General features: G+C 44.4%; 2 protein-coding genes and 1 pseudogene across 4 annotated transcripts; 2 read left to right on the forward strand and 1 right to left on the reverse strand.

The window, feature by feature from the left end:
- Positions 1-6,475: 6,475 nt before the first annotated feature.
- Ankrd49 (ankyrin repeat domain 49) lies at positions 6,476-11,273 on the reverse strand. The gene is made up of 3 exons (XM_032909392.1): positions 11,130-11,273; positions 9,208-9,557; positions 6,476-8,243 (listed from the first exon to the last, which is right to left on the reverse strand). The coding sequence occupies exons 2-3, from the start codon at positions 9,466-9,468 to the stop codon at positions 7,782-7,784; spliced, it is 723 nt and encodes a 240-aa protein (XP_032765283.1). The 5' UTR covers positions 9,469-9,557; positions 11,130-11,273; the 3' UTR covers positions 6,476-7,781.
- Positions 11,274-11,275: 2 nt separating this feature from the next.
- Positions 11,276-57,869, forward strand: Mre11 (MRE11 homolog, double strand break repair nuclease). Of its 3 annotated transcripts, none has more exons than XM_032909391.1 (20): positions 11,276-11,359; positions 12,052-12,167; positions 13,456-13,588; positions 16,332-16,492; positions 21,156-21,243; positions 22,489-22,630; positions 25,002-25,116; positions 25,614-25,799; positions 27,877-28,048; positions 31,574-31,654; positions 33,452-33,578; positions 38,136-38,239; positions 39,464-39,637; positions 41,961-42,023; positions 46,803-47,019; positions 47,876-47,956; positions 50,739-50,797; positions 52,201-52,265; positions 53,862-53,937; positions 57,491-57,869. In XM_032909391.1, the coding sequence occupies exons 2-20, from the start codon at positions 12,148-12,150 to the stop codon at positions 57,548-57,550; spliced, it is 2,124 nt and encodes a 707-aa protein (XP_032765282.1). In that variant the 5' UTR covers positions 11,276-11,359; positions 12,052-12,147; the 3' UTR covers positions 57,551-57,869. The 3 variants fall into 3 exon arrangements, with proteins under 3 accessions (XP_032765282.1, XP_032765280.1, XP_032765281.1); XM_032909389.1 differs by lacking the exon at positions 57,491-57,869 and adding an exon at positions 56,741-57,306; XM_032909390.1 differs by lacking the exon at positions 57,491-57,869 and adding an exon at positions 56,741-57,306 and having other exon boundaries at positions 11,353-11,624.
- Positions 57,870-66,647: 8,778 nt separating this feature from the next.
- Positions 66,648-67,162, forward strand: LOC116907464 (annotated as a pseudogene).
- Positions 67,163-70,748: the final 3,586 nt, after the last annotated feature.

Genomic DNA, 70,748 nt, shown 5'->3' on the forward strand with positions numbered 1-70,748 from the left:
GCCATTGACATTGACCCCTGCAGCTGTGTAGCCACTGACTCAGACATGGCCCTCACTGTCGCCTTAGGCTAGGACCTCGCCATGGTCCCAGGGGGCAGGGCTGGTCACTGAGCACAGGTTGCTCCTGTCCACTCAACTCTCCTGTTCCATCTCTCTCCATAATGCTCAAGCTGCTCCTCTTCTCTTTCTCTCCCCTCTGACCACCACACACTCACATATTGTGGTTGATTCCCACTGCAGGGTGACCTCGTGGTTGGCAGGACCCTAGGTGACATCCTCCATCCACATCGTGTGGAGTGTCAGCTAGCAGGTATCCATGGCCCACCCGTGCCATGTGGAGGGCAGGTCTGTGGGTGACGTGGTAGTACTCAGGCCTCCATCTCCCTTCTTCTGCACTGTGCTCCCTGGATTTGATTTTTATGTGTCCTAGGTATAAAACAGCTTTGGCCATCAAGCCAGGTGTCAAATGAGGATGAACAAAGGACTGCCATCTCCTCTGCCCCGACTGACGTCATGATAGCACTATCAAGGAGTGTCTTTGCCCATTGCCAGGGAGTTAACACCATAGCTTAATTCTTTAGATTTAGGACAGGTTTCCAGAACCCTTACCTGTCTGTTTGGGTTTTGAGTAACAGGGGGCTCTGTGTGGTATTTCTTCAGAGAGGTGAATTCTGTACTTGTACCAGCTTCTCCTCTCAATTCCTACAGCCCTAAAGTATCCTCAAAGCCAACCATTTCCTCTTCTATAGTAAGTAGCCATCATTTCAAACTTACTGAATGCTTCCAAATGGATTAAATTTAGGAGCAATTTCCTTTTCTGTCAGTTAATGAAGGAGCTGCTCCTTATAAATACGGGCCTGATTGTTTGGGATCTTAAAACTCCAGTGACTTGGTAACATACTATTTTTGGTAACTTGAAATATCTCAAAGGATCCCCAAGAAAATGTACTTCCTAGAATTTGGGCAAGAGGTCATCACGTGTTCCTACGTGCTATAAGAAAATAAAATAAGAGAATAAAATTAGTTATTATTGGATATCTACCTTCAAAAATCATCCTCACTGAAACTGAGTGTTGTGGCCCAGACCTGTAATTCCAAAACTCTATAGGCTGAAGCAGGAGACCATGAAGTCAAGCCAACCCTGGACTATCAGTTTTGCAAAACCATCTAAATCAATGTAATTGCTATCAGGAGAATCTGTTTTTGGACTGTGGGGGGCAAAACCATTAAAAGAAAGTCAATGTAAAAGTTGCAATGAGACTTCCTATTCTGCACCCTGGTCCATGAAAAAAATCTTTTGTCTTTCTGTCTATAAAGGACTCTTTATTTGTCCCAGGGGACAAAAAGAAAAAAGTCAACTAGTTCTTGTATCTGGAAGTCATGCCTTAATAGCCTCTAAACTAATCGACATAGTCAACAGGTAAAAGTTCCAACCAAAGTGAAATTTGGTTTGCCATGAGATGTGAGGTTGTTGTAACAAGTGTTCACTGGTGTGGGAGTAGAAATGTGTCCATTCTGAAATCTGACCACGTTCCTGGTCACTAAACAAATCTACATGTCTGCTCGGCAGCACTTTGTCTTTCTGTTTTCTCTATTTGAAGGGGGAAGACTTACAATAGACGTTCTTTATTTGTCCCCAGGAGAAAATAGCAAGAGAGATCAAAATTTGTGGCAAGAAAAATATATGGCATACACACGTCTGAGTGTAAATAATCCCGTTTAAAATTCTCTGTATCCTGGATGTTCCATTTCCAGCCACCTATTCTGTTGCATTCTTCTGGCTTCTTCTGGCCTCTTTGGGCCCTTAAACTCACACACACACACTCTCCCACACATACATGCATACAATTAAAAACTGAAAAAACTGCCCCAAATAGTTCCTCTATTTTCTACGTCCTAACTAATATGAAAGGAATGGGTTCTTTTTGTGTATTTGCAGACCAAGGCAGGTAAGCTCTTTTCTTTTTCTGAAAGCCAAACCTTTTTGCAATTTATTCAGTAATGAATGCTTTTTTCCAAGTGATTGAAAATCTATGGCTATGGTCTCCACTGAATCATTTTTTTCTAAAATAAACTCATTTGATCTCAGGATGAAACTGGCCAAAATTTAGGGAATTTACTTCTTATTGATCAGGTCTCTTTTTCTAACTGTGTTTTAGCTCAGTGTTTGGTTATATTTAAATGAATCTATCAAATATAAGAAATCTAAAGTAAAATCAGTGATTGTTTAATTTTTTTAAAAGATTTATTTATTTTATTCTATATGTTATTACACTGTAGTTCTCTTCAGAAGAGAGCATCAGATCCATTACAGATGGTTGTGAGCCACCATGTGGTTGCTGGGAATTGAACTCAGGACCTCTGGAAGAGCAGTCAATGCTCTTAACCACGGAGCCATCTCTCCAGCCCCGATTGTTTAATTTGTAAGTATAAGGTTGGGGATTTAGCTCAGTGGTAGAGTGCTTGCCTAGCAAGCACAAGGCCCTGGGTTCGGTCCCCAGCTCCGAAAAAAAAGAAAAAAAATTTTTAAGTATATAATGGTTGTCCTGATTTCATTTCTGTTGCCATGACAAAATGTAGTGACAAAAAGAACGGTCTCATTTTTAGAATGTTCAGTGTGTGTGTGTGTGTGTGTGTGTGTGTGTGTGTGACCTCATTCAAGCAGGCGAGCTTGGATATTTCCTCTGTCATGCTCTATCTTATTTGAGGCAGAGCCTCTTAAACCTGAAAATAGCCTTTTCTGCCAGACTGAGTGCAGTGAGCTCCCCGCATCCTGCTGTCGTCTCTGCCTTACTAATGGGGATTACGGTCGTGTGCCCCCACACCGCCTTACCTGGTTATGCAGGTTCTGGGGATCCAAACTCAGCTCTTTTTGTTTGTACAGGATGCACTCTGCACCATCTCCCCAAACCCTCTTTTATTACTAAAACTCTCCTGTGTTAGGGTGGTTGCGTGTGAAGACACAGTTCATGGCATCTCAAAAGGTCAGTTACCTTCCTGAACTCAGTTTAGTTCTCTAGTATTTCCAGTCTCAGCTACAGTGTGCTCCTAGAGATAAACACCGAGCACCACAAATGGGGCAGCAGATTGCTTTTGGACTGTGAGAGCTGTTTCTTTCATTAAGCCAATTTTGGAGTATACAACAATTCTGGATTTTGCTACAGTGAGAGCCATTGGAAGATATCATTAAACACACAGTAAGAACTACTGAATGAACCTGAGTTTTGAATGGCTAAAATGATGAACCAGAGAGGAATGCTTTTGTGGATGTTTTTCCTCATTTGCTCAGTATTAACAAGAGACCATCCTGAAAACAGGGAAAAATGTGAGAACTAATTTTGAGGGATTCAGGAAGATGAACCCACAATGAACCTTAACCCATTCAAGACCTGGCATTTCCTCAGAGATACATTTTCTCTCAGAATCTCAGTTCTCTTGCAGTCCTTGTAATCATTTCTGTTTTTAAAATTTGGCTTATTGTTAATTTTTCTTACTCTTTAATTTTTAATTAAATTTTAATTTAATTTAATTTTAATTTCTTACTTTTTAATTTTTCTATTGAAGAAACCTTTGATACATTGCTGGAGCCTCTCAAACTGGGGGGGACATATTTTTCCTTTAAGTCCAGTTGCTTGAACCATTTGAGAGAAATTCTATGCTGCTAATTTTACTGGAAATGTGTGGGGAAAAACCCTACAAAACGGGAAGGGAAGCGCCGTAGTCAGTCTTCAGGGATGCAGACGCCTAGGGTGCGAATGGCATGTCATCTTGAAGTGTGCTGGAGAGAGCAACTACGGTGTGATGAAAAAGGACTTTATTCTACATCGCATGTAGGCCTTGTACATTTCAACAGGAGATCCCACCCTTTTGTAGGTAAAGACCTGCACTTAGTTGTCTGACTAATAACATTCGGGACTTAACTTCAGTTAACGCTCCATTTATACAGTCTGAAAAGGCTCAAGGGCAGTGCTTCTCAGCCCTCCTAATGCTGCAGCCCTTTAATACAGTTCCTCACGTTGTGGTGACCCCAACCAGAACATTATTTCGTTGCTACTTCGTAACTATAACTTTGCTACTGTTACGAACAGCAATACAAATATCTGATATGCAGGATGTCTGATGTAACCCGTATGGGGGTCACGACCCACAGGTCCAGAGAGTGACTTCCCTAGAGTATGTTAGCCACCTAGACCTGTCTGCTCCATGCAGTAGCCAGTACTCAAATTGTGTGGTTGATGGGAACTTATAATGTGGCTCATGTGAGTCAGGATGGGTGACAAAACACACTATACTATAAAAAGCAAAATGTCTCAAATTTAAAAATTTCATTCGTTCGTGTGTGTGTGTGTGTGTGTGTGTGTGTGTGTGTGTGTGTGTGTGTGTGGCTGCTATGTACCTGCGTGGGAAGACAGAGGACAGCCTGTGGGAGGCAATTTTCTCCTGTTCCAGGAATCAAACTTAGGTTCTCAGGCTTGGTGGCAAGCCCCAATCAACTGAATCATCTTTCCAGCCCTCAGTTTTAAAATATGCATGTCATGCTGAAATGAGCATTTTAGCTGTGTTGGTTCACATATGTATTTTTTTAAAAAAAAATTAATGTCATTCATGTTGGTTTGTTGTGGTTATTAAGAAAAAACTCTTAAAACTACATATGTGGTTTATGCTGTTTCTATGTAAATAGCATTGACTTAGATGCCTTACTTAGGTTCTCAGAGGTAAAACTTTGAGGTTTTTAAGGAAAGTTTCCAGGAATTAAAACCATCAATTATCTACACTGGATCCTTTCTGTGTTTGGGGCTCAACAGATCTCAAGTCGATTTAGAGAAAATGCTGTCTAACACATGCATTAAGAAATCTTACAGGGCTATGCCATCCCCTAACTAGAGAAAAGGCATCACGGAGGAGGTAAGGGATCGTTTTGCAGAATATCTAGCTTCATGGAGCCACTGCAGGCAGGTGAGGATGACTTGTAATCTACCTGTCAGTCTGTCTATAAACCATACATTGGCGCCCGCGTGTGCGTGCGTGCGTGCGTGCGTGCGTGCGTGCGTGTAATTGAATCAGTCTGAGACTTGATTTTGGTAAGAGACCTAAACCTCAGAAAGCCTCTATGTTTTGTTTTGTTTTGAGTAGTGGGATGCCATCAAATAGAAGTAATGCTCTCAAGTCTCTAGAAAAGACTCCACAAATCACATCGTTGTGATAGGTTGTGGACCAGCTCTGGAGAAATGTCAGACTTTATAAAAGCAATGCTAACTAGTGGGTGTATGAATTCTTTCCATTAAACAATAACACATTACTTCCTCAAGCATATACATCAAGATTATGATTTTTACTTATGAGAGATATTAAAACTTCTTTGGAATGTTTCCCCAAGATTAAAGAAAACTTTGCTTATAAACTGAGTTACTTAGCTGGCATAAACTGGAAAGTAAAAGGTATGTAACACAAGTCAAAGTGAGGGCCTTTTGTGGACAGGAATCTCGTAGTCATTAAAAGAAAACTTAAGGAAGCAAACAAGGCAGAATGGACATCTAGGAAAATGTTCTCTGAAGAGTAGTCAGGTCAGCTCCCTGTTAGGGATAAGGGAGGTGCAGAGGTAGGATCATTTCATCATCCTGGGCTAGATAGCCAGTTTGGGTTACACGGAACCTTATATGTAAAAGCCAAAACCAAACATTTTGATTATGGAGGCCTCATTGGCCTGATACTCACCCAGAAAGGTAACAACAGCAGGGACACAGCTCATTTCCAAATTGGAATAGAGCCAAAGGCTGCTTGAGTCCCAGGTAACTATGCGGCCTTAACTGTCTCTGGAGCTGTGTGCAGTCTCATCCTGTCACTTCTCTCAACTATTCCAATCACTAGTATTACTCTCTTGGACAGACCTAAATGACACTGCCTTCCATTCCTGTCAAAGCCCTTGTACTTGAGATACTTAGGAAAAGATCTTTTCAAGTTATTGTCATTTCTGAGATTGCCATCTAATCCAATTCATTACCTTTTAAGGGACAATCCAATATTGTTCTGATAAAACCCATCACATACATACATACATCTAACAAAATTTGATCTATGTGTTGCCTTGCCTGCATGTCTATGCATTGCATTCATCAATGCCTATGGAAACCAGAACAGGGCTTTGAATCCCCTGGAACTGGAGTTACAGATACTGTGAATTTCCATTTGCGTGCTGGATATGGGTCCTCTGGAAGGGCAGTGGCTGCTTATCTCTTTATTTCACAGACATTTGGTTAAACTTATCTAAGGTAGATGAGGTACCTGGGCTGGCCCAGACCAGAATGACATAGCGCTTTTGATAACAGCTGTTTTAGTACGTTACTTTTTTCCTTGCTGTGACCAAACACTTGAAATGCCGTAAGGAAGAACATATCTTATGTTACAAGACAGTCACTGTGGTGGGGAAGGAACAGCATGTGCTACTATCTAGTGAGGAAACAGAGACAAACACTGGTTCTTGGCTTGCTCTCTCTTTATTTAATCTGGGACTTGAGCTCAGGTGATGTACCACCCACATCAGGATATGCATCCTTTCTTCAGTTACTTTTCCAGAAACTCCCTCCTAGACATGCTAGAGGTGTATTCTAAGTTGACAATGAGCCCTCAGTGCCCTTTCCCTAGGATTCAAATTCTCATGTTCAGAAGACCTCTTGGGAATACAGAGGGGCTAGGGAGTCCATCGAAAATTACGTTGCAGGCACCAAGAAGATTAAAAGTTAGTGTAATTAAACAAACATGCCATAGATCTGGTGAAGTCATATGCAGGTTGCCTTCTGCATCGTCAAACTTGTATTCTATTTGTATTTACACTGTTACTAGCCACACTATGAGTTTTGTTTGTTTGTTTGCTTGCTTTTGTTTTTGTTTTAAGAAAGCCTGAGCCACTTGATATTCTGGTCCCATATGACAATCACTCCTCACTGTTAGAATTCCTGTCCTTTTTCCTTTGTCATGGCTTGTAGAAAATGAGGGCTGTGGGGTAGTGCTGGACATTTCCTGGAACTCATGAGCAATGCCCAATCCTGCAGGAAGGAAGGTGAACACTTTGGAGGGCAGTTTTAATCTTTTGGACCAAGGTACAGTTTTGTGCATGTCTAAATGGAGACACTGTCTGGTCATAACAGTAAGGGTCACATGGGTTGACCAGGGTGAGGTAGGACTGTCCACAGGATTATGAGTGTGGTGGGGGAGGCAGTGTAAAACATTCAAGAATTAAGCATCTCCCTAACTGCTTTTCTCAGAATGGCCTACATCTTAAAAAACATCTAAACATTCCACTATTTTTTTTTTAAACTTACAAAGATGTTAAGTCACTGACTTTTTAGTGTTTCTTGTTCAGAAGGAAAGCAATGGAGATGCAGAGAAGACAGTTGAACTGCACCAGTATGTTGAAGATGAAAATTTGGAGTTAGTTTATAAAAATACAAGTCAATAGGCTAAACTGAACAAGACCCAGGGTATGGGATATTTAAAAATACTTTTCTCTTGGATCAGCACCAAAAAATATCCTTAGTTTCTGTATTACCCGTGTCCAGTAAAATTACTTCTGATAAAATCACAAACTGCAGAATTCACCACAGATGCACCCAAACACCTCTCAGAGACATTTGACATCAGGTCAGGCAGCTCGCCTGGAAGAAAACCATGATACATACAACAACTTCTGTAGTGAGACATCTGTTCTCTGTACATGGGAATATTTTACATCTCACACATGGGAGGCACTGGTACTTTGAAACTTAAGAAAACTACTAGAGTCATTAAGGCGGAGGTGAAGTGTTTGTACAGCCTTCCGCGATTTCAAAGAGGTAGTGATAGATGCTTGTCCTCCTGGCGATATCAGAAGCAGTTTCTCGTGAGTTGTTCTTCAGCTCTGGTTTGATGTAACGATTCATCAGGAGGAGTTCCAGGGTGTCTCTGCTGTCTCTGTTCCCAGCAGCAAGGTGCAAAGGGGTCAAAAGGCCTTTTGTCTGGGCGTTGATGTCTGCATCATGCTGAAGTAAGAAAGAGGCCACCCTGGTGTTATTCCACTTACAAGCACTGTGCAGCGGTGTCCAGCCATCTATGGTCACTGCATGAACATCTGCCCCCTGCGCCACCAGCTCACGAACAACATCTAAATGTCCGCTGTAGGCTGCGCGGTGAAGAGGGGTATATTCATCTTCATCTCTGGTGTTCACCTCAGCGGCCTTCTCAGAGAGTAGTCTCTGCACTGTAGCAAGCTAATGAGAAAAGAGAACTTTACAAAGTTCAACTCACAAAAGACAATGAACACAGACAATTACACCATTCAGTGGCTTTAGACTTTAGGATTCTTTTGTAGTGGCAGAGGGTAACTGACTAATAACAAGGAAGTTACAGCTAATTCCACTCAGGAGTGACTCAGGAATCCGACTATGATTATCACCAGAAGCTATCACATTATCCTACCCTAATAAATGCCTGCTGCCCCATACCTGGACCCAGATGGAAAGAGGGCTTATCTGTATATTTCACCTCTAAAGCAAGTCTAATTTTCCTCTATCAGATTGTATCAATATACATAGTGTATGATGCAGAAAACAAAAAAGAAACTGCTTTTAACAGTAGAATAAAGCGATGTTGAAGCAATCTAGAGACTAAAGAACTCATTTCCTCCTCCAGACGATGTGCTCATGCAGCTGGCACCACCTTTGGGTCTGCTCTATGGACTGGACAGAGTACATTGTGCTCTGGGATGGAAAAGCTACTATAAACTGCAAAACCCTGAAGTAAGTTTTTACTTACTAACACGGATACGCAAGAACTTAATAAATGAAGTACAAATGGTCAAGTGAGAAGAGCTGCTTCCAATGGTGCCTCCTCGCAGGACTTTGTGAGGGGTAAACAAGTGCAATAAGACCCTTGGTGGAGTTGGCACCTGTCCTTAGTAGTGCTGCTGTGCAGAATGACCCTAACAACTTAGAGGTTCATAATTAGCCCCAGACACCTAGAGCCAGCTTAGAATGCAATGTGCACTTTCACATACACTGTTTCTTTTGACACTCCTGTAAATGAGACAAATGTTAAGCTACCATTTTTAAAGACAGGAATTCCAGGGTCGGCACTGGTGGGATGTGCCCAGAGGTAAGATGGAGGTTCAGGGACAGGGCTCTGGGCTCTAACCAAACGCTTTTCCAACTACTACATAATGGTTTCTTTTTTTACCCGATTCTTTTCAGCAGCCCAAAGAAGCAATTTGCTTGGCTCTTTCTCCAGCTTTTTTTCTTGCAGTTGATACCACTCTTCGTTTTTTTCCTCTTGCTCATCATCATCATCAGAATTGCCTGCCCAGAGACTCTGCGTGCCAGTGGGAATCAGGTGTCTGTGCGTTTCCAACAATTCAAGCTGGTTCAACTGTTCAGAAAAGCTTGCCACAGAGCTTGCCAGGTCTGGGCTTTCATCGTCCTTTACCTTTTCTTCTTCCATTTTTACTATTCTTCTAACTCAAAAGCATTTCAAGTACTAGGGCGCAATCTTTAAAGAGATGAATTATGTCTACATTGTTTCTTTCTAACCTAAAAACACAAACACAACAGTCATTAGCACGGCAGTAACAAGACAGTATCAACGGCATGGACACCAACCTTACAAACAAGCCAGGTAAATTCTATGTCACAAAGGCTTTGGTGTTTTCTCATAATATCATTAAATGTACTAAATACAGAGATCTATCTTTCAAAAATGTTCTCTGCTAAGTAAATGGATACAGCTATCTTGATTTGAATCTAGGAATTTAGGTATGTTAAGACTGATGGACTCCAGGCACTGAGTATACAGGAGGACCATAGTTTACCCAGTCCTAAAAGACTAGTCTTCTGCTAAACTGCCATATTAATTACAAACTGACATCAGCTTCGGGAGTTACCTGCATATAAGCCTTAAAGAAAATGAGAAGTTACTTTGAAAGCCATCAATCTTTTAACAATGTTTGTTGAACTTAGCAGTTTTTCCTTGTTATTGTGAAATGTTACCACTTTCATTCTATTGACCGACTAGATTCTAATGTTTATTACTTCAGGTGCTATGTCTCATATTGTTCTGCCATTAACCTTTTAAGGATAGGGTCACCGTTAACAGATTATTGTGCCATTTGTATGTAACCTGCACTCAGAACTTTTGTATCACTAAACTTAAGACCTATCACTTACTTCATTTTGCTCTGAATGGCCTCTAAGAAGAACTTAGTTATACACACTCTTCATGGCTTTGTTCTACTTAATTTCACATGTTTAATATTATGTTGTTCTATTAAGCTTCATTACTAGTGTCAAGAGCACCAGAATCATGACCAGTAACTTCTTAGGGCCTATAAATTCCACTAAGGGGTTTGTATGATTTTGGATCAATTGTCTTTTTTTATTTTAAAATAGAGCTACCAGAACTGTTTTTTTTTTTTTTTGATGTTTTCAATTTTTCCTTTCACTTCCAGCTTCTAAAAAGCTACCATGTCAATCAAAATTAACGCTTAACAGATATCAATAGCCAAAATATGGCACAGATCTCAGCCCTCCTTCCCACATCTGAAAATGCCATATTAATTCTGAACTTATCGTTTCAGATGGAAGGTACATATTAAATTGTCTTGATATGCTTAATTCAAAAACCAAATGTATCTCCTTGTCTCTGGGTATAAAGCTCGATGCATACATACTGCTATGGAGGAATAGGATGTGTTTCCTAACTTATAGGAACACTCCATTTTGAGAAAGGTACAAACTGTTTCAGTTGTTATCTCAGTGAGGTGGAAGCCCACGCCCCATCTCAGAGGCCTGCGCTAGGGTTCCAACAGATTAAGACAAATTACGGGACATCAAGACCTTCTGGGGTCCTGAGGGGTCTGATCTAATTAAAGGTTCCAAATTATTTTTACTGCACTCTCTTCAAGGTTCTCTGAGCACACAGAGCAAGCCAGATATGGTGAGCTGAGGATTCTGGGGCGATTGTCAAGGGACGCAGGGAAGAAAGGTCTTTGTCCTGTTAAGGCGAGACCTTCCGAATCCCAAAGCGAAGAAACTGCCATGGTGCTACCTGCGAGGTGGCCGGCCGGCCACAGCTGCCCGCCCCACCGCTCCGGACACACGCCTCACCTTTCACAGAGAGAACCTCGCCGAGAACTTCGTTTCCGGGTTTGCTTCCTCTGCATCTTAGGATTGGCTCCTGTGAGCCATTCTGTAGCCAATGAGAATCTAGAAGTTCTGTGACGTCATGCTACCACTGGCTCTCGCGAGAAGTACGGATGCCGTTCTCCCGCGCCCAATTTAGGTGTCTGGTAGCGGTTTTCTTCTCGTTCTGACGACTCCTGCCCCTTTTCCCCGAGGTAGAGATAGCCTGTGGCCTCGCTGGTCGGCTCTGACAAGTTCAGGTTGGGGTAACTTAGGCCTTGCTACGGTCTTGTAGCGTGTGGGTCCCGGGCGGAAGCCCCGAGTGCGTGGAGCCGTCAGGGAAGACCGGCCGGGTGGGCTGGAAGGGATGCGGGCTCTGCGTTCCGTTTCAGAGTCCCTCGGGTAGAAGTTCGTCTGTAGTGGCAGCACCGCCTTCGCAGAGTGACCACTCTGAGCTGTCTGTCACCGTGGATCCGAAAGGTGTTTCACGTAGACTACATGTTTGGTTGTTTATTCTGGCTTTAAATGTGTGCTGCCCCACAAAAGCCATGTTAATGTTAAGAGTATGGGGTGGTCTCTGATTCAAAGCCCTGCGTGGTGCAGCTTAAAATTATGCACTTAAAAAGTCACATTTGATTCTACCTGTCCAAAGATGTACTATACACCAATCTCAGGAGTAAAATAGGAGAGAAGTAGTCGTGATAATGCAATTAGGACGCATTATGCAATTAGGATGCATAAAGATGTGATTTTCTGTTCTTAGATTCTTATAGTAAGTCTTGAAGACGAAAATGGGACTTTCTCAAAATTGCCAGTGCTTGTTCAAGAAGTCTACCCTGCAGCTGAACTCATGTTGGTGAAATATGTGCAACCTGTATAATATGTGCCTTTTGGTATTTATTTTTAGAGTTTGGAATCGGGTGTTTTTTTTCTGACGTACCTGAACACAGAACCCCAGGGTACTTGGAGAGGAACCTGGTCCTAGAGGAACTCTACCATAAAAATGAGCCCCGCAGATCCGCTGTAAGCCTGACATATTAACTGTGATGACCTTAAGAGAAAAATGACATTTTAATAAAAATAGCAACAGAATCTCATAGTGGACAAAATATCACCAAAATTGTGTGTACCATGCTTAATTAAAAGCACATACTGTATGCTTATTAACAAAAGAAAATAAAATGAAGCAGCAGATGAATGTGTTGCAGTAATTATTACTTGGCCATGCAGGGAGCCGCATGCTCCTGTGCTTTGTCTTAAAGAGCCGAATCTACAAAGAGTCTTTTAGAATAAGTTGCCCTAGTTGAAGTGAATTTGAACCAAATGGAAAGAAATAAGAGGACTGTAGAAGTTAGGTCAGTGAAGTCCTTCAACATGAACGGAATTTCCCACTCTGGTTTCAAGTTCTTGGTCAAAACTAGTTGTGTAGGGTTAGAAAGATCAGCATTTGCATAAGAAGACTAATAATATTCCTTTCTGGTTAATTCTGAGGTCTAATGAGAGTGGAAGGATATAGTTGTGTGAGCTGAGAAGTTTGTGGTACAGCCAGGGCTTCGTGAATAAGAGTGTGGAGGTTTCTGACTTGAGTTATATACAAAACTGAATTAATTATAATTGAGTGAAAATAGCCTCATTTCTAATGCCTTTTAGTCTTGTTTCTGCTACTGGTTGTGTAATGAATGAGTTTCTTTCTCTGTGTTAGGCCTTATTTTTTAAGAGATAGTGTTCCATGCTTGCTTCTTTCTCTGTGGGGACGGAGATAAAAAGTATCTTAAAGAACTAAACTTAATGATAAGTTTAAGTGAGTGTTAATAACTGTTAAGCTGCTGGTTTACCTGAAAGTATTCCATTTTGTTATTTGGCCAAATGATTGTTGAAAACTAGGTGGAGAGCAGAGTCAGGTAGATGTCATCAGAGTTTGGGCTGTAAGGAGCTAGTGTATTAGTATCAAATCTATTCTTCACTTAAAGGAAGACTTTTAAGTGACTTCCTGGAAAAGTGTGCAGTCAAATACTAAACAAGCGGGCAGACAGACAAAGCCTTTTGGATTTTTGTGGCGCTATCTAGGGAGCAGACCTGACTGCATAAAACTGGTTATAACAAGACTAAATTTCAGAGCAGACAGGGAACACTTACAAGTGCCACTCAACATTTGCTCTGTATTGAACTTGTGATTAGAAAGCTGTGACGCTAAAGATCTGTTGAGCACTGCAGACTTTCATGCCAAGTCTGAGGCTAAAAAATATGATTTTGCATTCTAGTTGCTACTGTTTATTTTATGCTTGTTTATTTTGTTCTCTTCTTTACACAGTGATGATGAAGACACATTTAAAATCCTGGTTGCCACTGATATTCATCTTGGATTTATGGAAAAAGATGCAGTTAGAGGAAATGACACATTTGTGACATTTGATGAAATTTTAAGACTTGCCCTGGAAAATGAAGTGAGTTTGAGTTACATTTGTGTATGCTCTAATGTACTTCCTTGGTTAACGGGCTCTTTTCCATTAAGTCAGAGTTAATTATATAACCTCATGCATTAGCATTTCTTGGCTAAATACCAAAATACTAAAAACCTGGTAAAAATTTTGAGTTCTCGTGTTCACAATTGGAGCAGAAACTGATGTGACAAATAACCTTCAAATTTAGAAACACAGGGTGTTTAGTGATGTACCAACCTGTTACGATTTCTACCTGAATTAAAAAGTTGGCTGTGGGTTTTCAAAGAACATCTATCCAGCCAGAATGTGAGACAACAGTTCCCAAGCAGTCCAGTACAAGGTCACAGTTGTACATGGGACACAATTTCCTGGCACTTTGGAGGTAGAGAAGATTGGTGTTATATGAGACCAGTTCAGGGGGTGACCTTTAACACGTGGTTTTAATGATGAGCGACAAGGAGAATGTATGTTCAGCATGGAGCAGAATTGAGGGCACAGGTATAAGACAACATGAACGTATGTTAGGGACTGGTTCGGCTTGCCTGTGTGCTGTGTGTGCTGAAAAAGGACTGAGAATGTAGCTCAGCTGGTAGATGGCTTGTGTACCAAGCACAAGGCCCTGGGATTGGTCCACAGCCCTGCATCAGACTCTAGTGCAGTGGCACACCTGTAATCCCAACACCAAGGAGGAAGAGGTTGGAAGTTCAAGGTCATCCGCAATTACTGCAGTGCTTTTTTTTTTTCCAGAGCTGGGGACCAAACCCAGGGCCTTGCGCTTGCTAGGCAAGCGCTCTACCACTGAGCTAAATCCCCAACCCCTACTGCAGTGCTTTTGAGGCTAGTTTGAACTACATGGATGAGATCCCATAGTTTAAAGTAGAATGCCAAAAGGTTAGAACTGAGAGGGTTTGAGAAGTATTACTATGCAGTCATCGGACTCAGTTCGTGCTCAGTGCAGAGGGAAGTCTAGCAGCCTGGTACTGGAGATTATTTTAATACTTTTAAAACTGGTGGTATTAGGTGTAGAGAAGAGTGACTATGAGAGATGTTACAAAGAGAAAGCGTTCATAAGTTAATTTTTATTAACTTACGAACCTGGGTGCCTGCTGGTGGCATTGGTTTAAAAGATCTAACTGAAGGAGAATCTGTCAGGGAAGGTGTTGAACTCTAACTTAACCAGAATAGAGTTGGAGATGGCAGTGGAGAATGTCCCAGCAGGTGAGTGAGAGTCTGCAGAGCCCAGGAGGGAGCAGGAGAATAAACATAGGTGCTCTCCCTACTCGGCCGTTTCCCTTCAGCTTGCGTGCGAGACCCCGAGTGCCCTCTGCTTAGTAGTGTATTGTTGTATGATGCCTGAGAAGACTTAGCTCTGTACCAGGCACCCACCTAGACCAACCAGGCTGTTGATCTTTGCCCTAAAATTTCCACAGGCTCCTAGCAGCCTGCATCCTCCCCAGAGTAATGTCACTGCTGTGAGATAAGAATAAAGAGTGGGTACTGGTTGTTGGTGGCACCCACCTTTCATCCCAGCATAGGCAGAAGCAGGCAGATCTCTATGAGTTCAGCTAACTGCTTGCTCTGCCTACTGTAAACCACTTCCTTCTGTGGGAAAGGGGATGGGAGTGAGAGACAGTTAGGAGGAGTAAAGCAGTTTTCCCACACAGCCTCAGGTTCCACTGAAGCAAGATGATTGTAGTGCCCACCTTTAAATATCCTTCTTCTAGCCCTCTAAGGCTTGGCATGCTCTCGGTTTCATTCTCTAAGGTTGTTATCCTTCTGGAAGCAATAAGAAATCAATTGCAATCTAAATGATTGGTGGAGTAAACTAACTTGCACCTTGAGTAGGATACAGGAAGCTTAGAAATCGGTTGACTCTGCTGGTTTTGTGTTCTGTCACGCTAGATTCTTTCCCTTAGGGGAGTAAAACTTCACGGAATCCTGAGCATGCTCTTTTGTAACTTTGGGTTTGGGAACACCTCCCCCCGAGCCTGGCTGTTACTGCATTATCCATTTCTATCCCTTGTTTCCTGATTCCCTTCTCTGTACACTCCATGCTGCATCTTCCAAGTGCATGCTATATTTGTCCTTTAGCATTTTTATTTATTATATTGACTATTTATTTTTGAAATCTAAATTCTTGACTTTTAAATTCTGTTGTAGAATCCTCGCCTTCCGGCTATTCTTACTACTGTGTTCCTTGATTTTTTTTTTTTTTTTTTCCCTGCCTGAGACAGGGTTTCTCTATATAGCCATGGCTGTCCTGGATCTTACTCTATAGACCAGGCTAGCCTTGTCTACAGTCTGCCTGCACACATTGCATAGTGGTATGTGAGTCCATGTGTTCATGTGTGCATGTGAGGCCAGAGGTTTATGTGGGATATCTTCTTCAATTTCTTAACACCGTATTTTTTGAGAGAAGTCTCTCACCAACCTGGGGAACTTATCTACTAAAGTTCCCTTGACTAGTAGAGCATTAGAGATCTGTTTTAGTGTCTTCTGAATAATTAAAAACCAAACATCTTTCCTTTTTGTTGTCTGTCTCCGTTCCTTTGTGCTGTGAGTGAACCTAAGATGTCATGGCAGGCCCAACCATACCACTGGGTTACCCCTTCCCCTCAGTTCACTGTGTTGCTAAAGCTGGTCTCAAAGTAGAAGGCTGAAGTGCAACCCTCTTTCTATCTTGTCTATATTTTAAACAATTTTTGCCTTGAACTTACTAATTTTAACACTGTTTTCTTTTGATTAGGTGGATTTTATTTTGTTAGGTGGTGATCTTTTCCATGAAAACAAGCCCTCAAGGAAAACCCTGCACAGCTGCTTAGAGCTGCTTAGGAAGTACTGTATGGGTGACCGCCCCGTGCAATTTGAGATCATCAGTGACCAGTCAGTCAACTTTGGTTTTAGTAAGTAAGTACACTTACATTTGAGGGACGGTTTTCTTGGGTGTGATGTCTGTGTTCTTGCTGGCAAAATACCCTTACAAAGCAACTTTAAAAGGAAAGGGTTTATTTAGCTTATAATTCCATGTTCCAGTTCATCATTCAGGCAGCTAGTTTTCTCCACAATCAAGAACAGAGAGAGAGAGAATGAAAACATACATGCTCACTGTTCAGCTAGCTTTCTGTAGGCTCATACAGTCCAAGACTAAAGCTTAGGGAATGGTGCTGCTCATAGTGGGCTGTGACTTCCCCTATCAGTCACTGTAAGGTAGACCATTTCCCACACATGCTCACAGGCCAGGTGGCACTCCTTCAGTGAGACTCTTCCCAGGTGATTCTAGATTATGTCATGTGATAAAACTAACACATTATCTACTAGTTCTTTTGATTTCATTCTGGGCAGTTTTACAGTAGTGCAGTTCTTTGAGTTTTCTGTGTCATTAATTTGTATTTCTGAACTAACATTGGGACTAAGTTTCTAAATCTGTCATTCTCTTTTATATCTTGTTTTTTTTTTCTTATTGTTTTTGTTTTCTATTTTAAACTTGGTATTTTTTATCTTTTTTGATGTGAATTATGCAAGTTACATATCTATTCTAGCTATTAAGCCATTTTGTAGGCTGGTATATTTTCTCTCGTCAGTTCCCTTTAGCTGTGTTATGGTTTGTTGTTGTCAGATGTAGTTTTGATGTAGTCACATACAGGATTCTTTTTGTTTAGGACCATTGCTCTTGGTCTTATACTACGTAAGATTTTTTTTTTAAGTAAACTCCCATGTTGGGGATGGATCCAGTGCCTTGTGTATATTACACATCTACTTTCCCACTGCTTTTGTTTTCTTTTTAAACACGTAAGGATACCGTGTTACCTTTGAGTGAAGTGTGTTCTCAGTCTTATGTGCTGTCATTCTCTTTCTTTTTCTCATCTTTGATGACTGTGGTACTGGTCACTGTTTGTAGTCGTGCTGACCTTGGTGTTAGGCCAAGATGTCTTCAGGTTTCTCCAGTATAAAGCTGTTTTTCTGTTCTTGGTTAGAGGTGAGTCCCTAAGTCTAGCCTACACTCAATGGGCAAGGATTAAAGTCCACCTCTGGCTGGGGTGGGGGCGAAAGCCTTTAATCCCAGTACTCAGGAGGCAGAGGCAATCAGATCTCTGAGTTCAAATTTATTCAGCCTTGTTTGTAGAGGGGGTTCCAGGATAGCCAGGGCTGTTACACAGAGAAACCCTATCTCAAAAAAAAAAAAAAAAAGAAACAAAAACAAACCAAACAAAAACAACAAAGAAACCCAAAGCAATTGCACCACCCCTGGAGGGAGGAAGATCAAAGGACCTTGGCTATTTGTTCACTTTCCTGTCACCGAGCTCCTTCCTAATGCCTCTGTGTTTCACAGCATCTTTCTGGATTATTCCTGTTGGCCTCAAACTCGAGACCTCTTGCCTAGTGCCTTTGCAAGCTGTGGTTATACTGTGCACTCTGTTCCTTTCCCTCCTGCCTTCTCTGTGAAGTAGCTTCTTTAGGCATTCGTGCGTGATGAGGTCTTACTCTTAGTGCTGTTGATCTGTTGTCAGTGTAATCGCTGGGAAGCCAACAGAGCACGGAGCTTAGGAACGTTGGATCCATGCATTGCCTGGATGTGGTCATGCATGTTTGCCATCTCATCGTCTGAGAGGCAAAGGTAGGAGGCCAGTGTGGGCAGGCATCAAGTTCAAGGTCTGTCTGGCCTGTGTTGTGAGAACCTGTCTCCCCAACTTCCAAAAGAGCATGGATTCTGGATGGTGTCAGTTCAAATCCTGGCTCTATCATTTAATGGTCACATGACTAAGTCATTCACTTACCTGTTCTCTCTCAATTCCATTGTTTTTAAAGGGACAGAATTGTGCCAGGTACATTATGGAGATTTGAGTTAGTGAGAAAGCTACTTAGACTATTTTATCCTGAAGAAATCATGTAGGTCACTGAGACACTCCTTATGCTCTTCAGCCTTTAACTGTAGGCTGGACTCTGCTTACCTGCTGGGCTTCAACATACACTTACTTTTCCTTTGCTCATAGTGGTGCTGGGGTTGATCCGAGACTTCACATGCCAGGCTCCCCGTCTGCTGAGCTGTGTCCATCATCCTGCATTTTACCGGATTGTTCTTCAGCAGTTTTAGGAGGTTGCTTTTTTTTAAAGACAGGGTCTCCCTGTGTACTTTTGGCTGGTCTGGATCCCACAGTGTAGACCTACAGAGATCCTACTTCCTCCTCTTCCCAAGTGCTGGGATTCCATGTGTGTGCCCTATACTGGGCTTACTTTCAGGAAATTCTTATCCATTACCTTTTTAAAATAATAGCTTTCCCTTGCTTCTTCTGAATGCTTTTATCCTTTAATCTTTTGAATTTAAATTCAAAATTCAGTCTCCCCTCCCACAGTTCCTCATCCCATTCCTTCTCTCCCTTGTCTCCAAGAGAGTGCTCTCCCTCCCACCAGGCCTTCTCCTTACCGAAGACCACAAGGCTCTCAAGGATTAAGTGCATCTTCTCCCACCGAGGCCAGACCCCATAGATCGCTGCTGTATTTGTGCCAGGGGCCCCTGACTGGTCCGTGTATGCTCCTGGTTGGTGGCTCAGTCTATGAGAGCTCCCGGGGTCTGGGTTAGTTGAGACTGCTGGTCTCCCTGAGGGCTCACTCTCCCCTTCAGCTTCTTCAATCCTTCCCCTAATTTAACCATAGATGTCTCAGTCCAATGGTTGGGTGTAAGTTTCTGCTTCTGTGTCCATCAGCTGCTGGTAGGGCCTCTTGGGACAGCCATGCCAGGCTCCAGTCTGTAAGCACGTCATAGCATCAGAATCGGATGGATCCCAAGTTGGGCCGGTCACTAGAGCACCTTTCCTTCAGTCTCCTCCATTTTTGTCCCTGCTGTTCTTTTGGACAGCATCAGTTCTGGGTCGGACATTTTGACTGTGGATTGGTAACCCCGTCCCTCTACTTGAGGCCCTGTCTATCTTCTGGAAGTGGGCTCCTAGAGTTCCCTCTCCCTACTGTTGAGCATTTTGGCTGAGGTCGTCTTTTATTCCTTTACTCCCTTTGATATGAACACTACCTTCACTTCATCTCTGCATTCCGGTTTATTCCCCTTCTGGTTTCCTAGGTCATACAGGACAAATGGACAGACACAGAAGGGAGACTCTGGAAGTGGTCCGATGAGATTATAAGTAATTTAAAGTGTGGCTCACGAACTGGCAGAGCTGGAAGACACTAGGGACTCCAAAAGGAGCCTCGCGTCCCAGGCCGCTAGTCTTTCACACCTTGGGAGAAATAGCTATTAGTCATTGAGAGTTCTACAAGAAATTGATTAAATATTAAAGAAAGTCTGTGTTGGTGGCTATCTCTTTCCCTGCTGGAAAGAGTGAACTTTATGAAGGTTTTAGATCTTAGAGGTCTATTACTTCCCAGTTACCAGCTATCCACAACTCATACAAACAACTTGTGGTTTGAATTTATTCAAGATGTCGGGTACAAAACCCAGGAGCAGGAAAAAAGATTGATACTTTGTCTTTTTAAAAAGAAATATATTTATGGCAAATGACTCCTGGAATAAACTTAAAAGCCATAGTTCACTAAGGAAGAGTACATGCAGCTCAGCAAAAATTAGGGCTGAATTTCCAGTGACTATTTCCTTCAAGTTGATCTTAAAATCCATTAGTTTATAAAAGGTGGGGGAGGAAGGTACCTAGTGTACAGAACTGGAAATAGCACCAATGCTTCTCAGGAGCAGCTGCCGCCTTTGTAAGGCATCAGAGGGGGCGAGACTGAGTGCTTGTGTCAGTCATGGTATAGACAGACACTTCAGTGCGCATTACAGTTACCCAAGACGCCCGGGTTTGTGCCCAGTCTCCATGCCAACTGCTGAGGTGTTGGAGCGTGGCATGGGCATTATTATTTCCTAAAAGATCCCCAGCTAATTAGAGTTTGTAGTGAGAATTTAGAACCACTGGTGTGGATTTAAAGGGTTGATAAGAACCATGCTGCTGAGGTTGGAAGAAATGACACATCCTTACCAGAGTCTAAACAGTAGGGATCTACCCAAGGCTCTGGACAGTATCCATACACTAGAACTCATGCAACTGACAGAAAGCACAGGGGAGCGCTCTGTGGAAAGATAAGCAGGGGCAGAAAGCCATACTGTTCTAACATGTGTAAGAAGGAAATGTGCTTTTTTATACATGTACAGATAAAGTTTTAGACAGGCATAATAGAAATGGCTCACCCCCCACTGTCCCAGAGAAGAGAACCTGATGTCTAGGGGAAGGAATATGCAGGGACTAAGCTGCACGGAGAGACAGTGGAGGTCACAATGGGCTATGAAACGTGGTGTTTTAGATTCCAACATGCACAGATCCTTATACAAAGGGGTAAAAATTTGAGAGGCCTACTACTTGCCAGTTATCAGTTGTCTACTGTTTTATATAATTCATATGCTTTAATATACTTTCAAACTCTTTAATTTAACTAAGTTTATTTCCAGCACTGAGCTGGGGTTGTCTGCAGATGTGGGAAGCTGCCTAGCGCATTAATTACCACTTAGAAGAAAGTTTTGGGGAAACAGCGTTTATCTCTTACAGAAACTTTCACTCTGTTTTCTTTTAAGGTTTCCATGGGTGAACTACCAGGATGGCAATCTCAACATCTCCATTCCAGTGTTTAGTATCCACGGCAACCATGATGATCCCACAGGGGTAACTATTCTCTTGGAATCTTAAAAATGACATTGAATATATTGGTGCAAGGCATCTAGCTTTTTTCTAGTATTGGCAGTTAAATTGAGCCATGAATTCAAATTAATTTATTTTCATTTATGGCTTTATACTTCTTCATTCGTTTTAATATGGAATAAGAATTCTTACATGAAAGAGCGAGGCCGAATTTTTCCTTTGCAGTACTGGGGGTAGAGAGGAGGCTCTGACACGTGCCAGGTTATAACTGCCATCTTCAGCTCTGGTTTCCCTTTTTATTTTGAGACAAGATCTCATTATTCTCAGGCTGGCCTTGCTTGTGATTCTGCCTCGGCCTAGAAGGACCTGGAATTACAGCCCCTGGCACGGGGACTGCTGGAGCTTTGCTTTTGTTCCACTGGCATTGGCTGACAGTGAGTTGCTAGGAGGAGATGATTGCCCACACAGTGACGTGGTGCTCCTCAGCCTCCTTGAGCTCCCGGTGCTCATTGTAAAAATGACCTCTTTTAGTATTTTAAATCTAGATTCAATTATTTTATTCCTTGTTTGATATGGAAGCAAGACTAACAGCCCTAATAGAAAGTATATTTGTGTCTTCCCCGTCATTGTAAGTCATTAGTTTAATTTATGCTCATGTATCCCCCAAAACACCAATCAATCAATCAATAAATAAATAAATAAATAAATAACCAACCAAACAAACCCATTTTATGAGACCTACTTTATATTACGAAGTTCTTGTTTCACAGCCGAGTTTGTATTTTTTGGTGGCCAGGCCATCGTGTTGTGACGACGTAGTAGCTTTGGTGGCCAGGCCATCGTGTCAGTGATGACATAGTAGCTTTGCATCTGCGGGAGCTTGCAGCTGCTGTAGGTGATGTGTGCTTAGAAGGAAGTAGCAGCCTCTTCAACAGTGGGGTTTAGTTTTGAGAAGACACTGTCCTAATGTGTTTTTGTAATTATAAGTTAATGTCCTTAATCTAAAATTATTAAGCCAAAAGTGCTACAAAAATCTTAAAAGTTGAGATTCAGAAGTTTTTGGTTTTAGATTCTGTTTGGTTTTGGTTTTTCACCTTGGGATTCTCACCTGGTGAGATCTGCACAGACGTTCTAAAGTCAAGAAAATCCACATTCTGAAAACACTTGGATCCTAAGTTTTGTGAGTGTGACACACTGGTGTGCAGGGTGTGCTGCTCACCAGACCACTGATTTCTGCAGACACACTCATGCTCTTTGAAACTTTGACAGGCAGATGCCCTCTGTGCCCTGGATGTTTTAAGCTGTGCTGGGTTTGTGAATCACTTTGGACGGTCAATGTCTGTGGAGAAGGTTGACATTAGTCCAGTTCTGCTGCAGAAAGGAAGCACAAAACTCGCTCTGTACGGCTTAGGTAGGTGATTGATTTAGGTCAAATGCAATTCCATTGTCCATGTCAGCAGAGAATGTGTATGTGGTTGGCAAATAAAGTACTAGTGATGGTTTGGACCCAAAGGGGGAAATTGGACAATTGTGATTATTTCTTACTGATTTCTGTAAAAGATGGTGGGATTTTCTGGTTAATGTTCTTAGCATTTCTAAAGACTGATCGTTCTTCATACCTAATGGCAGTTTTAGTAGAAAAAACAAGCAAACAAAACTTTGCTTAGTTCCTATTCTGTTTTGAACCTTTTGTTTAGAGTCCCATTTAGGAAGCTGGATGACAGAAGTGCAGACTGGTCAGTCCCAGGAGGCTAGGAGAGTTCAGAGCATCCTGACAGTACAGTGACACTGGCCTTTGTAGTTCGTGAGACTGAAATGCGGCTGTCGTGAGTTGTGACACACTAGACGAAAGAGACGGAGGAGGACCTATTAACAGACTGTATATGTTAAAATTAATTTCGGTACTTACCTGTTTCAGTGATCAGAAGAAGATTATTTCTGTGTCTGCTGTATTAGAGGCTCACATTACCTAGTCTACAACTGACATCTTACTATAAAGCGGATTCAGAGATGAGCTTTATCCTGGGTGTGCTATCATTGCTTGTGATCTCAGCACTGTGGAGGGGAAGAGGGGAGAATGCTTGGGGCTCACTGGGCAGCAGTGTAGTGAAATCAAGGTGGATGCACCTGAAGAACGATACTCAAGGTCGACCTCTGGTCTCCACCTACAGCACTTCACTGAGTTCACTTCACTGATTTCTGTTTGTTTGTTTGTTTGTTTGTTTGATTTTGGTTTCTTTGAGACAGGGTCTCACTGTGTATGTAGCTCTGGCTGTTCTAGACCTCATTATGTAAACCAGCCTGGCCTCAAACCCATGTTTTTCTGCTTCCTGAATGAGAGTAAAGGCATGTACCACTCTGCTGGCTTCTGGTTTACATCTCTACTGTCCTGTGGGAAAGGTTTTTTTTTTTGTTTTGTTTTGTTTTGTTTTTTATTTTTTTGTTTTTTTTCCTAGACCTTATTGTACATGAATGAAAAACTAAGTATTATTTTTAAAGAACACAGTTTTAAAATTCTGTATATTTTGTATTTCAAGTATTTTTGAGGCTAGAAATAATGTACAAAGCCCATTCATTGTGCTTTTATGTCTGAATCTGAGGTAGAAGGAGACAGACTTTTTTCAGCGTCTGCAGTATTTGATAGGTTTCCAGAAAAAAATGGCTTGCTCTCTTACTTCTGACCTGTGTCTGGGCTGTTATGTGGGGCACCCTCCCGTCTTGTCTGCCTCCCACGTTATTTTACCTTGTTCTGTCCTCCTTAACTGGCGTCTGCTGCATCCTAAACCCAAAGCGTGTGCTTTGTGATGGCCGAGTTCTCCGAACCCTCAGACTTCTTGGAACCACACCTCTGCCTTCGCCTCCTCCAATGAAGCCCGTCTGAAGCCTGCTGTCCTGTGTCCCTCACAGGTCTCACACCTGAGGGTGTGGGGTAGAAGTGGGGGTCCCTGTTCCCCTCACATCTACAATCTCAACAATCTGCTGTCTCAACATACTCAGCTCCAAGGAAGCCGCTGCCATTGCAGGACGCCTTCCCTTCCCTTAGCCTGTGCCTTCAGGCTTTACCAGCACTCCCAGTGTTTACATGTAGGCCCTCCACCAGCCCAATGGGCCTGTGTGCTGGGTGGGGCCTGCCCCACGTCACCTCACAGTGCACATAGCTCACACACATCTCTGTGTCCAGACACTGGCTGTTCTCTGTAGTCAGCATGCGCAGTGGTAAACCATCCCCAGCTCGAACTTATTTCTGTTTTGTTACTTGTTTTCTTGGTGGCTTCTGCTAGGCCAAGGCAAGTCTCTTAGTATAGGAAGAATTATTTAAAACCGTTAAATTACTAAAAACATAAAATCAGTATATGTAATAGTATTATACTTTAAAATACAGTTTAAAAGTCTCATCCTTTTTAAACTTTCACTATCTCTGTGCACGTTATTGGTGTATCACGGTTTAAAAGCACATTTCTTTAACATGGTGAGAGAATGAGGGAGGGTCTTCCTAGATGTTCTAGTGGGATGTAAGCATAGGAGATTCCTTTATTTCTGCTCACACATTATCCTGATTTCCAGGGTGCGAAGAGTTTTCTGAATGCAGCTGAGTGCTCTTGTGCATAAACCTGGAGCGTTTGTTAATAGATACATTTATACATGTGACTCCAAATTCACATATATAGCTGAACAGGAAATATACCCTTTAGAGAAACGTATTATTTAGGAGTAAAACCCTATTAACCTTTTAAATCCACAGTAGGAAAACAGTTTTAAATTAGTGCCGTGTCCCTTCACAGGGTCCATTCCAGATGAAAGGCTCTATCGGATGTTTGTCAATAAGAAAGTAACGATGTTGAGGCCTAAGGAAGACGAGAACTCATGGTTTAACTTATTCGTGATTCATCAGAACAGGTAACAGCGCTCTGTCAGTTTGTAAGTGAAGCACTGAGGTTCCAGGCCTGACTCCTTCACACCACCAGGACAGATTCATGTGGGGCTGTCTGTCTTCTGTGACTTCAGGCTGAACCTAGTTCACAGTATTAATACTTGTCAGTGAATGTTTACTTGGAATGGGTGAGACACGAAAGTAACTGAACAGACACCAATGCAGCAGGGTGGTCACCATCCCATCTGTCCCTCATGTCCCTTAGAAACATTGCTGCAGTCAACTGTTGTGTTTTCCTATCCTTACCTTGGAATCAACCACTTCTCCAATGAGTCCTGATTGCCTCTGTTGCTAGCACTTAGAACTAACATGTGAGCTAAGGTGCGCTGGTTGGTTCTAAATCTCTCAGCCCTATCAGGGAACAGAGTTAATGTGTAGTAGCACATGTAAACATGCCTAATATCTCAGCTGTGTATGTGCACAAACACACAACCATAAATCCTGCTCTTAAACCTTGGTGTAGGAGTAAACACGGAAGCACCAACTTCATCCCAGAGCAGTTTTTGGATGACTTCATTGACCTGGTCATCTGGGGCCATGAACATGAGTGTAAAATCGGCCCAACCAGGAATGAGCAGCAGCTCTTCTATGTGTCTCAGCCTGGAAGCTCGGTGGTGACGGCCCTTTCCCCTGGAGAAACTGTGAAGAAGTGAGTACTGTAATATTCTAAGTCAGCTTTTCAGAAACCCTTGCTACAGTCTGATCATCCCACACCGATGCTGTCGGCAGCAGAGGACAGCTTGTTTAGATTTTAGATTTCATTTATGTGCGTATGTGTGTAAGAGAGATCTCTGTGTGTGAGGGTACACATGCTGTGGTGAGGTCTGAGGACAGCTTTGTGGAATCAAGTCTCTCCTTCCACTTTGTTTGGGTTCTGGAATCAAACATGGCTTGCAGGTAAGCCATCTCACCTGCCCTGAGGTCCCTTGTGTGTGAGGGTTGGTTGTTGTACTTGCTCTGTGTTAAGGTTAGGGGGTGGTTTTCTGCATTTTGTCTCATTTATAAAATAAAAAATGAAAAAACAAATGCTGCGTTAAGAGAGGAGCATCAGGGGTTGGGCATTTAGCTCAGTGGTAGAGCACTTAAGGCCCTGGGTTCGGTCCCCAGCTCCGAAAAAAAGAAAAGAAAAAAAAAAAAAAGAGAGAGGAGCATCAGTATCTATGGTTCACTTTGAAATACATCCAAAAAATAAGGTGGAGGATGATAGGATAGTGGTTGAGTAGATAATTTCATAAATACTTCTCTGTAGCATCTGGGAACTGGGTAAAATGTGCTCCCTGCCAAAGCTCTAACTTTGCTGTGCATCCATTTTTTTCCATAATAAAATAGAAATCATTTTTCTATAAATTCATGATCTTGAATATTTCTGTTTAGCTTTTCTGGACATGGTCTTGCTCAGTTACTGAGGCAGAACAGGGTTGAACTGGTTAAGTGCCAAGGTTCTTCCTAGCCCCGAGACTCTCGTTTCCTCTTCCTCTGTGGCAGGGAACACAAGGGGGAACAGCACAGAGAGCGGTCATGTAAGTCACATAGTCTCAGTCTACTGCTGAGCTGTAGTGGCAGCCATTGGGGTAAAACATCCCAGGTCAGCCTTGGCTCACTCGGGACCCTCCTAGAGTTGATGTTCCTGAATTTGCTTCTCTCAGCCTTCAGTTCTGCAGCCTCACAGGGTCAGTCTGCTAGAATTTCCACTTAGGTGTGAATAGATTTAGCTAGGACAGCTTAACTGGCCACTGATAGACCCTTAGAGGAGCCATGGCATGGAAGGTCTGACTTGACGCGCTTCTATTCTGGCAGGCTAGTAAGGCCATGGCTACACTGACTGCCCAAGCCTTTTACTGAGAGGGAGTTTGGTGCTTGTTGGTGATTTTGCTACATTTTAGGAAAATTCAAGACTATCATTTAAGAATAAATTTCAGATTAGCTACTATGTAGATAATTTACAAATTTTGCAAAGTCTGTATATTAGCAGATTCCCATAGTAACTTAGTTGAGCTTTTTCTGGTTATACGTGTACTGTTGTAGCACAACTAATTTTGTTTATGTTCATGTTGGGGGATGGCATTTAAGATGGTGTCTCACCATGTAGCCTAGGCTGGCCTTGAACTCATGGTTCTTCTTCCTTTGCCCCCATGTACTAGGATCAAAGACTGTGGTACCTTGCCTAGCTTTCTAATTCAGTTTAAGTTGTTGACATTTTGTGACCTGAGCTTCAGTAGAAGGTCTTACTTACCCAGTGGATCTGCTCAGGTTCTGATGTTATGGTACCAACAGGAACAGAGGAGAGCATGGCGATGGAGTGTGTGCTTGTGTGGTTTTCTCTGGTTCTGTCATGATCTGGATAGCATTTACTATACTATAGTCAGGGTGTCCCTTTGTGAAGTGTATTTGCTCCGATAGGAGCGATGGAGGAGTTCATTTTATTCTTAGGAAGAATGTTTGCTTCTTTTTACTATTAAAAAATTAAAATTAATTTGACAAAACATCAATTTTTAAAACAGTATTGGTTTATAAGCAAATATTTTATAAGAATTAAGAAAAAATGGAGCCTATTATTTAAGGCAGGGTCCCAGATAGCCTGTAACTTGTTATCCTCCTGCCTCTGTCTCCTGGGTGTTAGGAATCACCAGCATCTACTCTCACGCCTTGTTGATAGCTTTGAGTGTGTGTGTTCATCTTCCTGAGGATGCTTGCTTTATGTCTGAGCTCGTGGTTTCTCTGTGCAGACATGTAGGCCTTTTACGCGTTAAAGGGAGAAAGATGAACATGCAGAAGCTGCCTCTCCGCACAGTGCGACAGTTCTTCATGGAAGATGTGGTCCTGGCTAACCACCCAAGCCTGTTCAACCCTGACAATCCTAAGGTGACCCAGGCCATCCAGAGCTTCTGTTTGGAGAAGGTGACTATTTCCAAAAGCAGCAGTGAGGCCAGCTCACTGCCCCTCAGTTACAGGGCTGAGCAGAGTAAAGAGAAACCATCTGTGTTTATTGCTCAAAAAGCTGCAACACCACTGGTGCATCTTTTATTTATTTATTTATTCACATAGAGTTATTTACTAATTAAATTTGTTCTTTGACAATTTCATACATATGTATGTATGTATCTATATAATGAGCTCCTCTCTCCCTTCTTCCCTCGACTGCCCTCCCTTATGAAGTCTTCCACTTTCGTGTCTTTGTTTTATGACTCACTGAGTTTAAACGGGGCTCTCTGCGCCCCTGGGATTGGAACCGATCGGTGTCTGGTGGGCTCCTCCTCAGTGACTACATAATTGAAGATGACCGCCCCTTCCCCGGATCCCTCTGACCTGTGAGTCTTGAGGGTTTGTGACGCAGTGGTTGTGTCAAGCCCGAGTGATGTTTCAGTCATTCTTGTCTTCTGGCCCTTCCTCATTCCACCCCGGCTTTGTCCGTGTCCCCACCTGAGAAAGGAACGTCATATACTTGGACTGTTAGGGCTGAGTGTCCCACTGCAAAGACTTTTCTTACACAGAAGAATGCTAGATGTAGAGAAGTCACCAGTTAACTCTCCTACAACTTCTTTTAAAGAGTACACACTGGATTTCCTCACCCTGATCTGCGTTTGATAATGGCTCACCTTCCTTGTGAAATCAGACGCTGACTTTGGAGATGGAAGGACACTGTGGTCCTTTATGTCTAATTTCCATCACACATTCCTCCCCCCTAAAGACTACTCCAAACCAAGCTTAGCCCCTGCCTCTGGTGTGGACTGCTGCCACCCCTCATCCTCGGGGAGGTTCTGGGTCTGCTGCTGCAGTCACGCTGCACGTTTTTATCCTAGGCTGCAGCGTGACAGCTGGAGTTGCTGACATCGTTTAGTCCTTGCTCTCTGCCAGCTTTGGCTTCACATCTTATTCTCATGTAAAGTAGGAAGTGGGGATGATGATGGTGATCACTCATGGGAACTAGCTGCTTCTGTGAGCTCTATGCCTGGTATCATTTAATTCATCCACAGCGCCTGGATGTGGACAGGTTCTTCCTCCCACTTTCTTGCTGTCTTCCTCTGTTCCCTCCTCCTCTCTCCTCCGTGTTATTATTGTTTCTAGGAATTGAATCCAGGGCTTTACAGATGCTACACAATTTCTCTACCATTGAGTGCCTCAGCCTCCTATTCCATGTTCTCCACCATAAGCTGGTCCTTAGATTACACAACTGGCCATTGTCACAGATGAAGGAGCTACAGAGGGCTTGCCTAGCTGAAAAGCTTTAGTGTGTGCATATTCCAAGGTGACTGACGTCACAGACTCAGGCTTACTAGACTTGTCTCTCTCTTTTAAGGCCAGCCCCCTTCTACCAACTCTTTGTTTTCCCTGATACTCGTCACTATCAGGAAGATGTTGGCTGTGGCCCAGATGCATACATTGTCTTTGTAGCTGAAAAAACTCTTCTTCCCGCTAGCTCCAGATATCCCTGAATAGCTTTATTGGTGACCCATTTCCTGAAGTCAGACAGGTAGGAAATCCCTGTGTTGATTTTGTAGGATGTCTCCACAGCAGCCATCCCAAGGTTTCTCAGCCTTGACACAGTGGGCACTTTGACTCGGTCTTCTCTGCTGTGGGAGCAGCTGGGGTTCTGTGCGACAGGGTATTTCTCAGTCTCCTCCTTGGCCTCTGTCCACTAACTGCCAGTAGCTCCCTGTCTTAGTCGGGGTTGCTGTGACGGACATTGTGACCAGAAGCAGCTTAGGGAGGAGAGGGTTTATTTGGCTTACATGTCCTGAATCACAATCTTTTGGGGACACTAAGATAGGAACTCAAATCAGGCAGGAACCTGGAGGCAGGAGCTGATGGAGAGGCCATGGAGGATGCTTGCTTTCCATGGCTTGCTAAGTCTGCTTCCTTAGAGAACCCAGGACTAGTAGGCTAGGGTGGCACTGCCCACAGTGGGCTGTGGCATCCTCACCATTCACTAAGAAAATGCCCTCAGCCCAGCCTGATGGATGCATCTTCTCATTTGAGATTCCCTCCTCAAATGACTCCAGCTGTGTCAAACTGATGTAAAAACCAGCCACACAATCCCTTTCCCTACAGCCATGAGAAGACAGACTGAAATGTTCCAAGGACTGAAATCACCTCCTCTTGAGCCCTGTTGCAGCCCTCGCACCTAAATTCCAGTCTTCTTCTTTTCTCTCCCTTCTTCCCTTTTCTCTTTTCCCTCCCTCCCTCCCTCCCTCCTGATTCAGGGTTTTGACGTGAGGCCCTGAGTAGCCTGAACCTTGAATTCGCTCTGAACCTCCTGCCTGTGCCTTCCAAGTGCCTGGATGGCTGGCGTGCTCTGCCCGTAGAAGAGCCATAAGAATCTGGACAGGAAGAGTACTTCCTGGCAGCAGTGATTAAGCTATGCATAATTTCTGATACTTCTTTGATATGGTCCTTAATTATGTTATCTTCATACCTGTGAGGACAAGGCTCACTTGTTAATATGTTTGTATTTCAAACTTTTTGGTTTTTGAGCCAGAGCCTTGTTCTATTGCTAAATTGGCCTGGAGCTCACTGGAACCTCAAACACTCAGCCTTCTTTCTGCCTCTGAAATGTGGGTTCTAGGTGCCCAGGTGCCACCATGCCCGACTTCCTGCCTTTCTGTTTAGCACTTGTGGTGCTATGTGCATGCTGGCTGACTGAGAATTGACTGAGCAGATCTCCTGGAAACTCTTCCATTCAGGAGCGTAGTCACCAGCACAGGTGGCTGTGGACTGTAGTACGCAGAGTTCACCTTCCTGGGTGTGCTAACCACATTTCAATTCCCTCTGTCCACATGTGCTTCATGGCAGTAGCACCAGATACTACAGAGGTAATTGTGTTTCTAGAGCAGGCATGGTGCTGCATCCCTGTGATCCCAGTACTTGGCAGGTGGAGGCAGGCAGAACGGGGCAGCATTATAAACTCTCAGTCTTGGAGAAGATTAGCAAACAGCTGCAGCCATTAGGAAGCTGTGTTGGAAATAAAACCTGCCTCCTTGGACCTTCGCTCTTTCAGAGCAGTGTAGGACAAGTGCTTTTGTCTGGGATCTCTGATCTGGTACAGCATTATCACATTGGAAACCCTCATCTTGTGTACTTGAGCTTTTCCAAAGTAAACCATCCAAGATCCTGTAGATTCCTGCAGAGTACATGACACCATTGAAAACCCGATTTATTCAGTTTAAACTTGAGTAGAAAATTGGAACAGAGTCAGTATCATAGATTTTCTTGTGAAGGGGTTGAGTGAGGTGATGGACAAATTACTAAGAATGTCGGGAAAGAAAACTGTTGAGGGCTGAGATTGGTGGGAGCACTGCAAGCTGTAAAGGATGCGGTCAGCAAGATAGGAGTCAGGGTGGCAAGGAGCTGTGCAGAACCCTGCAGTGATTTAAACCACACCACCCAGCTTACACAAAGCTTAATACTTGGCGTTTCTGTTTGGAGATTGAAGAAATGCTTGACAGTGCTGAGCGGGAACGGCTGGGGAATCCTCAGCAGCCGGAGAAGCCTCTCATCCGACTACGGGTAAGTCCTGGCGTGTTAGCCGACCTTGCTAGTTCTAATAACAACGTACACTTAACGTGCTTCCCTGAAAATTAGTACGCTAGTGCCTAGAGGAACGGGAACAGGTAGAGCGGGAAGCTGGAAGCCGAGGGCTGGTGTAATCTCAGGAGAGCTTTAGCGATTCGGTAGTTCATTCATTTCTAATCGGTCCTTGCTCCACCCTCCTGCTCCCCTCGGGCACCTTGGCCTTGCTGAAGCTCCGTGAGTGCTCCAGTGTCCCCAGGAGACCAGTGCTTGGGGTAGAGCTGATTGACTCCTTTCTGTTGTCAGTCCAGCTTCTCGCTCCTCCTACTGTGTGCACTTTGCTGTTTTGGTTGCTGCGAGCTGCGCTGTCCTGTGAGTCAGCCTGTCCTTTGCACTCTGCTAGAGACAGGGTAGCGTGTGTCATTTGCCCCACTGCTTTTCCCTCTCCTCCGACTGCTGTGCTTATCTCCCATGTCCTCCACAGACAGAGCCTGCAGTCCCTGTCATCAAGCTCTGAGGGAGCAGATGACCTGGAATTTTGAGTTCACTTCAGTCTTCGCCACTGAATCCCTCTCATCTGAGCTGTCTCCAGCTCCTCCTGTCTCTTAGCCATCTTCATTCTACACACTTGGCTTTAACAGCGTTTGCTGTAGTGAGTCCTGTGCTTAGGAAGTGTGGCCTTGGCATCACCAGTGCTTAAAATGTGGGATTCCAGGTCCCACATTGACCCTGTGGCCTTCTGACGAGATTCGTGTGTACACATTACCATTTGAGACGTTCTGGGACCTGAGGGTGAGAACCTGACAGTGCTCAGCCCAAGAGCTTGGTGCTTTGGTGGTCAGAGTAGTCACATCCCACACTGTAGCGACCGAGGCCTCTGCGATTGTACAGTTCAGGACGCTGGCCCTTCAGCAGTCCCAATCTGGAGATCCAGTCAAAAGCCAAAGGCTGGAAATGCTCATTGGAGTGTAAGTGAGGGAATCGGCGGCAGCCGTGGTGGTGGCAGCAGCTGGATAAACCAGCACAGCAGCAAGAGGGAAGGGCAAGTCAGGAAACCGAATCTTCTTCCTGCCCTTTTATCTGAGCTTTGACTCGAGATGCCACCCGCAAGACAACTACTGGTTTCAGAGGGTTGGAGTCTGCTGGGTCAGAGGCATCAGGTGATAGGCATGGAGGCTGGTGTAGAAGCTGAGGGCTCACATTTTTAGCCATAAGCATGAAGTGGAGAGTACAAGTCAGCAGTAGTTGGTGCTTTTTACTCTCAAAGTCTACCCCCTAAGCCTGAGACTGTGGGGGACATCTCATTCAAAGCACCATAAGTAGCCATTTCTTAGAACCCACAGACATTTTTCACTGTCTGGATTCTCCTGGCATTGTCTTTGTCCAGTCTGGAGATGTCTCCCTGGGATGCAGATGAATAAGCTGACGTATATAAGGGGTGCATTCTATTTTGAAAGTTGAGAAATTGACTTAAAAGTCCCACCTTGTTTCCAGCTAGTACCGTGCTGTGTACCTAGGCTATCAGGGAAGACAGTGCATTCATTCCATCCTGGATGGCTTTGCCTTGTTCTATTGAACAGGAAGTGTGTTTATGTAACGTTAGGTTATGTATTATTCCGTCAGTGGGACAAATGGTTTAACATCATCATTGTCATTACAGAGCATGAGTTTAGAAATGTAAGAATATTGAGCTTTTAGATTGATATTAATACATACCAAAGTAGAGAAGCCAAAAATGTGTATTTCTCAAAAATTGCTACACTGTTTCCTGGTTTAATAGTTTATTCTTTCTAGGTGGACTACAGTGGAGGCTTTGAACCTTTCAACGTTCTTCGTTTCAGCCAGAAGTTTGTGGATCGGGTTGCTAACCCAAAAGATGTCATCCACTTTTTCAGACACAGGGAACAAAAAGGAAAAACAGGTAAACTGGTTATTTTAAAAAGTTAAAGAATTTAACTGGCAGTATTTGTATAAACTAGTCTTTGGTAAGATAAATACAAAATAGAAGATTTTAGTATTTGTAAAGTTAGAAAAGAAAAAGGTAAGTGAATACCTTTGGGGTATTTTCTTGTTTACTTGATTTTAGAGGCAAGGTCTTGATGTAGCCCAGTCTGGCCTCACATGGGATCTTTCCTCAGTGTCCTGAGTGCTGGACTGCAGGCTTGTGCCGTCCTGCCCAGCTGCATTCAGCTTTTTGAAGTTGTGAGTATTTATGAAGGCTTGGGGCAAGGCTTCAGTGCGAAGTGACTGTGCCATGTCTGGAGGCACCTGTTACTCATATCTGCACCTGTTTCCTCCCACGGATGGACGGATGGACAGATGGACGGATGGACTGCAAGCTCTCACCTTCTGCAGTATTAAGTATTTTGACTTAGCATATACAGCGTTTTAGGAAGACTTCAGACTTTTGAAGTCTAAAGTGACCTGTAGTTTGGTATTTTGAAGATTGAAGAGTTCATTTCCAGTTAAATTTATAAATGCCTAGTGCCCTGTTAACTATTAAACAAAGTCATCAACTCAAATAACGTTTTTCATAAGAAATATCCATCGTGTTTATTACAGAGTACCCTTCCCTTTACAGCCAGTGAGAGAGTTTTTCAGCATGGTAGAAATGAAGAATGATGGCGCTGGAGAGATGGCTCAGTGGTAATGAGCACTGCCTGCTCTTCCAGAGGACCCGGGTTCCTTTCCCAGCACCCACATGGTGGATCACAAAGTCTGTAACTCCAACTCCAGGAGATCCATGCTTTCTTCTGGCCATTTGGCACTGTTTATACATGGTGCATAGGTACACATTCAGGCAAACGTCATACTCATTAGATTAAAATGAAAAATGCTGTGAATTTACCCTGATGCCATGGTTCAGATACTGAAGTGTAGAGGTCAGAAAGCCATGTGCAAGAACTGTGTTTTGGCTGTGAGTTTTAGTCAGTTACTTCTTACTGGTTCCGTGACAAGAACCTTAACCCTGTTTGAGTTTTATCTCCAGCAGGTTTTGGCCTGGAGATACTTTTTTATTTACTTGAGTTGCTTGGTGGAAATGGTGTCACCTGTGTGTGCCTTAACTGAAAGTTGTATAAGTTATTATCTACTCTACTGTTAAAAGTTCTCACTTATGAAACCAAATTTGTTTTGTACATGGCCTTAACATGGTGTCTGGCAAATGCTTAGTACTCACCGTATGTGTAGAGCAACAGTAAAGCCTCTGCCTTGCACTAAGAGTACTCACCGTATGTGTGAAGTAACCTCTGCCTTGGCACTAAGAGTACTCACCGTATGTGTAAAGTAACAGTAAAGTCTCTGCCTTGGCACTAAGAGTACTTACTGTATGTGTAAAAAAACAGTAAACTGTCTGCCTTGCACTAAGAGTACTCACCGTATGTGTAAAGTAACAGTAAAGCCTCTGCCTTGGCACTAAGAGTACTTACTGTATGTGTAAAGTAACAGTAAAGTGTCTGCCTTGGCACTAAGAGTACTCACCGTATGTGTAAAGTAACAGTAAAGCCTCTGCCTTGGCACTAAGAGTACTCACTGTATGTGTGAAGTAACAGTAAAGCCTCTGCCTTGGCACTAAGAGTACTCACTGTATGTGTGAAGTAACAGTAAAGTCTCTGCCTTGGCACTAAGAGTACTCACCGTATGTGTAAAGTAACAGTAAAGCCTCTGCCTTGCACTAAGAGTACTCACCGTATGTGTGAAGTAACAGTAAAGCGTCTGCCTTGGCACTAAGAGTACTCACCGTATGTGTAAAGTAACAGTAAAGTCTCTGTCTTGCACTAAGAGTACTCACCGAATGTGTAAAGTAACAGTAAAGCGTCTGCCTTGCACTAAGAGTACTCACCGTATGTGTAAAGTAACAGTAAAGCCTCTGCCTTGGCACTAAGAGTACTTACTGTATGTGTAAAGTAACAGTAAAGCGTCTGCCTTGCACTAAGAGTACTCACCGTATGTGTAAAGTAACAGTAAAGCCTCTGCCTTGGCACTAAGAGTACTCACCGTATGTGTGAAGTAACAGTAAAGCCTCTGCCTTGGCACTAAGAGTACTCACTGTATGTGTGAAGTAACAGTAAAGCCTCTGCCTTGGCACTAAGAGTACTCACCGTATGTGTAAAGTAACAGTAAAGTCTCTGCCTTGGCACTAAGAGTACTCACCGTATGTGTGAAGTAACAGTAAAGCCTCTGCCTTGCACTAAGAGTACTCACCGTATGTGTAAAGTAACAGTAAAGCCTCTGCCTTGGCACTAAGAGTACTCACCGTATGTGTAAAGTAACAGTAAAGCGTCTGCCTTGGCACTAAGAGTACTCACCGTATGTGTGAAGTAACAGTAAAGCCTCTGCCTTGGCACTAAGAGTACTCACCGTATGTGTAAAGTAACAGTAAAGTCTCTGCCTTGGCACTAAGAGTACTCACCATTATGTGTAAAGTAACAGCCTCTGCCTTGCACTAAGCCATATGTGTAAAGTAACAGTGCGTCTGCCTTGGCACTAAGAGTACTCACCGTATGTGTAAAGTAACAGTAAAGCCTCTGCCTTGGCACTAAGAGTACTCACCGTATGTGTAAAGTAACAGTAAAGTCTCTGCCTTGCACTAAGAGTACTCACCGTATGTGTAAAGTAACAGTAAAGCCTCTGCCTTGGCACTAAGAGTACTCACCATATGTGTGAAGTAACAGTAAAGCCTCTGCCTTGGCAGTAAGAGTACTCACCGTATGTGTGAAGTAACAGTAAAGCCTCTGCCTTGGCACTAAGAGTACTCACCGTATGTGTGAAGTAACAGTAAAGCCTCTGCCTTGGCACTAAGAGTACTCACCGTATGTGTGAAGTAACAGTAAAGCGTCTGCCTTGGCACTAAGAGTACTCACCGTATGTGTGAAGTAACAGTAAAGCCTCTGCCTTGGCACTAAGAGTACTCACTGTATGTGTGAAGTAACAGTAAAGCGTCTGCCTTGGCACTAAGAGTACTCACCGTATGTGTGAAGTAACAGTAAAGCCTCTGCCTTGGCACTAAGAGTACTCACCGTATGTGTAAAGTAACAGTAAAGCGTCTGCCTTGGCACTAAGAGTACTCACCAAATGTGTAAAGTAACAGTAAAGCCTCTGCCTTGCACTAAAATTACTCACCGTATGTGTAAAAGTAACAGTAAAGCCTCTGCCTTGGCACTAAAGTACTCACCATATGTGTGAGAACAGTAAAGCCTCTGCCTTGGCAGTAAGAGTACTCACCCCATGTGTGTGAAGTAACAATAAAGCCTCTGCCTTGGCACTAAGTACTCAGTAAAACAGTAAAGCCTCTGCCTTGGCAGTAAGAGTACTCACCATATGTGTAAAGTAACAGTAAAAGCCTCTGCCTTGTCACTAAGCTCACCCCGTATGTGTGAAGAGTAAAAGCCTCTGCCTTGGCACTAAAATGTATGTGTGAAGTAACAGTAAAGCGTCTGCCTTGCACTAAGAGTACTCACCGTATGTGTAAACAGTAAAGCCTCTGCCTTAGTACTCAAGTGTAAAAAACCCTCTGCCTTGGCACTAAAATTACTCACCATAAGAACAGTAAAGCCTCTGCCTTGCACTAAAGTACTCACCGTATGTAAAGTAACAGTAAAGCCTCTGCCTTGGAACTAAGGTATTCGTCCACCTGATGAGAGACACACTGACCTGGAAGGTGTCTCCACCATCTAGTCGTTTTGAGACCTTCCCTCCTGGTTCTGTCATCTCTGCTGTGTTCTGTGATCAGATTATAGCTGCCTTTGCCGGCTACACATGGAGTCTGCTTCTCGGCATTCCTCGTTCTCTGTAGCACTCACCACCTTGCACGCCATTGTTCTCATGGGCAGGAATCTCTCCTTTTCACATGGTGTTCATGGCACCATCTTCAATTAGCAGACAGGGTGTCAGGAGAGCAGATGCTGGGCCTGAGGAGGTTTGCTGACCTCCTGCCCAGTGGGATTGTTAAACGGCCCTGCACAGGGAGTCAGCAGAAGTACATTATCCATATTCCCTGCTAGTGTTCACAGAGTGCCCTCAGGTGCTCACAGTTGAGACTCGCTACCGTCTGTCTGTGAGAGGCATTGCCAGTGAAACTGGCTTCCTTTATTTTGAACTGGGGGTGTGTGGTAGTGACGTAGGAGCACTTTTCGGTGCTGCTGCGGTTAATCCTTGGACCTGGCACTCCTGCCCACCACCTTTCTATCCTTAGTCCACACAGTGGACACTGTCAGTGATGCTCTGGTATTGTGAGTGTGTTCTGAAAGGCAGGGCTGGGGACAGTCTTAGCAGAACAGTGGCAAGAACCGTGGTCCTTTAAGATGGGGAAAGTTACTGTGAGCTGTGTGGAAGAAGAGGCACATCCAGGGCCATTAGCAAACACAGCTTTCTCTTTCTTCCCTGAAATTCTGTGTGGAAGCACTGAGGAGTTGGTGAGCGTGTGGAGACTTTAATGTGTTGTATAAGTTGCTGTTCTCTGCTGCTCTCCTTTTTGTAGGAGAAGAGATCAACTTTGGGAAGCTCATCATAAAGCCTGCTTCAGAAGGAACGACGCTCAGAGTAGAAGACCTTGTAAAGCAGTATTTCCAAACTGCAGAGAAGGTAACTCCTTCCTCAGAACTCACTGTCTTAGTTAGGGCTTCGTTGGAGGGAAGAGACACCATGACCAGGGCAACTCTTTGAAGGAAAATGTTTAATTGGGGCTACAGTTCCAGAGGTTCAGTCTACTTTCATCATGGCGGAAAACATGGCGCTGAGCAGGCCGACATGGTGCTGGAGGGACCAGGAGCTCTTGATCTACAGGCAGCAGAAGTGGAGCGTCTATAGTGGGTGGAGCCTGAGCATGGGAGACCTCAAAGCTTGCCTCCACAGTGATGCACTTCCTTCAAGAGTGCCACTTCCTGTGGTCTAAGCATTCACACACATGAGTCTATGGGGCCATACCTAAGAATGGGTGACACAGCAGATTTTAGTGTAGACCGTGTATAATTCACAAGTAAATGACTGGTGAGTCTGTGAGGGAACCAGTGTGAGGTAGTTTGTATCAAAGTATTCAGTGAACATTGTTAATATAATTAACAGGAGTCCTTGTTGGCTCTATGTTACTCTTCTATTGCTGCTGTAAAAGTCTTGATCTTATGTTTGAATGTAGCTTTTTTTTTTTTTTTTTTAATTTAGTTACTTTACCGATACAGCCATATACTACTTGGACCTCTCTGGTTGTATGTATTTTAAAAAAAACAAATTTGTTATCCGGCAGTTTTATAGGTCAGAAATAGCACTGATCTTTCTGGGCTGAAATCAAGGTATCAGTGGGTCCATATTCCTCTGGAAGTTGTAAGGGAGTGTGTATTTCTTAGCCTTCCCCAGCTACTTGTGCTCCTTACGTACCTTGGCTTAGTCTCCTTTGTCTTTGCCAGCAGTATTGAATCTCTGACCATTTCCCACGTTATGTCTTCCCCTGCCTCTCACTTACTCTTCCTGGAACCCTGGACAACCTGCTTAGTTCATAGCTGGATAAACCCTTGATGTCACCTGTAGCCTTGGACTCCTTCACCATATAACATAGTCAGAGGTCCCAGAGTGAGATGGGGACACCTTTACAGCCATCATCTTGCCTCATCTCTAGTAGCCATTGGTGGCCTCTCTGGGATTATCAACCATTCAGGTCTCACCTGTCTTTGACTCACCTCCCATTTCTTCTGGCCCTTTTAATATTTAGCCATTGGCTTCAGTGCTGTCTGCTGGCCCCACACCCGTAGCAGAGTATGTTTTCATTCTTGGGTAATTGCTGGTAGTACAGACAGCTTGTGTTGTCTTACACAGAATGTTCAGCTCTCACTGCTGACAGAAAGAGGGATGGGTGAAGCGGTTCAAGAGTTTGTGGACAAGGAAGAGAAAGATGCCATCGAGGAATTAGTGAAGTACCAGCTGGAGAAAACGCAGCGGTTTCTTAAGGAGCGCCACATCGATGCTCTAGAAGACAAGATTGATGAAGAGGTGAGCTGCTGAGGACAGCCTGTGAGGGTTGCGCTAAGGTGTGGCTTTGCTTTGGACTCACCACTGTTTAAGTCTCTGATGTGTTTGGTTTCCTCATCTGTAAAGTTAAGGGGATAAAATGACAGATGAATTAGGCAGTGTCTAGGCAGAAGCCAGTAGAGTTTGACATGTGACTGGTGCTGGGTAAGGTTGGTTCTATCCGAGAGAGAGTATCTTTCAGAGCTCCCAGGAAGGCTTCAGAATGAAGCTTGTAGTGTAGAATTGCTTTTCTTTCACCTTTTTCGTTAGTTTTGACTCGCTTTGGAATCTCATCCAGAGCATGCTTCCCCTTTGTATATCAAGGAGCAACGGAGAAAAACTTCCATTGGACTACATTGCAGTTTAAATATTGCCACGTCAAAAAGCAAAATTACGGGGTTTAAATGTGGAGAAAATATTTGTAAGCATGCAGAAGAAAAGGCTAACACTTTGAATGGAGTTTAAAGCTCATAGGAAGCTTTAGAAGTGTTAAACATGTCAAGAGAGCCAGGAAAATGAAAAGGGAGTTAGTTCACAAGAAGTACACATGGCTAATAAGCTTGAGAAGGTGGTATTTAACCACAGTTAACCAAGGGCATTAATTTTAAATGGATTTTATTTGTCGACTCTAGCTTGAGAAAGCTGGCAGCAAGTGTTGGAGGTGTACTGAAGTAGCCTCCTGAGAGCAACAGTGCTTGGCCCTGGGGTTGTCCTAAGGAAGTAGTAAAGCAGACCTTCGTACACAGCTAAGTCCTACCAGTGTATGCTCGGGGGATGCAGGAAATATATGTTTCTTTGAACAGTGTCACAAGATCTAGAAGTCTAAAGACCTCTATTAAGTATTATGTATTAATAAGCTATTAAGTATTGCGATTTTGGCCAGGTGCAATGACATGTCCATACCTCCAGAGTTGAGAAGGTGGATGTAGGAGGATTGGGAGTTCAGGGTCAATCCTCGCTACATAATGAGTTTCAGTCCAGCCTGGGCTACATGAGACCCTGTCTTAAATAAAAAGTATGAGTGAAAGACAAGGGAACGTATTCTCAGTGTAATGTTATAGGCAAACAGGACTGTGAGGATGAAGGGATGTACACACGGATTTACTCAGTTTCGTCATGTGTGTGAGTGTGAATAGATACTTGGAGGTTCCAGACACAGCAAGCGTCTTGGTTACTGACTGTGTTCCATGAGGCTGCCTTCTCTGTAGAGCAAAGCTCGGCTTCACAGATGAGGCAGTGCCTCGCCGCTCACCTTAGCTGTTTAGCAGGCCCTCTTGAAGCCTGCTGCTATTTATGTAAATAGTGTCATTCTGTGCAAGTACATTCAAGTCCGCAGGTCCGTGTACTCAGCACCATGCTGAGCTGCACAGTGTGTGTCTGCGTCTTTTTGTCTCTGTATCATGCTGTGCTCAAAATCAGAAGCCTCATCTGAGTACTGATTCTTGAATTCTCTAAGCTCTTGATCTGTAAAATGGAGTGAGTAATAAAATCTCCTCCACAGTCGTGAGCATGAAAACAGTGTCTCAGTTTGCCTCTTACCTGATGGAATGTTCTTACTCCATATGTTGTTCTCTGTCTTACTCTGCCAACCTTTTTTTATTTTATTTTTTTCTGAGACAGGGTCTTCCTATGTAACCTTGGATACTCACTACTTAATATGTAGACCCAGTTGGCCTAGTAGTCACAGGAATCCACCTGCTTCTGCTTCCTGAGTGCTGGGATTAAAGATGTGTACCACCATGCCAGTTCCCATTCTGGCTTTTGACCCAGGGTTCCACTGCTCTTGTCAAGGTTCCAGTGACTCCTTTTGCCAGCACCCCTGTCAGGGACCTGCTTTGACTGCTGCCAAACTTGTTGCTACATTTTTATCTTACATGTCTTACAGGACTTTCGCACACTGGGCATGCTTTCTTCCCTCCTTGACAGAATATTCCCTTTCCTGGTAACTTTCATCTCTCCATCTTCTTAAGCTGGACTTCCCATTTATCTGCATCCTCACTTTCCGACTTTATCCAGCTTCATGGCTTTGGTGGTGACTCTCCCAAGTTTCTCCTAAGCCTTTCTTCCTTAGCTCCAGACTTGCATAACTTATGGCTTGTTCCTCGTATATGAAGAACAGCCCTCCCAAGCAAGATGCGCATTCTCCGTCCTGCTCTTCCAGTAGAGTTCTATGGACACATTAGACTCTCAGTTGCACAGACCAAAAACCACCAAGTTGCCCATGACTCTGTCCTCTGTCACCTGTATTCTGATGGGGCTCTGCTGTTAGGATATACAGAGTCTGACTTTCTTTGTTGTGGTCTAGGTCCGACGTTTCAGAGAAAGCAGACAGAGAAATACCAACGAAGAAGACGATGAAGTTCGAGAGGTAATGTTCCAGCTGCAGCATACCGTGTTTGTAGGTTGCTTTGTGAACTAGAAGTGATTGCCCCAGGGTATTTCCTGTCTAGGAGTGAACACCCTAGCCACCATTGGCTGATTTGAGCTCAGGTCACATCAGTGACGAGTGTGTGACTGTCATTGCTTTTCTCCCTTCTACTCTTGTTAAAATGTATTTGTACATGTGATGGGCACAGATTTCAGAGAAAAATCCTCATTATTGAAAATAACATGGAGAGATATTTCTGAGTTAGAATGTTGGAATCCTAAGTCTCCTTAAGTGTTAAGAAAGGTAGATTTGAAAGTGCTTACTGAAGTTCTGGGCTTCTGACGGTCACTGGGGCTTGGTCACTCATGACTGAAATGTACACGTTTGTTTTCTGGTTGTGTGTTCTCTGGTTTGATGACTGCGCTGTTTTCATGTTATTTCACACATTACTGACTCCTGCGCCTTCGTCTGAGTTGCTTTCCGTTGGTTTTCGTGGTGGTGGTGAGTACAAGTGTGGGGGAATTGGACAGGTGTGGTCTTTGACCACGGAGTTTCCTCATCAGTGTCCTTAGCCTTTAGAAGCATAGGAACTGGCGCTGAGGGCAGAGCTCAGTTGTCCAGTGCCTGCCCTGCATGTGTGAGGCTGTGGGATTCATCCCTGTCACCACCAAAAAATACAAATAAATGGTGAATATTTTATATGGAAATGTAACTTTCAAGTGGGAGCCCTTCAAAGGAGTAAAATAGCTATATTTTTTAAAACATTTGCAGGTAACAGGATTTCCTGGGCATTTTAGTTGATTTTCTGTTGCTGTATCAAAAAGCATAAAGTATAGAGAAATGTTTGAGCTCACAGTACCAGAACTGGGAAGGCCAGAGAACATGGGGCCAGCATCTAACTAGAGTCTTCCTAGAGGTTTCCGATTTGTCAGATGGCATGACACGGTAGGGAGTGAGCGTGCTAGCTTTCATTCAGGTCTGAGCCATTGCCTCCATAACTCAGGAGTGCATCGATCCTGTGAATAGATTAATCCACTCATGAGGCCTGACTCATGCAGTGACCACTCCATACTGTTGATAGAGTGGCTTTGCACGTAAAGTTTCAGCACGTGAAGTCTGGATAAGCAGTTCCAGAACGCCGTGGGTCTGACAGGGCTTTCAGCGTCAGCATCCTACCCGACTTGAGTAATAGAGTTGACACGTCCCCAGGATGTAACTCCCAGATGTGTCAGGGTTTCTGAGCTCAGAGTATAAATCCTATTACTATGCCCTAGTTATTTTAACAGACAGAATACATACCATAGAGCTACTAGTTGACATGGGGAAAACAAGGTAACTTGAAAACCTAGAGCCATGAGCAGACAGTAAAGATTGGATTTTGAAGGCCGCCATGATCTCCATCCTGTGCACTGCTATCTCTTATGGTTCTATAAAAACAGCTGTTCCAGGCTGGCACTCACTCCTTGTTTTTCCAGCTTTTCTGAATTTAGATGGGGTTGGTACACCCTTTCCAAATGTGGTGCTGATCCTAACCCAGAGTGAGGGGAAGTCTCAGGATGGGAGGAAGGACTCATGAGCCATACATACAAGGAATTGGTGTCCATGTGGTATTAAAAAGGGCTTCTTAACAATAACAGCAACTTAAACATGGCAAAAGCCTTGGCTAGACGTCTTTTCAAAGGTTTTCATGTGCTCTGTCAGCACTTAGGATCCTGAGTATTCACAATACAGAGACACTTGCACCCCACATTAGAGAAGCAAGGGTGAACCCCCAGGGAGACAGAGCAAGAATATGAGCAGAAAAGAACAAGGGTGAGGATTGGCACCTGTGTGTGCAGCTTGGAGCCCTATTCCTCCTGGTGCAAGGAGGACCAATGCCCTGGGGTGGAAAGCAATATGGCCACCCTTGAGAAAGGTAAAATAGGCTTAAGTATACAGCAAGGGGAGTGGAGGTGGAGCCTCAAGTGAATACTTACCTGCCAGTGCTCCAGAGTATGAGCGACAGTAGCCAAGCGAGACACAGCAGGTTTCTATCCGTAGGTCACTGCATGAGCAAAGGGAACGTCACCCCATCATCACCGTCTAACACGTGCTCCAGTGCGCATGGATCTGAACACACACTGAGTGGGAAGGGGCCAGAGTCCACTGTACAAACATAACACTTCCTGTTTGTGCTGCTGTGTGCTTCAGTCATAGGGACGGAGCAGAACTGGGGTTCCCCGGGACTTGGGGGTAGAAAATGGGTAGACTTTCAGTTTAAGATGAAGAATAAGTCCTAGAGTACTTAAAGCTGTTGTGCAGAAATGTGAGTTAGAGCAGCGTTTGACTATAATATTTGAGAAAATGAAAATAAAGATGGTGTTTAGCCAAAGAAAGATAGATAATTTGGAAATGCTGGTTTGTCACTTAGCAGTAGGCATCCCAGTGGGACTGGGGGTTGCGTGCCTGTCACTACTGCTACAGAGGTGCTGTGCTAGCTTGTCTTCTCAGCACCGCTGTCTGTGAGCGCATGCTCCATCATCCCTCACCTTGTTCTGATGCTACAGGTTTGATTTTGCGTATCCCAAGGGATTCTCTCTTGATGCTGTGTTTGGTTCATGCTTCCTTTTTGTAACAGTGAATGAGTGTTCCCCACACCCTACTCTTGGAACTGAGGACTGAACCCAGTCCTTGGTGCTATACCGCTGAACCAAATTCCCTACCTCTGTGAGCAGATTTTAATGTGTATAAAGCATTCATGCGAGGTACCTACTTAACAGTGGGGAAGCGGGTAACTCATGCTTCTCTGTGTGTGCTCCCCATCCTCCTCCTCCTCTTCCTCCTTCTCCCTCTTCTCCTCCTCCCCCTCCTCCTCCTCCCGCTCCTCTTCTCTCTCCATGCGCCTTCTAAGTTTGTCATGTAGAAAAGTACCCACCTATTCCTGAAGTCTGTTGTTAATAGGAGTGGTGGGGAGTTAAGGCCTTTTCCATCTAGGGAAGGAAAATGGGCCTCCTCCTTGCGTTCTGTTCATGTGAAGTGTATTACTATGTATGGGTCCCTGACCTGCTATCACTCTGCAGGTCTGTACTGGCATGCCAGCCCTGCGGGTACTCCTGGGCTCTGCTGTCTGCTCTCTGTATGTTCAGTGCTGTCTGCGCTGGGCTGGATTTGGGAGCACTGGGCGCCTGTCCTGTGCTACAGCACTGCTGCAGTAGCAGTGGGCTCTGGCCTTAGAAATTTGCCTCAGAGTTCTTGGTGTCTGGATGGTGTGTGGGGATTTTTGCCTGTTTTGTTGTTTTATTTTTAACTTCTGTGTTGTGCCGGCATGGATGTCTGAACTACATGCTTGCCTAGTATCCAAATAGGCCAGAAGAAGGAGTTGAACTTCCTGAAAATGGAGCTGCTGATGAGTGTGAGTGCCGGGAGTCTAACCAACCCTGTGCAACAACTGCTCTTAACCTTGAGCGTCCTTTAGCTCCCAGACGATGTTTCTAAGCAATCTTCTCTAACTGTTCTTGGAAGATTAGACGCTTGATGGCATTTGTTTTTGTTTTTTTCCCCCTGGGGCTCTAGGATGTTTTCAGGACCTGCGTTAGAACGCACATTTATTCTAACATTTTATGTCCGTATGTGTGCGTGTGATCATGTGTGGACATGTATGCGGAGGACAAGTCCTGAGTGTTTTTCCTAGGTACTGCTACCCTGTCTGTGTTTGTGCATGTGGGGCAGAGATCAGTGTGGGCTGTCCTCCTCTGTGACTTTCTCCCTTATTTTTTGAGAACCTGGAGCTTACTGATTAGACTAAGCTAGCAGGGCTCACAACCTCCAGAGGCTGTCTGCCTCTTCCCCAGTGCTGTGGTACTAGACACATGCAGTGGCACCCATGTCTTTAACGTGGATTCTGGAGACCTAAACTCAGGTCCTCATGCTTGCACAGCAAGCACTTTACCAATCAAGTCGTCTCCCTAGCCATGACCTCCCCACACCTCCAATTACTTTCTTTCTTTTTTTAATATAAAAAAAAATCTGTTCATTTAGAGTTACAGTATTTGGCTGAATCTCAAATTTGTTTTTTCTAAATGATTTCTTACAAAATGAAGAAAATGGGTATGCTTGGTTCTAAGATTTTTTTTTTTAAAGATTTATTTATTTTATGCATATGAGGTACACTGTAGCTGTCTTAAGACACACTCATGTAAGTGGAGGCATCAGATCCCATTTCAGATGGTTGTGAGCCACCATGTGGTTGCTGGGAATTGAACTCAGGACCTCTGGAAGTACAGTCAGTGCTCTTGACCACTGAGCCATCTCTCCAGCTCCTTTTTCAGTCTTTTTATAACAATTTATATAATATATGTAACAAGATAACAACTTATTATCTATATGTTTCTGGGTATAAAAGTTATTTTAGGGGAAATTGTCATATTCAAAAATCAGAAAGAAAATAAATGCACCCTAAATTTTATGGGTTTTTTTTCTTTCTCTTTTTAATTAAGAACTCATTCTAAAAAAGAATGACAGCTTGCGGCTGTCTTTATAAACATTGTGTAGGATGAGGAGTGATCTTCAGCCATCTTTTTTCTGGTTCTAGAAGCACTGAACACAAAACTGAGGTTTTTGGAGACCCTTCTAAGAGGTCATAGCACAGGTACGGGTAGAGAACTTGGTTGGTAGAACACTCCTCTCCCCACTGGTGTATACAGCACACGTAGTGTGCACAGCAGCGTTCGTGGGTTGATGTGACTGGATGAGTGGTGGGCGTGATGCTGTCTCTACTGATGTGCCACCTCTGCTGCACAGGCCATGAGCAGGGCCCGGGCCCTCAGGTCACAGTCAGAGAACGCCGCCTCAGCCTTCAGTGCAGATGACCTGAGTTTTGATATAACGGAGCAGACAGCAGATGACTCTGACGATAGCCAGTCAGCAGTGCCGAGCCGAGGCCGAGGTCGCGGCCGAGGACGAAGAGGAGGCAGAGGGCAGAGCACTACACCCAGAGGAGGCTCTCAGAGAGGCCGAGGTCAGCACCCATCTTTGCCTTTAACACTGCAGACTTGCAAGCTACAAGAGAAATGCTAAGTTGTGCCCTTTGGTTAAAACAGAACTGGGAGGTTTTGTTTCTAAAACAGTTGCTGCCTATAGTAGAGCTTGGATGAATTGTAACTGGCTGCATGCAGCCGTAGGGTTTTAGTTGTTTTTAAGTTTGATTAAGAGCCTTACTGTGCTCTTCTCCTCTATGTAGTCTCTCAGATATGGAGAAGTAATGAACGACAAATGTGAATGAAAGGAATGGCTAGCAAATGGCAATTCCACATCAGAGAAATATGCCACTATCAGGAGACAAAGTACTTAGGTGTTACATTCTGGGCTGGAGAGATGGCTCAGCAGTTAGAGCACTGGCTGCTCTTCCACAGGTCCTGAGTTCAATTCCCAGCACCCACATGGCAGCTCACGGTTCCAGGGATCGATGCTCGCTTCTGCTCTGCAGGATCCTGCGTACATGTGAGGCCATAAACACTTAAGCTTACACTGTGGCTCAATATCAGAGTTCGGAAGAGCCAGGCATGGCAGTGCACACTCAGACGTCTATGAGCGCGGTCTACATAGTCAGTTCCAGGGCAGCCAGAGCTACATAGTGAGACCTTGTCTCGGAAAAACAAACCAAAAAAGAGCTCTGAAGAGTCAGTCTGTGGCCATTTCTATCGTCTTTACACTTAACAGCTTGTGTCCTTAATCTGTGACTGAGGACAGTGTGACTACGAACAGTCTGAAGGCTGCTGGCTTCCTGTGCATGGCTCTCGTGAGCTCTCCCCTCTGCATTGTGCTCACCACAGCTGCCGAGGGAGCTGACTGACCACTTGTGATTCCTCCTGCAGACACTGGGCTGGGGATCTCTACTCGGGGCAGGAGCTCAAAGGCCACTGCGTCAACATCTAGAAATATGTCCATTATAGATGGTGAGTACACAGCCATAGTGTATACATTCCAGCCCAGGGAGGCCGAAGGCGCCTCCTTTGTAACCGCACTCCCTGCAGTCCGCAGCCACCCAGGGGATGGGGTAAAATACTCTCTAGAGACAGACATCTTGGGGCTGGAGATGAGCCTTGCCTGTGTCCAGCCCTAGGTTTGATTTCCCACAGCACGGAGGAAACAAAATAAAAAACTGAAAAAGGTTTGCCATGCCACAGGGTTGTTGGAGCTTTTTAATTTTTTTAACGGATTAACTTGTAGAGTATAACTTCCCTTCCCTCTGACAGCTCCCAAGTACAGAGAGAATGAGGCCGTGGGGGAGGGGAGAGTAGGTTGTCCCTGATAACCTGTGCTGGGAACTGCCTCAGTGTGAGTGAGGGACTGAGCTGAGCTGTCTAATGCCATGGATAAAACTAGCGGACCCAGTGCCTGGCGCTTCAGGAGGCCCCTCCAAGAGCTTATTACTATAGCAAAATAAGAAAGGGAACACAAGAAGAGAGTGCCGGTGTGGGTATGCCTCCCTGCCAAAGCCCTGCTCTGTGCGGCACTAGGCTGGCTGTGTCTGGCTGTGGCTAAACCAGTGCCTTAGGCCAGGCTGCTCTTTCTCATTCAGGGCTAATGGCTTTGTGTGAATAATTCTTTGACAGGGTGTGTTTACTTACCTCATTTACAGCCTTAGTTACAGAGACTCTCCACGTTTCCATTGTCATTAAGGTATCAGCTGTTACATTTCCTTACGGTAACCTTCCCTCAGCTTACTGTCTGTGGTCTTGTACCTATTGTGCTGTTGTTATTGTTGTTGTTGTTGTTTTTATCCTGTTTAGGACTCATCCAACTTCATAGAGGTGTGTGCATTAGTGTTTCCTGACACTCTGCTATACTCTTGAGCTTCTGTCTGGGTGTTAACGATGTCCCCACCCATCCTCTGGTCACCTCCTCACTCCCTTTAGTCTCCTTTGTTCCCTAAACGGGAACTGATTTTTTTTTTTTTTTAGTGTGGATAGATACACAAAACGTTCTTGTTACATTAAGTTTCACGAGGTTTTCTTTTTTTATATTTCTGTCTTTTCATGTTTTTTCAACTATTTATTTTTTGAGTTACAATAATTACACCATTTCACCCTTCCATTTCTTCTCTCCAAACCTTCCCCGTCCCTCTCCACATTGTTATTAATACAGTTTTCCTTCATTGTTCCAAGCATATATACATACGTGTTTTCAACCTGGAGGTGCTGCACCCAAGAAGGTGCAGCATTGAAATTGTACTTGTAGATGTCCACTGTAGGGGAGCAGGGGACAGGTAAACAATGTTAGTTGAACTCCACACAACACAAGATTGTTTACTGTTAGGAAAGGAGGAAACATGCATAGCCAACAGCTGCTGTCCATAGGAGTTGACGACCAGATTTCTTTCCACTGAAGTTGTTCAGCAGAGGATAGAGACTGAGCAGAGAAAAGACATCTTATGGCCACTGCCTCGTGTGACTTACTACCCTGAGTCACTGTGCTTTTCATGCTAATACTCTGTGTGTGCGCCTGCTGCCTGCCAGGCACTTGCCAAAGCAATTTGCATTAAGCACTCTTTCCTTTCAACAGCTTTCTGTGTGAAATATTGGCACTGGTGTACAGGTGAGGAAAGTGAGACTTGAATAAGCCAAGCAACTTGGCAGTGGCTGCTAGCCTGAAAGTCAGAGTGGGTTCAGTTCCAGAAGCAAACCTCTGACCTACCTAGGCACATGGCCTTCCTGACAAAACTGTCTTCTGATAAAAGTTACCTGCTTTCATAAGCACTCCTTCGTCAGTGGCTGTCCACTAGGGAGCTAAAGAAAGTTTCCAGGACCTCAGGACTGGGGACCATTAGTAAGTGCTGACAACATTCTCTGAAAGCACTGTACTCTCTGGCTTTCTGTTCATGTGACCTGCTTCTCCATTGTAGAAAGTAGGGTGAGGCCTGTGAGTGAGAGGGCAGACCTGGTCTTCCGCCTTTCGTCTTTCTCTCAGACATCACAAGATCCAACACAGAAACCTGAGGTGGGAAGCCTGGGCAGTGATAAAGTTGGTCTGGGTAGAAAAACTGCTGAGGTCTCCTGACTAGAGACGTTGGGAGTCTGAGGGACACCTTGGCTATTTGTATGTCTCCCTTTGCCCAGTTTAGAGTGGAGATTGTCCTGGAGAAGACACATGTAGGAGAAAGTGAACACTGACTGGCTGCTTGGATCTATTGCATGGTTCTATATCAAATGACAGGAAAGAGGCGGGGCTAGCAAAACTGCAAGTATTGATAAAGCAAAATGGAAGGTTTATGGAAAGCTCTATCAGGGAGTCGAGGATAAATGAGTTGCAGATTTCCCCTTTGGTGTGTTCTCATGCACCCAGTGTGGCTACAGGGAGAGGAGTGAGAGCTGGTGAAGCCTCGGAAAGCTTTGTCAGCAGAAAATGGTGGGAGGGCTAGTGTAGTTTACTTGGCTGAGTGACAGGACTTCATCTTTCAGGCCTGTTTTATAAATATTTTAATGTGGGTGTAATTATGAATTCTGTTTGTTACTCTATTTGAACAACCTGGGAAACCATGAGATTGATAGGCAAACTGAATGTCAAGTATATATAGTCTCACATCCTTTCAGATTTCAGAATATGCAGGTGGTTTTCAACTGATCATTCCAGGTTTTTGCAGGTAGGACTTTAGAATCCTTCAGCTGAGGAAGTGAGTACATGTTTTTAATTACTTTAAGGACCATGTTAACAAGCATTTCATTTTTCTTATACTAGCTTTCAGATCTACCCGACAGCAGCCTTCCAGAAATGTAGCCACTAAGAATTACTCAGAGGTAAGAAAATTGATTTCGATTTGGTTTTAATAATGTGCTTTCTGTGTTAGGACTTCCTAACAGGGATATGGTGTGGACATCAGCACTGGTGAGAACTTGATGGTTATTTAGACTCTTAGGGCCAATAGCAAAGCTCACCGGTTCACCCTGCAAGTGCATTCGTTTCCTGTGTCTGGTAGCATTTTAAAGGACAGCAGTGCTGACCCAACTGCCTGACCTCTAAACCCCGACACAGAAGGTGTATTCCTCACGTAGAGGGAGGCACACTCTTTCACACCGCTGTGGACTAAAGACCAGGCTCGGGATCCTGTGTCCTGTTACAGATTTAACATGGGCCCTTTCTGCACTTGGGATTCTGCAAGCAAATTCAGGAAAGGTCTTACCTGCTGTCTCACTGTCATAATCCGTGAAACTTAAGCCCCAGGCCAGGGCTCTTCTTCCTGTGCCAGGCAGCCCTGCTTGGTGAGGTATACCCTGTACATGCAGGATGTGTAGCAGAGCCTGTGACCTCACAAGATGCTCTTTTGGAATTTTGTCTTTGGCTTCTTCCTCATTTACACTTTAGCAGGTGAAAACATAGCACATGCCTGTCAAGGGTCAAGGTAACACAGAACACAGGGCATGGTGGGATGGCGCGTCTACCTACCGCTGCTCCCCGTGTAATCCAATACCTTATTTAAAGTTGGAGCTGATTGTTTTTAAAGATAGATTTATGTATTTATTTATTTATTTAATATATAAGTATTCAGATACACCAGAAGAGGGCATCACATCCCATTACAGATGGTTGTGAACCACCATGTGGTTGCTGGGAATTGAACTCAGGACCTCTGGAAGAGCAGTCAGTGCTCTTAACCACTAAGGCATTTCTCCAGCCCAATTTTTTTCTTTTTAAATGAAGCTAATAGGTGGTTTTGGCAGTCCAGATTAATAATTTTAACACTCAGTGGGCAGAAGCCAGAAGAGTATGAGTTTGAAAGTGGACTGGATTACTCAAGAAAAGAAAAGTTTGCAGTTGAAACACTGACAGCCTTCGCCTTATCAGAACCTAGGAAGAAAGCTGCAGGGCAGGGCTGCGCCTGCATTTGTACAAGTCACTCAGCTTTCTGTGTATTTTAGGGGCTCACGGTTGTTAATGGCTAAGAGAGTAACATTTGTAAAGGAAGAGGGATCTTGGTGGGAGGTCAGGCTGCATTTACCTTCTTCTCTGGGATCTGGAGATCAAACCCACGGCCTCACTGCTTGACAGGTCCTCTACCACTGAGCCATACGCACTTCCGAGTTTGTGTTAATTGCAAGTGTTTGTGTGATTTGCCGGCCACATATCTGCATGTGTGTCTTGGTATTGTATTATTTAGTTCATCTGTTGAGATGAACCTGTTGCTTGGTTTCTTCCTCTGTAGACCATTGAGGTGGATGAATCTGATGATGATGACAGTTTTCCTACCAGCTCCAGGGCTGATCAAAGGTAGGCCAGGGACATCCTTTGAAAATAAAAATATAATTATGCAGAATTCTATGGCAATACATCTTTCTATACTAGAGAGGATAAATAGAATCCTTTTCATCTAGCAATTATGTAGAGAAATGAAAAACAGATATGATTCAGCACTGCTGTATGCATTTCCTCTGAAAAACAGCCTGTGACTCATGTCCTCTTGTCTCTATTACCCCGTTCCCTTCTTCATGAAAGAGTGGCTTCTCAGAAATAGAAAATGCTTTCTTAATCCTGGATTTCAGACTTAATTTTCACTGTACATTTTCTCTGCCTTACATATACACTGCTTTACCAAACAGCGGAATCGGCTGATATGAACTTTGGAGTCCTTATGTGTCTGTCTGGACTTCCTCTATCACTTCTGTGGCTAATGTGCACTTCCTCTGGAGTGCTAATATGGCTGGCTGGGCCTATTCTGGAGTACTTGCATGGTTGACATAGACTTACTCAATTCTGGAGTAATTAATTGACTTACTTTGGCGTATTTACTAAACTTTGTTTAAAAATCACTATTTTCTTTTATGTATTAACATTTTGGGCAAATACTGTTTACTTTAAACTTAATGAAAAGTTCTACTTAAGAACGTAATAAAGGGGCTGGAAAGATGGCAGAGTAGTTGAGCGCACTTGGTGCTCCTGTGGATAAACTAGGGTTTGCTTCCTAGGACCCACGTGATGACTCACAGTCATTTGTAACTTCAGTTCTGCAGGGATCCGTCTGGCCTCTGGGCATTGTATAGGCCTTGCCACATGCATACTTGTAGGCAAAACATCCATCTACATAAAAGAAAAATCATCTTTAAAAGAAAACAGTCTGTAGCCCCCTTCTGTTTTCTAACATTTTCAGTCTTTATATTCTATTAGGTCTGGTGGTACATAAGGCTTTTGATAAGGCTCCAGCCTGGGGGACTTAAATTAAGTTATGCTGTAAGGGGTTAACCACATAGAACTACATTAGGGATGAGTAAATTAGCTCATAATTGTGTGTGAAATGCTGTGACTTGGGCTCTGGATTGTGGGTGCTCATGTGGCAGGAGATACTCTGGAGAGTGCTGAGCTTGTCCCCGACTCCTGTGCAGCTCCCCATGAAGGGAAAGCACTGTGGGATTACACATGGAGGGGAGCAGGTCCTACAGTGGGGCAGGAGTCAGCACTCAGGTGGTGCTAACAAATCCGACCATGGCCTAGTGTTCAAGCATATCAGCACATAGCTCTTTAAAAAACAAACATTTCCCCATTTGACAGATGAAGACATTTAGGTGCAGAGGGGGTAGCATAGATAGGAAATGGGTTTTTTTTTGTTTGTTTGTTTGTTTGTTTTTCTATTAGAACGTGTTTACCCTAAAAACATTCAGTAACTGAGAGACAGACAGTGCTGTTCTTAAGGCTCCTCAGAGAATCAGCCCACAGCGTGTGTGTAATATATTATCCCTCAGTGCACACAGATGCATGAAATTATTACATATGTTAAGGGAGCTGTGTGTCGTTTGTACTCAGTGGTTGCTATGGGATTGAAGCTCGTACGATGTTCTTATTCGTTGTCTTTGGCTTTTCTTTCTTCCTCAGGTGGTCGGGCACAGCACCTAGCAAACGGATGTCCCAGAGCCAGACAGCCAAAGGGGTGGACTTTGAATCAGACGAGGTAATCGTCCTGTCGTTGGCTTGTTTTTTTACCTTAGCTGTCTATGACATGTGAATAGAGACCACTGGCTAGGCACACTACAACTTACACTTTAGGCTCCCTGAGAGCCTCGCTGTGAGCGTCAGTGTGTGCCCCAGTGTAATGGCTCCAAAGGCCTGCCGGTCACTCTGCTCTCACTTGTCCCATTAGTGTGATCAAAGCTGGGGGATTTAATTTGGTTTTAATTTAGCTTCTGCCTTTCATATTTGGAGAGTGGGGTGGCGCTGGTCTAGAAGCTTTTAAGGTTAATGTGGTGAAATGTCCCTGCACTCTGGACAGAATACTACCTCAGCACACATGCACCGTGAGGACAGAGTGGTGTCTTCACTGAACTGTCACAGTCTGTCACTCACGGGCAGTGGGAGGAAGTATAGTCAGGATGCGTCTCTCTGTGTTCCTTGGATCAGAGCTGTGAGACACAGAGCCCTGGCCTTTCCTGCTCCCTCATGGCTGCCACTTGAACCTCTGTAGGCTTTCCAGAAGATTGTCAAGCCTGCCTTCATTTTCATTTAGTTTTTATTTCTAAACAGTTATGTTTAGAATTAATTATGTTGTAGTCAGAACACATAACACAAAAATCACATCCAAACTCTTTTAAATGTAGCTTAGTAGTATTAAATATGTTCTTGTTGTAAAACAGACCTCAAGTGAGGTAAGCCAGATGCAGAAAGACAAAATGGTATGCACTCGCTTTTAAGAGGGCGTTAGCTGTGGAGTAAAGGATAACCATGCTACAGTCCACAGGCTGCGTAATAAGGAATGCCTGAGGTGTGTGGGGGAGGAGGGGCACACAGGGATCTTCCCGGGAAGGGAAATAGAATAGATTCTGCGGATGGATTAGGGCAGGTGGAGATCAGGTGGGATGGGGGATGGAGGGAAAGAATACTGGGAGACAACTCCAAGGGTGACATTAGTGGAGACTCCTCCTAATGGGGACACCGAGCCTGAAATAGCCATCCTCTGTAACCATGCAAGACCCCAAGTGCAGGGATTGGGACACCAACCAGCATCAAAACCTCTCACCTCTGTTCTGACTGCATGATATGCTGGGACCAGAGCCTATCATCATCACCATCATCACCATCATCAGAGACTTCATCCAGCAACCGATGGAAGCAGGTGCAGGTCCAACAGGCAAACGTTTGCAGAGCTCGGGAGTCCTGCAGAGGGGGAGGAGGAGTTGGGGGACCCAGAGGCATCAAGGGTCAGAGTCAACTGACTCAAGTGGGCTCACAGAGACCAGGGAGCTTCTCTGGTCTGACCTAGGCACTCAGCATGTACGTTATGACTGTGTAGCTTGGTGTCCTTGTAGGCCTCCTAACTGGGAGCAGGAACTGTCTCTGACTCTTTTGCCTGCCTTTGGGGCCCCTTCCCACCTACTGGGTTGCCTTTTGTGAGAATGTGTGCTGGTTTTATTGTAACTTGTTATGCTATATTTGGTTAATGTCCCTGGAAGGCCTGCTCTTTTCTGAGGGGAGGAGGAAAAGGAGAAGGGTGAACCTGGGAGAGAGAGGAGATGGAGTATGAAAGGAGGTGAGAGAGGGAAAAAACAGTCCAAGGGCTTTCGTTTTACAGAACCACAAGTGTGCCCCTTAAACACACCCCAGTCCATCCCTTGTCCCCAGCCACCGATACTTACCATTCTGTTCTCTTTTCTTTGACTTTGTTTGCTATGTGTCCCTGTGTAATGAAATTTCTATTGATTTTTGTGTGATTGGCTTGTCCCGCTTGCAAAGTGTCCTTAGTGGCCATCCTGCTCTCTGTGCCTCAACTCTCTGTTTTGAGCATCTGCTGTTGCTGCCATGCTCCTTATGCCTTAGCTCTGAGTTTGCAGTTGGTGTCCCAGCTTCCTGCACCTCAGGCTGTGCCTTTGGTCTCTCTGTTGAGTGATGACATGTTGCTGCCAGTAGGGAAGCAGGCACACATCTGGATGTCCATGGATGGTCGTTTAAAATGAGTATAACCAACGGGTGAGAGGGTGGCTTGCTGGGTAAAGTCCTGCTGCATAAGTACAAGGCCCTGAGACCTGAAGTCTGATACGCACATAAAAACTGGGCATGGCCACATGGATTCCAGGAGCTTAGAAGCAGCAGATGCACTTGAACCAAAAAGTGCATACACACAGAAGGAAAAATGTATGCGTGCTAATTTGCATGTAACTAGAGAAGAATCGAAGGCACGTTTGAAGTTTTCCTTTGTATGTCTTTAATGAGGCCTGCCTTTGACAGTAAAGGAAGCAGATCAGCAAGATAGTTGAATTTGTGCCTCTCAGGGCATCCATTTCTCACTAGTAAACTCCCTAAAACACAGATTTGTTCAAGTCATAAGTCAGGTCTAATGCTAAATGATCATTGGTGTTTACTGACATCTTATGGTAACAATTTTATAAAAGTATTTATCTGTCAAATGTGTAGCTATAAAGTCCAGTCCTTCCAGTCTGTCTTTCATCAGATTATAAGCAGGCTTTTTATAAGGCTGTTGTTTCTGCTTTGTGACCAGGCCTGGCACATGCTCGGCCAGCTCTCAACCACTGAGCTGTAGCTCCAGCCTTTGCCTCTTTCCCTTGAGACAGGGCTCACACAGCTACCAAGGCTTTGTGCTCACTCTACAGCTCAAACAGGCCTTGAACTTGTGACCTGTTGGCCTCAGGCTCCCCAGAAGTTGGGGTGACAAGCCTGTGACTCCAGACCTAGCTAGTTGTTCTCATTCTTATTAAGTTCTTGGTTAACGTAGATGTTCCTGTTTATTCTCCCTGTGCTTGTAGTCTGCACCCATCAACTCGGGACACCTGAAATGCTCCAGCTACTTTTTCTAGCAAAAGCTGAAGACAGCTTTACTCAGTTCTTCCTCTGTCTGCCTGAAACCAGTCTATTCTGTTGTGAAAGGGTGATGGGAAACAAGAGTCACAGTCCTTGGGACTTTTCTCTGTGACTACCTTGTCTGTTGACTCAATTTCCAAGAGGGTAGAAGAGTGAATAAGTCTAGGTGTGGCCAATGAGACTCAGTGGTGAAGCGACTGCCACACAAGCCCAGCTGCCACTGCACAAGCTGGCGGCAGCGCAAGTTTGTGAGCCCTGAGGCCCACAAAGGTAGGATGGAGAAAGTGTTTCTGTGAAGTTGTCCTGATGGAGCACACAACTGTGCATGGAAGGGCACACATATACACAGTCGTATTAATAATAATAGTAATGATAATGGGAATGAGAAAACTTCACGAACAGAATAAAAAATGACGTGAATATTTTCTGTCCTGGCTCTCCTACACCTCATACTTTTACTAAGGTTTGTGACTGGAAAAAGTGTGTGCATTGTGTGTTACAGATGTGTGCAGTCACTCGAGGCCTGGCAGATGTTTACTCTAATGCACAAAGACCTGACTCGGGCATTTACATTCCAGTTCAGAGGAATGGGTCTGATAAGTGTGACTTCCCTGACACCGTTTTAATCGGAGGAGTTTCTTTCTTGGCTCAGAGAGGATGGTCGCTGACATAGCATAATGTTTGTGTCATTTCAGGATGACGACGATGACGACCCTTTCATGAGCGGTAGTTGCCCAAGAAGAAACCGAAGATAATGTTGTTAGTAGAACTTAAAAGTTGTCCCGCTGCAGGAAGAAATCGCAGCAGCATATGCTGACTTTACAGCTGCAGCACTACTACGGGAGTCTGAAAAGCCTGGGTTTCTATTTTAAAGTATTGTTTCCTGAAGGTGACTCTCTTAAGCCATTTCCTAGGCCGGGGATAAGGAGATTGCTGCTTCTCCTTAGCCTTTAATCTGCTGGTTATCATTGTCTGGGGCTGCTTTAAGAATGTTAATTTCCTGACATAACTGTGTTTCCTGCTTGTAAGAACTTTGCTAAAATTCCATTGTTGAATGAAGACTAGAGAAAACCCTCCATTATCCATTCCTGCTTCTGATCAGAGACTGTCAGCCTCCAGTGCCTCAGCCGGCAGAGTTGATGTGACAGCTTACAGGGGCTGTAACCATTTCCTGTCTCCCCAGGAAGCAAGGCCCTCCTGTGTGTGTGGTGGGGGGAGCAGTCTGAGCTCGCTGGTTGTTAGCAAGTGTGTGGATTTGAGAGTGTGCTGGAGGACCGTCCACTAGGACCAGAAGGGCCTTATATTTCAGTAATTAGTAGAAGGTTTTTGTTGAAACCATTTTGGTTGTTTTGGTTTTGGTTTTTATTCATGTTGTAGCAGAGACTCAGATCCTGTTCCCATTGAGCAGTAGTCATTTTCTTGATCACTCTGTCATTCATGACAAGCTCTTTTTCTCTCTCAACTCTTGTCAGGGAGAAAAGGTTAATAGGATTTTTCTGTTTCTTTTTTTTTTTTTTTTTTTTTTTTTTTCGGAGCTGGGGACCCGAACCCAGGGCCTTAAGCTTGCTAGGCAAGCGCTCTACCACTGAGCTAAATCCCCAACCCGATTTTTCTGTTTCTTAAAGATAGTGAAAAAGCTTTCTTAGGCCAAGCAGCCAGCTGACCTTGTGGTTAGTTCAGGCTGACATACCACAATTCAGTTTCTGCCGGGAGTCGGGGCCAGGCCTCCTTGACCAGCAAGCACTGTACCATGGCTTTGGTTGCTATAAACATCTCTGAATCGTGGTCCCAAAACTGGCCAAACAGCAAGCTTACATTTTCTTACTTGTTTTAGGAAGAAAATAAAAATGTAATCCTTTCAGAGTTGAGTTAAATAATCTTATTCCCTCTTTCACACTCTAAGAAGCTCTGCTGGTCTTTTAATTTTATAGGGCAAATGTGGTCAAACATTCTTGAGGAAATCTGGCTCCTTCTAGCACAGCAACATGATGTTCTTCCCAGATGTAGACACCAGCGCTTAGGCCAAACAGTGTTCATGGCCATCAAATTAATCAGTGTTTGGAGCCCAGCACCTGACAGTACCACCATGTCTTGAAAGTGATCTGAGTCAGAATTACAGTCCAGTGCTAATGAGCTGCTTAGAGGAGCTTTGTAACTGATGTGAGCACAGGATTGTCAGGGGAGCATTAAGAGCAGAAGGCATGGTCCTGTCAGCTTCCTTCAGGCAGTTCTCCCCATCCCCATCTTTATCACATTAAATCTCAAGTGTTCCAGGGTTTGAATGGAGATGAAGAGTGGGGCTCTGTGGGGTGGAGGCTAGTGGGAGGTGGTACTCCCTGATGCAGACTTGTGGCCAGCATCGGGTAGTGCCTAGGCTGTGTGCCAGCGAGATGTCCCTAGGTGAGTGACAGTGAGGATTTGGTCACAAAAGTCCCTGACAGGCTCCTGGAAAGGTTAGTGAGTCTTTTCCTCCATCAAAAACCCTCAGCTGAGTATAGAGTGATGCTGATAGCTGCTGGGGGAAGTGAGTCCCTGGCAGTGTGGGCTCTACCTTGAGTAGCCTGCAGCAGACCCTAGCAGGTGGGAAGTACAAAGGGTGGAGACTGGTGTTGAAGGTCATTCACAAAGCCTGGGGTTCAGATACAGCAGAGATCTGGCCTTGGTGACATTTGGGGACAGTTTTCAGGCCTGTGGGTGTCAGGACAGAGTCTTGGGATCTGGAACAAGTTACTCTTCACTGACAGGTTTCTGAGAGGGAGTGCCACAGGTTCAGAAAATAAAGGAGATAGGAATGCTGGGCTCAGGAAGTCTTGCCAAGCTCTGTCTTTACGCCAAGCAAGTTTCTTCAGAAGCACCTCTTGTAGACAGTGTGTCTTGGGAAAACAGGACATAAGCAGAAAGCTACCGTACAATGGGATGACGTTGGCGGGAAGCTATCAAGCCATGCTGCACAAGGGAAACATGGGATATCTCAAGGGCATCATAGACTGAGCTCACAGTGGCCTTGGAATGGATAAATTCAGTCTCTTCAGAGGGAAAAGATAAGTTCTCAGGAACCAAAATTTTACTCCTTCATAGCCCCAGCCCAGACCTTGCCAAGTGTGCCTTGGGTGAGGACACCGAACTGAGCTCTCTTTGTCCTCTCATGGAGCGTCTTGAGAGCGCCTTGGATCGGCCTGGCTCCCAGCAGCCTACCAGATGAGTTTTGAGCACCCCGTTTGCTCTTACGTATGTGACGGATCCACACGAATGAAGACCTTTGTCCGTTATGCTTAGCAAAGAGTCCATCCCTTCCTGGCACTGCATCCTGGGAGTATGTGTGGGGTGCACTGTACCTCTAGCTGCTTACAGGTCAGGCTCTCAACAGGCACAGCTTAATTTACGAACACATGAGACTTATTTTTATAACCTTTAAAGTTGCTGATGACGATAACTATAGAAAAGCCATGCCTTAAACTGTGAAGGGACTCCTCTTGGGCAGGAGCCGGTGGGATGGGCTCGCCATGGAAGAGCCGTGGCTGCAGGGAGCAGTGTGGCAGTTCTGCCGATGGAGGCACTTCGGGTTAGAACAGCGAATGCCCATGCCTAGGTTTGTGCAGGAATTGAGAATCAGTCGGCAAAGCTGCACTCACCCTCGATCACGTGCAGGCTGCGTGTCCACCTGTCCCCACCCACTGCATAGAAGGCTCATTTGGTGTGTTTTACATGTAAAGATTCGGGAAGAGTCAGTAGTCGATGTCTTCATAAAGGAAAAACAAATCTTACTAGAAAAACTAAGTGAAAGTGGTCTCCTGGCATGAAGTGATATTTCCAACTATATCTGTCAGGTGTTTAATTCCAACTAGTATTTTGAGGGTTTTAAGAACTGACATTAAAATATGATAAAAGAATTATATAATAAAGATTTGTTTTTGATGAATTTTGAGTGGGTTTCTTGGACCTGATCACACCATACTTTTAGTTTGTTGTTTGTGGAGTTGGGCACATGGCTGTGGCCATTAGAGTGTCCTTCAGATCACACTCCTCTAGTTCTCATTAAGTTCTTCAGATGTCTGGCTGCACCCTCTCTTTGGCTACAGCCCGTCAGCAGTTGGGTAATTGGTTCTCTGATCCTTTTCATGGGATAACTAGTGTGCCGGGTTCAAACCCACCCCTCCAGCCAAATGTTCTAGAGGCTCTGCCCAGCTCCATGCCCACCTTGGTGCCCTGTTTCATCCACATCTGCCTCGTTAGCCACTCTGTTAAACTGTCATTGCCTATTTTAAGGACTAGACACACTGTTTTCCAACAGGTGATTTAAATGCCACTGTTCATTTTGTGTTAGAAGTGACAGCACTTTTAAAGGGCCCTAGACCTGGTACAGTCCAGTCGTTGGCAGTGGGACATTGAGTCTCACCTGGGTTATCCCAGGCCTGGTGTAGGCTTGGTTCTGCCAGCTGCTGGGCAGCCCTGGTGGCTGCTTAAGTCGCTTTGTCACAAGGCCTGTTTAGTTTCCAGATTGTTACAGCCTATGCAAAGGACGTATTTCCTACACCACAGTCTTAAAATGCCCTCTGCTAATGTATTGGCCATGATGTGGCAGATATCTGACTTTGAGCATATTTTTATAGAGTCAGGAAATATATAAATAAATAAGGATATAGCTAATAGGTGAGACTCAGAGCTGTGTTTCTCTTGGATGTGGCCTAGGAAGTGAAGGTATATGTGTTACAGTAAGTGCTTGTCTGAAATTAATCAAATAGCTTGTCTCTTACCCCTGAAAACTCCAGTGGCTTCTCAGTCGATCCCTCAGCTTTTTATTGGTGTTTTGATTCCAGATGATAGTTTATTTCTATTTTATGTGAATCGGTGTTCTGCCAGCATGTATGTCCATGTGAGTGTGTCAGGTCCTGTGGGACTGAAATTAAAGGACAGTTGTAAGCTGCCATGTGGGTGCAGGGAAATGAACCCAGGCTCTTTGGAAGAATAGCCAGCATTCTTAACTGCCGAGTCATCTCCCCAGGCCCCCAGATGACAGTTCTAAAACCTTATTACTTCAGTTTTGTTGGGGTTGGAGCACAGGGACCCCACTCGTTAAGCGCAAACTGTACCACTGAGTGATAATTTAGCACCTAAAAATTTTGAAATATTTATTTTACTGAAAGTTGGTAAGAATAATGGGTTTAATCCCTCACTTAAATGTAATATAGAAATTTGCCAAGTTAATGTATGTATACATTTACATGATATGTATACATTTACATATTACATATAATCCATAATATATGCACATATTCACATATATTTTATGTACACACATACATTTAATGTGTGTGTGTTATAGATGCATATATGGTTTATCTTCAGATGTATCCATACATAGGCACATGTATGACTTCTCTGATCTTTGCAGAGTAGACCGCAGCCCTGTTCTTTCTCCACATGGATCGTCTCAGGATTTCTCTGTGACCTTGGCACAGTGGTCTGCACTGCACAGACTGCTAAAAGCAGGTGTTCCCAGTAATTTCCTCACAGCATAGTTTTCCTTCTGGGGTTTAATTTTATTTTTGTATATGTAAAACATTAACATTTCTTAAATTCTGAACCACTCAGTATGCACTCAAATCTTCCAAATCTTTCTGCCCACCCACTGCCATTAGCCAGCTCCATTATAATTTGCCTTTTCTATATTCTTTTTGCCAAAATAATTAGAATTATTTTATCATTTGCCCTTTCGTATACAAAAGACTTTTGCTATAACTGAGCCCGCTTTGTCTGAGTATTATGCCTGGAAATTGCTTCATATTTTATACAATCTCCCTCACTTTTGTAGCTTTGAATATACATTGGAATTTAAACACCAGTAGTTTATTTTATCATCCTGGGTTTGTGCATTTTGATATGTCTGATTCTTAACAATTACAAATGCTAGTGTCCTGTAAGTGTGTTCACATTTTTGGGGTCATTTTTTTAGAGAAAGTTCTCGGAAGTACCAGCCCTTATTAGAAGAGTGGATGCAGGTGCAGTGTTGCTCAGTGTTGCCAAATGCCCACCCCAGAGGCTGCAGGTCAGCGTGAGGTCGCCTGCGCCCCGCCCCTGCCACGCCACGCCCTGTCACACCCCTGCCACGCCCCGCGCCTGCCACGCCTTGCTGGCGCCCTTGGTTCTTACCCAGCACTGTTAGCTCCTCGGTGCAGCCGTGTGTGTGTTTCTCACGAGTGGGTGTGCTAAATATGTGGGTGCCATTTCTGTTCCTATGGGGGATTGCTCAGTTACATATTTTGCCCACTGAGGAGGGAAATCTTACAATTACAAACATGTCATTTTATTATAAAATGTAATTTTATGTAAAAATATAAAAATACGTCGATATTGTTAATCTTATGCTTTTCCTTTTTTTTCTTTTTAAATAGCAGTGGTCCAAGTCCTTTTGATGATGTTTCTTAAATTTTCCCACACAGAGTTTGCCAGTTGGATGGGTAGATCTTTTCGGTACCTTCAGTGATCCTCTGTGTAAGGCCATGAGCTCAGTGGACTCTTAAGGAGTGACAGTGGCATCTCTATCTCTGTTCAGTGCTGGGCCTGGCCAGTGTGAGCGAGGCAGCTGCTCTACTCCCGAGCTTCCTGCTTCACTCATGTTTATAATTTATTGGGGTTTAGTTGTTTTGTTTGTTTTAGATCACAGGGTAAGAAGTTTCATCAAGGCATTTGTCTCAGGGTTTTACTGCTATGAACAGACACCATGACCAATGCAGGTCTTAAAAAGGACAGCATTTAATTGGGGCTGGCTTAGTGGTTCAGAGGTTCAGTCCATTATCATCAAGGCTGGACTGTGGCAGCATCCAGGCAGGCATGGTGCAGGAGGAGCTGAGAGTTCTACATCTTCACCTGAAGGCTGCTAGCAGAACACTGGCTTCCAGGCAGCTAGCATGAGTCTTAAAGCCCACACCCACAGTGGCACACCTCCCGTAGCACTATGCCTTCTAATAGTGCCACTCCCTGAGCCAAGCATATGCAACCATAACGGCATTTCATACATTAAGCTGCATTTTGTTCTCATTGGTTGTTCCTCCCCACTGCCTCCCAGCATACTTCCCCAGCAGTTCCAGCCCCTCCCTAGTTAGCCCCTTAAAGCCTTCCTTCTTAACATGTGTGTTCCATTGCCCTATCTTTCCGTTCCCTGAAGAGAGCTCTTCCTCCATTCTCTGATATTCTTTCTAGTTTCATCATCTACACACATACACATGTATGTACACACACACATATGCACACGCACACGCACACGCACACACACACACACACACATATGCACACACACCTCTAAATATAGCTTCTGGATACGAGAGAAAATGCACCTGTCTTTCTAGTCTACTTTCAACAGTGACTTCCAGTTTCACCAGTTTTTCTATAAATGTCATAATCTCGCTTTTCTTTACAGCTGAGTAAAATTCCTCCATGTATATGTATATTTTTGTTATCTACTAATCTGCTGATGGCCATCTAGGCTGACTTCCTTTTCTGGCTACTCCGCCTACTGGAGCGAGGAGCACGGATGTTCAGGACTCTGCAGAAGTTCTGTTTCAGTTGTGAGAAACCTGCACTGATTTCTACAGCACTGTACCAGTTCACACTCCCTGCAGCAGGGTGAGGGCCCTCCTTACCCCCACACCCGCCAACACGTGTTGTCAAGTGAGACGGGGTCAGAGAGCAGTTTCAGTGTGCATGTCCCTGCTGGCCGAAGGTGCCCAGCACTCTTTAAAGTTATTTGTTGAGCATTTCCGTCTCCTTTGTTTAGTTGAGAACTGGCTATTGATTCCCTTGCCCAATTACTGACTGGATGGTTTGAGATTTTGGGAGGTGTTTAATTTTCACACTTTTTTGTAGGTGTCAATCTCCTGTCCGGTGAGTTTGGCAAAATCTTGTTCTCCCATCGGTCAGCTGCCTCTTCATCCTGGTGACTGTTTCCTTTGATGTGCAGCCTTTCCATCTTCATGTGCTTGGGAATATTTTCTGTGCTGCCGAGGACAACCTTCATGAGTTGGTTCTCCTCTACCATGAGAGTCCTGAACACTGCACTCAGGTTGTCACGCTCGTCCCCTGGTGACCATCTCAGCAGCCCATAGTGATTTGTGTTCAATGCCACCAGAGTCATCTTTGTCCCTGCATCTTTCCAACTTAATTTCATGGTTGGCTTTTGCTCGGTTTGTTAAGGATTCCTGGTCTTAGGTACTGTTTAAGGGGCCCTGCCATAAAGGCATGATTCCTTTATATGCCATGGGCGTCTGTCTAAAGTTGGCCTTTCACCCTTTATTGTTAACCGGGAGTTGATTTTTCTATGTGGTGTGACGTAGGCATCCTGTTTTATCTGTTCTGTTCTACATAGGCATGGCTACCCCGCCTCCCGAGATGGCCACTCTGCTGGAGAGTGCTGGGCCGCCTTGGTTATTATTGTTAGTCCCTGCATACGCACCGGTGATGTTTTAACTCTGTTCCTTCCTCCAGGCCTATTTGAACTTAATTACTGTGGTTTGTAGTAAGTGTTTAACCGAGAGACCGCTCTTTGCTTCTTTCATTTCTTTTCTTAAAGGCTGCCTTGGGACTTCTTGGCTCTTTAGATTGTCAAATACATTTAATAATTACATGTAGTGCTCTGACCTAATGCAGGGTTTTAACAAAAATCTTATGTGTCTCAGGTTTATTAAGGCTCATAGCTATTGCCAATTGCAGTTGGTTTAATTTAAACCTTGGTCTTGTTCCCAGGGTTTACTAGACACTTCCTTTGACAGAGAAGATAATTGTGTTCCCCAGGACTAAAGCTTGTTTTGTGGGCTTAGCAGCATCCGTCCTGACTGGACTCTTTCCACTTCCACCCCCCCAAGTGCTGCCAGACCACTGACAGGCTAATGTTCATTGGCCCATTTGCAACATAGCCCAGTCGAGAGCATGGCCGTCCCTCATCTGCCTCCCCTCCCCCAGCTGTGTGAAGCACTGCATCCTCCCCCTCCCCCAGCTGTGAAGCATTGTATCCTCCCCCTTCCCCAGCTGTGAAGCATTGTATCCTTCCCCTCCCCCAGCTGTGTGAAGCATTGTATCCTTCCCCTCCCCCATCTGTGAAGCATTGCATCCTCCCTCCCCCAGCTGTGAAGCATTGCATCCTCCCCTTCCCCAGCTGTGAAGCATTGTATCCTCCCCCCTCCCCCCAACTGTGTGAAGCATTGTATCCTCCCTCCCCAGCTGTGAAGCATTGCATCCTCCCCTCCCCCAGCTGTGAAGCATTGTATCCTCCCCTCCCCCAGCTGTGTGAAGCATTGCATCCTCCCCTTCCCCAGCTGTGAAGCATTGTATCCTCCCCCTCCCCCAGCTGTGTGAAGCATTGTATCCTTCCTTCCCCAGCTGTGAAGCATTGTATCTTCCCCCTCCCCCAGCTGTGTGAAGCATTGTATCCTCCCCTCCCCCAGCTGTGTGAAGCATTGCATCCTCCCCTCCCCCAGCTGTGTGAAGCATTGCATCCTCCCCTCCCCAGCTGTGAAGCATTATATCCTCCCCCTCCCCCAGCTGTGTGAAGCATTTATCCTCCCCTCCCCCAGCTGTGAAGCATTGCATCCTCCCCCTTCCCCAGCTGTGTGAGGCATTGCTTCCTCCCCGCCCTCCTTCCCGGACTCTGGATTAGGAGTAAACCACACCCCAAAACCCATTTTCACTTTTTGACAGGCAGGGAAGTAAAGTGGCTGACTTCTGACTCAGGCAGACACCAGCAGCAGATGACCTTGCAGGTGTGCTTTTTAAGAGGAAAAGGGGGCTTTTCGGCTTTCGGTTCGGAGGAGGTAATGGTGCAACTTTCTTCGGTTGTCCCGAATCCGGGTTCATCCAACACCAGCCTCCTCTACCATGCTGCCCAAGTTCGACCCCAACGAGATCAAAGTCGTGTACTTGAGGTGTGGCGAGGTTGGTGCCATGTCCTCCTTGGTCCCTAAGATCGGTCCTCTGGGTCTGTCTCCCAAAAAAGGTTGGTGATGACATCGCCAAGGCTACCGGTGACTGGAAAGGCCTAAGGATCACAGTGAAACTGACCATCCAGAACAGACAGGCCCAGATTGAGGTGGTGCCCTCTGCCTCTGCCCTGATCATCAAAGCCCTCAAGGAGCCACCAAGAGACAGGAAGAAGCAGGAAAACATTAAACACAGTGGAAACATCACTTTTGATGAGATTACCTACATTGCCCGGCAGATGAGACACCGGTCTTTGGCCAGAGAACTTTCTGGAACTATCAAGAAGATCCTGGGTACCGCACAGTCTGTGGGCTGCAATGTGGACAGCCACCACCCTCATGACATCATAGATGACATCAACAGGGGTGCAGTGGAGTGCCCAGCTAGTTAAGAAGCAACAAGAAAATACTTAAAGACTAGCTGATAAAAAGCAAGAGGAAAGGGGGAGGACCGTGTTAGAATGGTCTTGTTAGAACAGGCTAGGATGTGGTGTCTGTTTTGATAGGGTGGCCCGCAGGGGGCTTTTTGGTTACTGTACTTCATGCTTTGATAGCTGGGCCTCAGTGATCAGCCTTAGAAGTGAGTCTGGCATGAGAAAGCGCCCAAGTAAAGGAGTAGATCTTGGCGGCTGGCTTTAGGGGTGCAAGCTGTGGTTTATAAGAGAGAAGGAGGAAGGGCACGGCCTCCCAACACCGTGTCTGCCACGCTCAGGTCTGCTAGAGCCCTTCCACCTTCCCCTTTTCTCTTGAGCACCCTGATGTAGCTTTTCTCGTCTCTGATTGATTGTCTGGCACGAGGGACCTTGACCATGTACAGGTTTACTGTGGCTCACCGTCTAGGAGCAGTCCGCCATGGCAGAGGAAGCATGGGACAAGAACTCGATGGTCACATTGCATCTGTAGTCGGGACTCAGAGAGATGCACACTGCTTGCTGCTCAGCCTGCCTCTCCCATATCTCCACCTGTTTTAAAACAAAGTCTCACAGTGCAGCCCAGGCCAGCCTTAAGCAAAAATTCCTCCGGGCCTCGCTTTGTGAGACTCAGGTATGCACCACCGCAGCAGTCCCCTTCTTCCCACATGGCCATGCTTCCCCAATTCCACTGAGGCCTGTAACATAACTTGTCTTGACTCGAAACTGAAAACATTAGCCTGAAGTAAATTTGTACAGAAACTGCAGAAAAGAGTCAAAGCTCCTGTGAGAACACGTCAGAGCAGAGCCTGGCCCGCAAGGGAGCGCTGCCATTCAGAAAGAAGCGTGCCAGAAGGCACAGGCTTTGTACTGAACACTTTACACTGAGCTGGAGCCAGGGGTGCCTCTTCATGTTCTCTTGAGCGTTGAAGGAGGAAGGAGCTTCCAGTTGATGTAAGAAGTCTGTAATTGGTGGGTTCTGCAGGATTCTTGATAGCTTAATATACCCATTGGCTAAAGACTTAATCGTGATTTTCCCCAGAATATTTTTGTGTTTTTTTTTACCCAAATCACATTTATTGTTTTTTCCATAAGTATGAAAATGTGTGATATTACAAAACCTAAACCCTAGAGGCGTGCAGGATACTGAAGAGCCAGCCTGCCTCCGTCTAGGCATAAACGCCATCTTACAGTAAAGACAGCCACGTTCATTCCTGTTTATGACTAAAGCTCTGTTTCTCAAGGATGGGCTGTGCCCCACCTGTAACATCAACTGCAAATGGCTCTGTACTGTCTTTTCCAGGAAACTGACAACCATATCTTTGTTTCAAAAAGATGTTCATAACCATGTTGCAACCCTACCTTCGTTTCAAATGGTTATTATGGTGACCTGTGGTTATGAGTACCTTGTTATGCCTACCTTGCATACCTTGTCTTTGTTTCAGGAGGTTGTTGGGACTGACTAGTTAGGCTTACGATTCTGCTTTCGTAACCCCACTTACTTTGCCCACCAAATTCCGCATTTGGAGATCCCTGCCACGGAACTATAAATAAAACCTTGCCTTCTGCACATCCGGTGCTGACCTCTCGAACCTCGTGTTAGAGGGAAGCAACCATCTACACAAATAAAAGCTTGCTTTAATTAGTTACGTGCTTTAATTAATTTGACCATGATGATTTGGGTCAGTGGTCTCTCTCTTCCCATCTCTGGGAGTAGCAATATGTGTGTGTGTTTGTGGACAGTTGTCTCCTTCCTTTAGGACAAAGTTTTGGATATAAAGTGTTGGTCTAGGCATGAGATTACACTTAAAGACTTAGTAACAAATCATGCCACTGTTTGGCTGAATAACAAAAGGGCCTGAAGGTAAAATGGTGGAAATGCAAGTACCCGTCAGCCTTTGTTAGCAGCAAAATTCAACTGTAAGTCGCCCGTCAGCTTTGCTTGTCTGTAAGCTCCACCACTGACCAGTGTGAGACGTCTAGTTAAGAAGAGAAGTTTATTTTGTTCAGTTTCAGAGGCTGGAACCCATGGCTCACCAGCTCCACTGTTTTAGACCTCTGTAGACACTGGATATCATGGGGTCATGTGTGATGGAAAAAACCCACTTCATGGTGACAGGAAAGGATAAGGGCAAAATACACCCTTCCAGGCACGTCCTTGATGTCCTGCCTCTAACCAGCTCCCATGAAGATGTGAAGCCACTAGTGGTTAATTCACTGATGAAGATGGATGCCTCTAGGTCCTGGAAGCTCAAAGACCTCCCCTAGGGACACTCGATGCCTTGGAACCCAGCCTTCCACACAGGAACTTCTTGGAGACATTTCAGATCCTAACCATAACATTACCATCCTCGTCCTTCAGTATCGAGTAGTAGCTGTGTACCAGGCAGTAGTGTAAGAGACCTCAGCTTTTAGTCTAACGTAATTTCTAAAAAGCTTCCTGTGCTGTTCTGAGCCAGGCCTGCCCCAGATCACCGCTGAGGTGGGTATTGACTAAGGGAAGCAGGTCTCCAAAACTGACTTGGATGAATCACAGCACTCTCATCACCAGAAGGTGAATGTCCAGGTCTCCCTAAGCAGCCATTTCACCATTAGCTTGTTGGTGAGGAAGGGTTTTACAGCCTAGAGTCAATGGAAACATCCTTTTACAATGCATTTCCTTCAGTCAGGTAATGATGGAGCGTGGTTGGGTGGGCTGCGGTGAACGGGATGTTCTCTCCTGCTCCGCTCCACTGCTGGTGGGAGTATAAAAGGATATAGCCTTCTACCAAGTAACCTGACAAATTACCACAAGCCTCAGAACATTTCATCTCTGTTTCCTCGAATTCTATGTCTTGGATTCTATCCCAGCCTCTAATGTAGACCAGTGGGAAAGAAATGAATGAAACTGGAGGGTAAATGTATGTCTCCGTACAAAGTCTAGGAAGATTATATAAAAGATTACCAGGCATTATTACACTGAAAACCACATTATGCTATGGTATTCCACAAGATAAAATACTGTCCAGCCATTTAAAAGAAAATTTTAATTCCTTTTAAGTTTTAATCTTTGAATTAATTTTTTGAGAAAAACTTGATAATACTGAGAATTCTTAAGGATAATATAATCCTGACATGAAACTGATAAAATTACATGTCTATTATATAGATAAACATTAAGAGAACACCAAACTGTTAATGATAAGATGGTGGCAACAAGAATGTGTGCACCTGAGTGCAGTTGCAGAAGGAGGACACAAGAGGGCACCACCACTCCGGAGCTGGAGTTAGAACAAAGTGGTTGCTGGAGAGTCAACTCTGCGAGCACAGCCGTCTCCAGCCCTGAGATTATTTCTTTATGTTCTTTTGGTTTTTCTTGGAGTCTTTTTTTCACGGATACCATTTATAGCCAGGAGGAAGGCTTTTAATACCCAGACAACAGTAGTTTACAGAGAGGATTCTAGTTTATTCCAGTACTTCCTGAAGAAGAACAACAGTCTGTTCTGAAGAGGCTCTGCTCTCAAGAGAGTGGGAGTGAAGTTAGCTCTGCTGGGCTTCTCTGAACACTCTGCTTTTCTTTTAATGGGATCTATTAA

Source organism: Rattus rattus, chromosome 8 (assembly GCF_011064425.1).
Source record: "Rattus rattus isolate New Zealand chromosome 8, Rrattus_CSIRO_v1, whole genome shotgun sequence".
In the NCBI taxonomy this organism is placed as follows: domain Eukaryota; kingdom Metazoa; phylum Chordata; class Mammalia; order Rodentia; family Muridae; genus Rattus; species Rattus rattus.

Excerpts from the sequence above, each read along its gene's own strand:
- Mre11 (XM_032909391.1), top strand. The coding sequence starts at position 12,148 with ATGAGCCCCGCAGATCCGCT. Across the intron at positions 13,589-16,331 it reads GACTTGCCCTGGAAAATGAA|GTGGATTTTATTTTGTTAGG; the intron begins GTGAGTTTGAGT and ends TCTTTTGATTAG. Across the intron at positions 38,240-39,463 it reads ATTTCCAAACTGCAGAGAAG|AATGTTCAGCTCTCACTGCT; the intron begins GTAACTCCTTCC and ends TGTCTTACACAG.
- Ankrd49 (XM_032909392.1), bottom strand. The coding sequence starts at position 9,468 with ATGGAAGAAGAAAAGGTAAAGGACGATGAAAGCCCAGACCTGGCAAGC. Across the intron at positions 8,244-9,207 it reads GGGCTGCTGAAAAGAATCGG|CTTGCTACAGTGCAGAGACT; the intron begins GTAAAAAAAGAA and ends TTTTCTCATTAG.